Source organism: Parasteatoda tepidariorum, chromosome 6 (assembly GCF_982258835.1).
Source record: "Parasteatoda tepidariorum strain Cologne lab strain chromosome 6, Ptep-v5.0, whole genome shotgun sequence".
NCBI classification, from domain to species: Eukaryota; Metazoa; Arthropoda; class Arachnida; order Araneae; family Theridiidae; genus Parasteatoda; species Parasteatoda tepidariorum.
The window spans coordinates 108,484,061-108,542,874 of record NC_141760.1 but is presented as its reverse complement, the minus strand read 5'-3'; the positions used below and the strand labels follow the sequence as shown (position 1 = coordinate 108,542,874).

The following is a 58,814-nucleotide window of genomic DNA, read 5'->3' as shown; positions in this document are numbered from 1 at the left end:
TTAAAAAATATTTTTTAAAAGAAAAAAAATATTTTTATTGTAATCCATATAGTATGACATGTTGTATGATAATTTTAACTGAAGTATCAGTGTTTTAGAGGGAATTCATATTGTCAGTCAACTTAGTAAAATATTTTATGAAATTTAATTTTTTTAAAAATAATTATAATTCTTTTTTTTTTATTACCTTAACTCTTACTTTTCATCAGTGAATTTAGTTATATATTTGCATAAAATTGAATACTTTTAAATGCTAAAATTTATTTAAAACTGAAAAATAACTGATAGTTATCAAAAATAAAATATTTCCTTCTCAAAGAACAGATTTGTTGAAATAAATTTAAAGTGATAGTTTTTTTAATTATATAAAAGTTTATTTTAATACATATTAACTCTAATGTTCTTAAATGAGAGTAAAAAATAGATAAATATTTTATTGAGCAGCATAAATGCAAATTATATTATAATCAAATTGTATGAGGTCTGAAATGATTTAAAATAAAACTATCGCATTATGACTTTAAATAAGGCTCAACATTCAGTTGGAATTCAGCTTAGTGTATTTTTATCTTTAGGATATTTATATTTAGAGAATTATAAGAGATTTTATGAATGTTAAATCTTCAAGTAAGTTTTTGAGCTCTTTTTCAAGTTGCAAAAAATTTGATATAAAGTTCAAAGACAGTATACAGTTTATGAAACCCACATTCGAATTTCACATGTTATAATAATATTGTATTAAAAATATTGAGATTTTGAAAAAATGTGGAAATATCGAGTTGCAAATAGAAGAAAAAAGTGATTGAAAAATAATTTGAATTGACGCTGGAATTGGCACAAATAAAGCTCATCAAAACATGTGATTAAAATGCCTGATTCGAAAACCTGACGTGTTTATAATACCAGATTAAAAATATCAAGATTTTCGAAATCCCGTGAAAAAAGCATGGCAATAATTGTTGAAAAAAGAATGTAAAAAAACTATTAGCTTTGCAATGCCTCTTAGATGTATACATATATATATATACACACCTACAATAATGAAAGAGGTGTTTTTGACATCTTTTTAAATTTCTCAGGAAATACTTTAAGGATTACTTTTCAACTTTAGAGGTGTTTAGTTCATACGATTTATCATACTTAGCAATAAAATTGGAAGCTTTCAGAGGTTTGAAAGACTTACAATAAATTACAGAAGAAAACAGGTATTTTTGAACACCGTATGCCAGAAAATCAAGCGAAAAACGTGTAACTTGTATTGATTTCTTTAGTTGTTCTTTTTAATAACAACATAAAGTTTCATAAATCTTGAGTAAATATTTATGGAAATATGGACATTTTTATAAAAAACTAATTTTTTTGCTATATGTTTTTTTGCTATAATTTCATAAATATTCAATGGAATTAAATGAAAATTTTGGATTAACTTAAAATTACTTACAAAATTGTTGATTTAAAATTGTTAAAAACTGCACAAGATAATGAGTATTTGAGCTATTTCTTTCATACTGCACATGCACAGAAAAAATTTATAAAAGTTTTTTCATAATTTTGTCTGGAATCGTATTTGGCAACCAATGATTAAAACTTTATTTGAATATCTTAAAAATTTAAAATGTTTCAAGCAATATTCTAAGTAGTTTTAGTTAGTAGTATTAAAGATATATCCAAGTAGCATTAAAGAAATCTCAAAACTATAAGGGGTTATCCAAAAATTTCCTCTTTTACTATTAAACAAGATTAAGCTTTATTAAAAATAAAACCGGTATTGTGGGGAATCACCCCCTGAAGAGTATGTTTTCTTTCTCTATATCATCAAAGTTTAGTTTCCAGATGATTATTGTAAAGTATAATTTGTTATTAAATTTTGTCTTATGGTGCAAAATAAAATTTGTGAAAACCCACGATCAATTTCAGCTTTCTTTTGAAAAATACAAATACTGCTTATAAAATTGCTTGAAATTTTTTAAATGTATAAGATATTTAAATCAAATTGTATTTTATTTGTTGCCAAATACGTTTCACTACAAAATTATGAAAAATCTTTTTAAAATTTTTTTCAATGCATGCACAGTATAAAAGAACTATCTTTAATGCTCATAACTTGCGCAATTTTTAAAAATTTTTTTTGAAATTTTGAATTGACAATTTCGTAATTAATCTTTAACTGCTCAAAATTTTGTTTAATTCCGTTGGATATCTATAAAGTTGTAATAAAAAAACGTAAGACGAAACAAAAACATTTTTTTTTATAAAAATGTTCATATCTCCATAAATATTTACTCTAGGTTTACAAAACTTTTTTAAATTAGTAAAACTAACAACTAAAATAATCGATACAAGTTGCGAGTTTTTCGCTTGATTTTCTGACATAGGGTGTTCAAAAATACTTCTTTCGTAATTTATTGTAGGTCTTCCAAATCTCTGAAAGTTTTACATTTTGTTGCTAAGTATGAAAATTTACGGGAACTAAACATCTCTAAATTACAAAATAATCCTTTAAGTATTTCTCAAGATAATTAAAAAAATTTCAAAAATTGAAAGTTTCTATTTCATATATATATGATGTAAGCTATCTCCTAAATTGTAATTGTGAAGCTAATTATTCACATAGCCAGGTGAGGCATATCTTCTCAATACTAAAAACTTAGAAAATGATCTGTCTAATAGATTCTAAATATGAGCCAATAACCATTAATTAAAATCATGTTTACAAATTACTTTATTGTATTGTATCATTGTATACCATAACTTTATTACAGCTGTATTCATATACAGAAAATAACTGAATAACTGGAAAACTCAAATAAGCAGAATTATGGAATTTTTAAAAAATATATATATGTATTATTTATCTATATTTTTAAAAATAATATATATATATAGTAATAGTAATTTTTTTCTTTCCTTTTTTTCATAAAAAAATTATTGGAACATTAAAAAATATACAGTAGTGATATGGGTAAGGTAAAATAAGAATTTACCGTACCACTCTCTTTTGTCATTTATTTTAATAAAATTAGGAAAAAATAATTTATTTTAATTATATCATTTTGTATGTACGTTTTTAATATCAAAATTTTCCACAAAAAAAAACATTTGTTCTAATGAATTAAAAGTATAAAAAATAATTTTTTATGTATTAAGTTTTCAAAAATCAGAAGAACAACAAAAATGAATATCAATGACGTACACATTAAAAATTAAGATAAAAATGTTATTATCAAGTAAGAAGGCCAAACCACTGACGATATATAAATACACAAATGTTTCATTTGCGCCAAATTTTAGGTTAATTTATAAATCAATGTATTATAAACATTAAAAAATATATGTTTATGGCACAACCAAGTTTTGTATAGTGGATCAAATAGAAAATTAATAGACAATAAAGAAAATAATTAAAAAAAGACTGGACTAAGGACAATTTTAAGGTTAAATATTCTTTAAAAAAAAAATTGAGTAGGAAGAAAAACTTACTTATAATTTACAAAACTGAACACCTATCTGAAAAATTATAATTTATGGTTTGCTTTAGGAAACGTTTTCTTCTCAGCTTTATCAAAATTGATAAACTAAAATTTTATTCCAAAAATTTAAATTGTTTTTTTTTTATTTCAGAATGACTTTATTCTATAAAAAAAAATTCTATTAGTTCCAATCATATTTTAACTTTAAGAGTACTGAAAAACTCCTATGATTTCATGGTCATCAAACTTGATAAGAATTAATACTTAAAATAATTTAGTTTCAATATCTGCTTATTTAAGAATAAATTTGCAGAAAAGATGAACGGAAGAAAAAATGCATTTAACCATAAGAAATGTTTCTGAAGGTGGGGAAAATTTTTCCCAAGACAGCAAAAACCTCACGTGGTAAATACCGTGCAAACCCTGTTTTAATCCCGCTCTGTAAGTAATCAGAGTTTGGGTTTTCAGTTTTTGTGTTCTTTCTCATTTAAATGTTAATTAACCAAAATATGCATAGTTTTTTTCTTCTCCATTTTGAAAGAATCCTTAGAATTAAAAGAATTTAGGTTTTTAATTTACTGCTTTTTCTTTCTCATTTAAATATTATGTAGATTAACCTTTCTAACAGATGAGAACTTTAAATAATGTCTTTCACATAATAAACTAAGCATTTCGCTTCCTTAATTGAATAGAAATGTAATCTTTATTTATAAAATGAGTCCATACTGCGTAGTAAATTGCCTTTATGAAACGAAAATCATTCAAATTAATAGTTTGAGATCTTTATACATCTTCATCCGGTTTTATGATTACATCTTACAGCGTCAATTCTAACGAAGAAGTCTGGATATTGTAGATCAAATGATATGAAAAAATAATAACTACATGCAGCGTGTGGAGAAAAAAAAATGCGCACTTGTCTTTTTGATAATGATGTACATAAGTAGAAGAAACTCTATTTTTCAAAAAGAGATATGAAATATTTTGACCAATTTCTTAAACAGCTTCTAATTGCAATCTAGTTTAAATAATGGTATTTATATTTCTAAGCTATTTAATACATTAAGAGAAAACCAAAAAGTAATTGGACAGAAATATAAAATATAAGAACTTTTTGAATTCTATAGGTCTTCAATATTAAACAAAAATAAGAATAATCTAATTTTAGAAATGCATGAAGAACTGTGGAAATATAATCAAATTTTATTAATTCCTCTAAATTAGCAAATTACATACTAAACATATACTCTGTTTTATTAATCGCATATTGGATTCTGAATGACTGACAGCATACCAATTTTTATTATCAAACGCTGTTAAGAATGAAGAAACTGAGTTTTAACTAATAAAATACATAAATTTTAAAATTTTGTTTAAAGCTAAAATAAATAATAGGAAAAAAAGGTAATTTTTTTTAAAAAAAATTAATATGAAAAACTTAATTTCTTTATACTAAATTTAGTTTGTTTAAATTTAAGATATTCTTATAATTTCCTATTTCTAAACAATTATTTTGGTTATTTTTCTTCTTCTTTTATTTCATCCAGTTTTTTCTATTTTCTTCCAGTATTCTGAAGAAGAAAAAGGTTTTTTCCAAATGAATGCCAACCCTGCTTTATGGTGTATTTAAATTTAATTAAGTGCTGCCAGAAAATCTTTTTATCTACACTCAGTTGAAAGTTAAGAAAAAAACATTATCTCTATGAGGAGAGCCTGTTTGCATCTAAATGCAAGCAAGGCAAATAAATGTCAAGCTCCCAGCGCGAACGTATATCAGTATCGCCAACTCTTGAACCGACGTTGCTTTCGCTTTCTTATTTATAATAATAACATGAGTTATATACAAGAATAATCAATTAACAAGTAATAAAAATGATTTCGAAAAATCGTAACAAATATACGTTTTTCTGCTCGCTTTTAAAAAAACTGATGAAAGAATAATAAATATTACTTTCTGCAGACAAAACGTTTTATATATTTTCTCAAACTGTAAATATATTTTCTCAATCTAAAGTAAAAATTTTTTATATCTCGCATCCGATTTGTGAAGAGCATGTCAGCATAAGATGTGCCATTTTTGGTAATCGAATCAAATCCAATGATCCTGCTACGTCATAGGCTACGAAATTATAGCCTTTTTTTTCTTTTTTTAAATAATTCCGTGATATATATCGTAAAAGATAACTCGAAATAAATTTCCGCCTGTCGTGTTTAACTTTTAAGTCTTTCATATTGTTTTGAAAGCATATTTGTATAATTTGGTAACGAAATAAAAGAAAACTATGCAATAGCGGATAATTACCTAAATCCAATCCCACAATGATCTTTTCTTCACTTGCAACGGAGCAGATTATGTGTTGTTAAATATATTTCAAATTAATGGTATTTTAAAATGGATTTATTACTTTATTTTTTCCCCTTTCTTTTTTAAACATTAAACAGGGGCAATCTGTCATTTGACCCTAGAATTAATTTTGGAACAGGGAGGTTCAAATGGTCCCTTCACCTGGACCCCAAACCTCGCAGCTTTTGAACACGGACGGTGACGTCACTATTCCCCGGAGTCTATTCTATACCACCGTCCGATAGTAAAACAAAATCCAAACCTCGCAACTCCCGAAGAGAGCGGTGAAGGGAATCCCAGCCCTCGAACAAAGGTTCGGACCCTCCCCCTAGGAAGTGACGTTTTGTATCGATAGTTATAAGAAAGTGACCAATGGCTTTTGTTTATCCTTTAATCGTTCTCCCTTCTCTTAGGGGTCGTGACCTCTATCCCAGAGTTTACAGTGTTCTTTCAGAAAGAGAATGTATTCTTCTTTCATTTTGACAGTTGCATACATAGTCTAAAATAAATATCTACATATTTTAATCTTTGATCTTTCTTTAAGAATTTAATATGTAGTATTCGTTTTAAACTTGTCTGCATTATTGTATTTAATATTACAGAATCGATTCACTTATAACTATATTTACTAACAGTTTGCCAAAAAAAAAAAAAAAAAAGAAATATTCTTAAAATAAAAAATAATACATCAAATAATACAAATTAGATACATCTTTATTTATTACCTTTTCTAAAAATCATACTTTGAATGTTGTTTTAAATAAATGTAATTGAGTCAATCAGACATTTTATCACTAGATTATGAAACTTTAGAAATTATATGTATATTATTGAGTGCTTTTAGATTTAAAGAACTAATGATTAATAAAGGATATTCAATTTCACAAAATTTTGCAATTTTCTATTTTTACTTATTTTATTATTTATAAAATTTTTATTATATTTATGATTACTTTATTGCCTTCCATTATTTATAATTATTATTTTTTTTTATTATTTGCAATCGATAAAATGTGTAGCTTTATACTTTATAACACTAAAATCTTTTAGTTTTAAAGCTACAATAAGTATCAAAATAATGCGCAATAAATAAACTTTAATAAATCGGTAGAATGCATGAAATAAACTTCAAACTAGCATTTTTTAAATAATTGTTAGTTTAAATAATCTTAAAAAAAATTTGCTTTACAATTTTAAAAGAAACTGCTTTTTCAATTTTTCACTTTCTTTTTTGTTATGATTCCTCTTTTTCTTCTTTTTTATAATATTTTAATAAAATAATTGTAAGTTATTTTTTCAAGAAAAACATTATTTTCTTCTTTTTTATAATATTTTTTATAATAAATTACAATTCGCAACTCAAACAATGCAATATTTTTTTTTCAAATTTAATAATTTATCTCTTTTTTGGAAATGGTATTTTCTATCGTTGTGTTATATTGAACTAGTTTTGGATAAAAATTCTCTGCAATGAATTTTTTGCCTTACATTACCCTCTTACATTAAATCCAACTCAGAAGACAAGGATGCCAAGTAGTTCTACTTTATTTAAGAATTTCATGCTAGAGTTATTAGTTACACAATTTCACTATTGTCGTTCTAACCATAAGGGCAGTTCGTGATTTTTTTTATATCACAAATTCGTTTTTTAAGTTTAACTCGTTACAAGTATTTTTAATACTTTCAATTAAACACATTTTCAATTTCAAAATATTCTCAATTGTTTTTATATTTGATGCTGGATTTTATTTTTTTTGCCTTATCATTTACCATTGTGTATGTAAATAAATTATGAAAAAGTAATTCGGAAAAATATTTGTTTTAAGTGCCACATAAATTTGTAAGAGACTTTTTGAATTAGAATTAATTGCATCAATGAGGATAACTTAAAATATTATTCGAATAATACCCAAAAAAGATTAGTATAATAATTACCAATGAATACAGGTAAAACAGAATATATTAGTTTATTTAAAAATTAATAATACTTAGCAAATTATTAATACTTAACTAATATTTTAAAAAAAAATCTCAAAACAGAGAAAACAATCATGCTTGATTTTTTCTCTCCCTAAAATTTGTAATACTAACAATAAGTATTTTCAAAAATTCAAATGTCAAGCAACAGCTTAAGAAATAACTAAAAAGTTTTCTTTAGTCTAGAATTTTTTTAGTACAATTTTTAAACAAAATATTGAAAACAACGTGATTTTTTTTAGAAATTTTTTAATGTTTATTGTAACAATTTTTTTTCATAAAATATTACATAATTTTTAAAAAACAAATTTTTGAGTATATTTCGATGTCATAATTATAAGACTAGAAATATAAATAATTTTTTCTTGGAATATTGAGAACAGGAAAATTAAGGAAAAAAATAATAAAAAAAGGTTTCTTAATTATGCATCTAAATTTACCAGCAACTTTAAAACAATTAATTCAAAAACAATTTTATTAAAAAAGTTTTCTTTCTTTATATTCCGGTCTTTTTATTATGCTCATATATGGAATCCAACTCAGAAGACAAGGGTGCCAAGTCATGAGAACTTTGTTAGAACTTTTGGGAGTTAGAACTTTTAGTTATACATTTCCATTGTACAGCAATGGAAAATGGTCTAGCCATAAGGATTATTCGTGATTTTATTTTATCACAAATTAGTGTTAGTAGTTTAGCTCGATGCAAATATCAACTAGTTTTTATTGCACACATTTTTAAGAACAAAATTTTCTCAATTGTTTTTCTGATTGACGCAGGATATTTTTTTCTTATGATTTACCATTCTGTGTATAAATAAATTATGCTAAAGCAATTCAAAAGAAATTCTCTCTTTTTGCACGTCGCAAAAATTCGAAAAAAGCTTTTTGAAGTAGAATTAATCACATACATTAAGATAATTTAAAGTATTACTTGAATAAAAACATAATAACACTAGTTTAATAATAACAAATAAATATAAGTGAATATCTTTAGAATAACTTAGCTGATACTTAATGGAGAATCTCAAAACAGAAAAGAAAATAATGCTTAAGTTTTTTTTCCACCCTAAAACTTATTATTTACCATTTTATTAAAGGAGTAATTATTTTAAAAAGATCAAATGTCAAACAGAAGATTAAGAAATAACTCTAAAACGCTTTTCTTATTCAATTGCTTTTTTAATGCTATTTCTAACAACAACAAAAATTTAAAAAAGGTGATTTTAGAATTTTTTTAATCTTAATCTTAACAAATTTTATTCCCAAAAGTAATAGATAATTCTTCAAAAAATAAATTGTCGAATATATTTTGGCATTATAGATAGATATAAGAGTAAAAATATCTTTTTGTCTTAGAAAATAAAAGATGAAATTTTCGCATTTAAAGTATGAACAGAAAAATAAAAAAAATAATAAAAATGTTTCTTAATTATGCATCTAAATTTAACTGCAACTTAATAATAATTCAAAAACGATTATATCGAAATAATTTCCGCTCTTCACATTCCATGCTTTTTATTACCCACTTATATTCTACCCAACTCAAAAGACAAGTGAAAATAAATGAAATTATGCTTCTTAATTATGCATCTAAACTAATCAACTACTTTATAAAAATTACAAAACCGATCATATTCTAAAAGCTTCAGTTCTTTCAAATCTCTGATAGAAAATTGCATAGCGGATTGAAAATAAGCATACAATTTATAGTAATTCTTATTTAAATTTTATACGATTTAGTTATAGTAATCTTTTTTATTTATTTGGCACTAATCTCAGTCATAACTCACCAATTTTTTAAAGAAAAAAATTCCATTTTTTTCTGCAAATATTTTGAAAATATTACGAGGTAATTAAAATAAAAGTTAATAAAAACATGGCAATAATTATACTAAACATATTATGGCTAAGAATACACAAAAATTTGGAACAGAAAAAATGTTCACGTTTTATTTAAAGTCGTGCAAGATTATTATAGATTTTATTATAAGTTCTGCTAGAAACCGAAACTAATTATTTAATCCATTTATTATATGAAATAATAAATTTGTGAGAGAAAAAATTATGTCTGAAATATATTCATAAAATATCTAGGTAAATGATTATAAAAAATCATAAAATATCTGGGTAAAAATTATCTTTGAAATCGGAAATCTAATTTAATCCCAGCGTTAAACGCATCCTATTCGAACGTTCGAATCGCTTTCACCAGCAAATTGTTAGGTGAAAGCTTTCCGATAGAAGGGAGGAAAAATGAAGATCGCAGCCCGTTAGCAAAATCCGTTCGAAAGCGCGAGGTTTCAGGTTTTCCCTAGGAGTAGAAACGTGACGTCATTTTTCTCTTCCTAGCTCGTTCGAAGTCTGCGAGGTTTTTGAGCTCCTGATTTCACCGCATAACGGCTGCATTGTTTCTGTTATCATTAATGCACCCATATTGGACAAGTAGTTGAAGTTCAAGTAGAATTTCTGGTAGTTTCCATTTTCTAAATTAAATGAAGATTAGGTTTAAGCGCAGTTCAATAACTTTACAATAACTTAACTCGTTACTTATTCCTCTTTGTTTATAAATATAAACTCGAAATTTCCTGACAAATGTAACTTGATTATTAATATATTTTATTAATTGGGATTCTAAAGAGTAAATCCTATGAATATATCGATTTGCCTGATAGTAATAATCGCAAATTCGAATTATGGGGAATTTGATGGTTCATAATTTTATTAAAGCTGGTTTATCAACGAAACGTAAAGCTTCAATTTTTGATTCTGAGAATGACTATAATGAGACTTCTGATCCTGATTTATATGAGTCGAATTCAAAAGAATGTGTACAAAGGTAAGGTTCATTTGTAACAAAAGTTCGTCAACTTTCGAATTCTATCGGTAGAATAACTACGAGTGATTTGGAATAGTAAGCTGTCCACTGTTTCAAAGTATGATTCTACTTATATTTTCGGGCGTTTTTTTTCTTCATAATTTGATTCATTCTTAGTCTTTATTTTTTATTAAATTTTAATTAGTAATTTATCAGGTAAATTTCTAAGAATAAATCAAAGTTATAGGTAAATTTCTGTCAAAAATAAATAAAGGTAATTTTTTTTTAATTTTTGAAAGAAAAGTAACTCTGTAACGTTCTGCGACAATGTTGCCGTGTCGCTGCGATTCTGCCACGGGGTGTATGAAAAAAGAAACAAAAACATCATAACTTTTTTCTAAGTTCAATAAACTATCTACTTAATAGTGAAAAAAATAAAGAAACATTACACCAATGTGAAGGTAAACTTCTTTTTTTATTTGAATATTTTTGAACATCATCAGTGGATTGACCAATAAAACTATTTTATATTTGTTAATTTTTGTACGTTTCAAAAATTTATGTACGAAAGAGATATCTATAAACTTGCTATTTTTTGACAATCTGTTTACTGAAAAACCCAGACTAATAAAATTATGATTTTATTTATTCATTTTTTTTCAAATTCTTTCAGATAAAACAATTAATTAATAAAAAATTTGATTGATAAAAATGCAGTTTATTATTTTCGTTTAGTAGGGTGACCTGGGGTAATTCCTGATCAAAAAATGCAAACATCTATTTTGGGAAAAAACTATTCAAGATAGAATTTTAATATTTACTGGAAGTTTGAGGCTATATGAGATGAGTCCTATGCCACCTTCTTTTGTTTGAAAATCTGATTTGAATTTAAAAGATTTTACATTTTTAGTGATCGGGAATTACCCCTGGTCTTGATAATTTCTGTGGTAATTCCTGATCACTTCTGGGGTAATTACTGATCACCAGTTTTTATTGTAAAGGGGCTGTTTAAAAATAATTATATAATGGTAATTAACAAGTAAGACATCAAGATCAAGCAAGTGAACCAAAAAGATATATTTAAGCAGCTAATAAAACGATTTATTTGAAAGCAAGAAAAAAGATTAGAACTTCAAATTTTACAAAAATCTTTGTATCGTGCTATACATTTCAGGCAATCAGCCAACTCATTCTCATGTTCTGCTGAAATATGAGAGAGTTCCCACATGGATTACTTTTGCTGGATTTTTTAACTTCATTAACGGAAAGTGTAAAGTTAAGTAAGGTATGTCAACAGCTCTGGCAGCAGCTCTCACGCTGAAATTTTAATTTTCAATCATTAAAAAAAATTCACTAATTTTGCTTTCTAGAAGCTTAGTATCCTTTTTAGGCTTATAATTTCTCACCATATTTATACTAGGTTAATTTATAAACTTAAAAATTATTCTAACAATGTACACATATAAAATTAAGATAGACGCAAGGTAAGACAAACCAGAAATGGTGCAAATGAGAATATAGTCTTGTATGCAGTTAAAAACAAATTTTGTGATGACAGTTAAAATATATTTTATAGTTGTTCCACTTAATAAATATGAACTGTTATTTAAGAAAAGACAATTAACTATTTATTAGCTATTTTATATACTATTTATGAGAAGAAATGACAATGATCAGGAATTTTCCCCAGTGATCAATAATTACCCCATCTGTAGGGGGCAACATTTGATATAGTTCCTTATAATCAATTATAATGTTTACAGTAGATGTGAAGCAATTAAACAAAAGCTTACACTTCTTTTATATCAAAGAAAAAGAAAGTAACTCAAAATATTTATTATTAAGAGAAGGAGGGGGATCTTTGCAGAAATGTGTACATTTTGAAACCCATCTTTGAAATGGAAAATACAGAAAGCAGTTTAAAAGATACTTATTTTGTCAGATTAAACAAAAAACAATTATTAATTAAATGTAGTTATACTTTAGTAAAGTGTACAAGAATTCTTGTCCATGTCTCAAATTTAAAAAAAAATTTTTTTTTAAATAAAACTTAGGTGATCATTATTTACCCCAGAAACAAGAGTGATCGTGAATTACCCCGGGTCACCCTATGTTGATTTTAGTTTTATTTTGATATTTAGTTGATGATTATGTTGTGGGAAAATTTTTTCTGCAAGAACTCTGTAACATTCTGTGACAATGTTGCTGCGATTCCACCACGGGTTCGATTTATTAGGTCAAAAGTTATTTAGGGTGGTCCGATTTTTGTTTTGAGCACAGTACAAGATCATTGCCTCTAAATCAGCATTATAATATATTCTCTGATAACTAAACTAATTGTAATTTACAAAATATATAAATGTTTTTTTAATTAAATGAGTTAATAATTTTTTAATCAATCAATTAAAGTGTTTAATTAAATTTTCAATATTTAGAACTATTATTAGAATAAATTTCCTTCTACATTTTGGCATATTATAGTAATAGTTTTGGTACGTCTACATTCTAGTCCATGCTGCTCACCATCAATTGAAGGAATATTTGTAAATTTATTAAAAACTGAAGTATAAATTTGGATTACAGAGAACTTTGAAACTTGTGTTTTATAATCTCATGCTTCGGGGAAAAGAAGAGTTGAAGTGGGAGTGAATGAAAACAGATTTTATACATAATGAATGAGATGGTTGTTAATTGTCCTTTTTTTTCATTTGATGATTGTTTTAGTATTTTTATTTTTAATAATTAAATAAATTATCAGATTGGATAAATTGCGAATTTATGCATCTTATTTGTAATTATTTAATATTTATAATATAATTATTTAATATTTACAATAATAGATTACAGGGTTGGAGTTTTTGCCGGCAAAAAGGGGTTTTTGCCAGGACAGTGGCAAAAACCTGGTAAAAACCGGCAAAAACTGGTAAAAACCGGCAAAAACTGGTAAAAACCGGCAAAAACCAAATTATCTAAATTGCTGATTAAATAATTACAAAATACTTGAAACAAATTTAAATCAATCATAAGGAATAATAATTTTGATACATTACATGAAAAAATTATTTTTAACATATTAATAATTAATATAAGGGTAATGATTTTTAAAAGATTGAAAGTTTTTGATCTCTTTTCATTTTAGAATCCTAAAATAAATGTTTTTTTTACAAATAAATAAATATTATTATTTTTATAATATTATTATTTATTATAAAATTTTTTATTTATTATTTGTACAATAATTAACTACACATGTTGATAGATATTTTATGCTTTAAATTATAGTTATATTAATTTAAAATAAGTTCATTTCACTGGAAAAAAGGGAATAATCACAAATTTTCCAATCAATAATGTTTTAAACTACTAAAATGATATATTATTACATTATCATTCAATTATGGAATAATAATTTTGTTAATTTTTTTGTAATTATTTATATTCATAGTATATATTTCAATTTTGTATCAAAAATGTGTTTTTGTCCTCTCATCATGGAAAATATAGGTTTTTGCCACTTTTTGCCAATTTGCTTGGCAAAAACCTGTTTTTGCCAGGACGGTTTTTACCGGTATTTACCATGGTTTTTTCCACCTGCGGCAAAATCTTGCCAACCCTGATAGATTATGATTTACTACTACTAAAGGTTTTGGTTTTTGGCAGTAATTGTCAAAACAAGAAGGAGATTTATTATTAGAATGACAGGGCTCGAAATTAACGGTGGTCCGTTGGTCCGTGACCACTAAAATCGGAGTCGGACCAGCATAAAATAATAAGCAGTGGTTCGCCGGACCACCATCCGCCGCAGCCGATCTCCGTTAAAAGAAAAAGAAGAAAAAAGCTGGCGTGCGAGATCTCGGTAAAAAAAAATTTTTAAAATTATAAATAAAGTTAGCGCGCGATCCTGAGGAAGGCGAAGTTAAATCTTGTTTCGCACATGCGTCACATGGAGAGTCGCTGAAGGAGAGAAATAGGGGAGGTAGCGGGGTGGGTTCATGACGTGCACCATCCGTCGTAGCCTAGGGTCAATTCGCAGCCGATCTCCGTAAAAAAAGGAAGCGAGCGCGCCTGAGGAAGGCAAAGTTACATCTTGTTTTGCGCATGCGTTACATCGGCTTATTAAAAAAAATAATAATTTTTACATTTTTTATACAAAATTAATATTAATCAAAAAAATGCGATTTAAATCAAACATTTATGATTTTTTTTTTTTTAAAAATTATTTTTTCAATCAAATATTTTAATTTTTTTTAATTTTATTTGCAGCTAATAGGAACGCGTAGACGGATCAGTAAAGTTTTGTGCGGACTAGTAAAATGTTTTAGTTACTGGTCCTATGGACCAGTAATTTTTTTAAAAAATTTCTACCCCTGAATGATTTAAGAACCTAATTGACTATCAATTTAACATGATTGATTACTTGTAATTTTACATCTATTTTTATTTTAAATAATTTTATTCATATTAGCTAATAATTATTGTTTACATCAAAATTTCGCATTTTAGATAATGGTCAAAAATTTTCAGTTTTAATACTTTCACTTTTAAAACTTTCATTTGTCAAAAACTTGCCAACCCTGGAGACTACCCACAATGTATTTTTAAAAAATTATTCCATGTTAAAAAACCTGCAGTTTCAGTTGGATTGGGAAATATTCTTATTGATATTGTAAAATATGCATTTAGATGTGTAATGATGAACTTAGCTACAGCAGAATAGTTTCTCTTTATAGTGTTATTTCTAGGCGTATCTAGATCTTCAGGGACTTAGTTATGGGCAATCGCAACGCCCGAATACGCCATCTGGGGAAAAGACCAGTTCCATGCCTTGCCCCTTTTCCTTTCCTTAATATTTTTCATACTTAATTGTTAAAAATATTTTTTTTAAATTTCTATGATGCTTTCTTTTATAACTATGTTTAATATAGTTTTCAGTTTCATGTAGTTTCCTAACTTAAAAGATTTTTATCTATCTGAAAATCAAGACAGAAACTAACATACTTCCTTCTATGAATCTACACATGCTAATTGTGAAAGCATGTGAAGTGTTGCCATAGGTAGAGAGCTCTGCTCTACGCCACTTGTAGCCCGTTTCGATTCCCTATATCTTATAAGGTATCTTTGGAGACTTGATACATCGTGATTTGTAAACAGGCTATTTATAAGATATAAAGAATGCAAAAATAAATTGTAATTAAAGATTGGCTTTTATTAATAAAAATTGTTAAGTATATTACTTCAGTTGTTCCTAGTTACTTTTTATTTTATTTGAAAATTGTATTTTTGCTAGCTCAGAATTAGCATAAGTTGCAACATTCACATTGTCTTTTGTTTTCATATTATTCATCTTTGTATTTGTTTTGTAGGAAAAAGGAAGCCAAAACATCTAAGTATATTTACAAAACATTATTTGAAGAACAGCAGGGGAGTGATGTAACTATAACAGCATTTGGACGAACATGGAACTTACATAAATTATACATATCTCAGGTATAATATTATTTATGTCATTCAGGAGCTAAGATAAAGGGAAAGAGTGTAACAGAGGCCTGTGATTCCGGAAGGCATGGACATGATCTAAACAATTCTTCATTTTAAGAGAAAATTTTAACATTTTAAATTATTTAATACTGTAAAAATATTAATTTTATTGTTATATATTTCTTTGAACAAAAAATCTAATATGTTTTTACAAACTGTAGGAATCTAACCACAGTTGGCAAGGTTTAGTACAGAAAGGATTAATCCACAGTTTAAACCGCCCTGTTTAAAAACCACCCTGTTTGCTTTGTCTTAAACTGTCCAAAACCTTTTTATTCAAATTATGTCACAATTAAAAATAATAAAAAAATCAATTATTGTGAAAAATAAAAGGTTAATTTTTAAACAAGAAACAGACAAAAATTTATTATTAAAGAAGTTCATTATTATATTTAATGTTGCATTTATTTATCCTTATGCAAAAACATAATTTATCAGTATTAAAAGCATACTTAAGGGATAAAGTATTCACCTTTGTTGTTCAATGAATTGTGGAGCTTCAAAAGTTATTAATCTTTTCTTATTATATTATATTATTTTCCTTTAAGTTAAAGCAAATTGTATAAAAAGTGTAAAATTTTTATTAATATATGTAATTATATGTACAATGGTTACACATATAGAATTTTTACCTTTTACCAATGTTCAAGATTTTGGACACTTAATGTCATTTTAGGACAGTTTTTGTCAGTTTAGGACCCACATGTCATGTCTAAAACCAGTTTAGAACACCCAAAACCCCAACCCTAATATAACTAATCTTTTTATTAGAATATGAACTTCTAATTTTTCATTGCTTACTTTTTTTGCAATTAGTCTTAATTTTTCTTTAATTATCAACTTTATTAAAAAAAAAAAAAAAAATACTGTTTCCAACCACTTTTTTTTTTTTATTCTTGAAAATGGTGAGTTACTTAAGCACCTAATTAAGTTTACAATTATTCGGCAAAAGCAATCTACTCTACTTATGTATCTAAATCAAAATAGTTGTTCAATATTAAATAAATAAATAAAGCTATTACATATTTTAGTCTTTTTATTGCTATGATAACATTAAATATAGATATTTGCTTATAACTACAAGCTGGCTGTAATAACAATTTTATCTGTTACTATGAATTTTCATTATAACATTTTTACTTTTAATGAGTTATATAACCCATGAGGAAAGATGTTCGCAGAAAAAAAAAATAATAAGAAAGATATTATTGCAATTTAAAATGGTTTAAAAAGTTCTCTGGGAATTACATAAAACAAAGCGATTGCAGAAGAAAAAGTTATAAAAGATGATTACTAAACTTGAAGAGCTGAAGGTATGATGCAAGCGTTGAGAGAGGCGTTTCTTTCATTAATGCAATAATTAATCAATAATTGAAAAAAAGTTTGTGTTGAAACAAGTTGACAAGCAAAATTGAAAAGAAGTTTTGGTTGAACTTGACTTTTGGTTTGGTCATTTTTGTTGCAATGTAGTTTTCTTTTTCCATAAAATTTCATTGATTTTATGTCAACTTATATTGGCTAAATTTATTACCCTGTAGAGTTCTTTGCCCAAAATACTCATGTATTATAAAATTTTTTGCATAAATTTTCATAAGATGAAATGTGTATTTTTTCAATTTTCAGTCTCCGTATTTCTACACAATGTTTAACGGTGACTGGTTGGAGACGCAAAAGAAAGAAATTGAACTTATAATTGACGATGACAATGTTACTGCAGAAGGTGATTATTATTATTATTTGAAACTAATGCTAGATACATTTCACTAGAATTATTGAGTTATAGACATCATATCATATAGGCAGAGATGCCAACTTGCTCTGGACATGGGATAAATATTTTTGAGTGGTAATTTTTTAATGTATGATTCATGGTTTAAAAAAGTTTATTTATATGGTTTTCACTCACCACTTCTTCTAAATAATTAAAAGAAGTATGTAATTAACCCCTTTATTACAGTTGAATCATGTTAAACCTTTTAAAACGTTGGCAAATTAAACGAATAGCTGCAATTTTATGTTAGTAATTTACTGTTTTTTTAAAAATATTTTGTCATATCTATAGCAGTTTGCATCTCTGCAAAGGTATATCATCTAAAATTATTAGTCCCGTAGTAGACTGATCGTAAAGACACTAATCCCAGTGGAAGACTGAAGTCAAACAGTCAGTACGGGTGGGGGACCACTTTGATCAGTCTACATAGGGACAGGGGTTCTCGGTATCGGTCCTCATTAAACTGTTCTGCCGTAAAGTGCACAGATCACTGGGCTACCAAAGCAGGGAAACCATCCGCTTTGCAGAGGATCAAAATTGCGATAGCATGTCCTTAGATCATCCTCAGGCATGTTTCCCAGCCCATTGTACAGCTCTAGTGCGACGTAAATACAGTACCTTCCTAAAATGTTCATTCATTAAATTCTTCAAATTTTGCTTTTATTTACTTATAAAGAGAAGTAAAATACTTTGAATGATATTGCATATATTTTTGTTTGTTCATTTTGTATTATTTGTCTTTATAGCTTTAAACAAAGTGTTCAGCTCTTTCTATCAAGATGAAATTGAAATAGATCCCATAGAATCAGTTTCCATAATAGGAGCTGCATCTCTTTTACAAATGGTATTAATAGAAATTTTTTTACTTAATTCGTAGTCACGTTAAATAAGTCAATTAAATTTTTGTTTAAATAAGAATCTATTTCTTACCTAAATTTTCATTAAGTTGTCCTAAACAATGCATTGTACACAAAAGGGAGAAAAAAATTTAACCCTATAAGGACACATATTATATATATGTAAATTGGTGCTCAGTGCATGAAAAAGAAAACAAATCACCCAGACTAACTTTTAATCTTATGATAGGAGTTTCACATACTAGAACTTAAATTTAAAGATTTAAAGGAGTTACTTCAACTATGCTAATTAATTTATGAGATAATGTTTTAAGATACGAAATAAGACACAAAAACATACTTTCTCTGTATAAACATACCTTTTTTCTGACAGCTTCCTTACCCTAAAAATATAGGAGGTAAGTAAAATCTATGAGATATTTACCCAATACTTTTGCCAAGAGAACCGTCCTAAGTTTGAACAAATTTTTTTTTTGTTGCTTATTTTACTATCTTCTCTTTATTCTTAATTTCGGCTTTTTTCAAAGGATTTTCGTTTGTTTTCTTGCATGAACAGAAAATTTTAAAAGTATACCTCAAACATTTGCACTGCAAAGTTTCTAATTTTTGTTTTTTTTTCCATGTTATATAAAATTACATTGTTTAAAATGATGTAAAAAATTACGTAACTTGCATTTAAAGAATTTTTTGCTTTTATTAAATATAATAAAAATAATAATAATTATTTTTTAGCTTGAAATTATTTTTAATAACCAAATTTAAGTATATGCGCAGTAACTTTTTGATTTACTTACAAAGTGTAATATCAAAATTTTTCATTTGTCTGTTATTTGTGCTATATTATACATATTATGCATATATACACATATTTGGGATATTTGCATATTGAAAAAATAAAATTTTTCAGTTTTGGGATATTTGGGATATGTATAATATATATTATACATATTCCAAAGTCATGAGATGGCGCTGCCATCGCATGACTTTTGGGAGTTATCTCTTTCCCAAAGGGAGTTAGTCTTGTTTTGACTGGCATTGAGTAAGGTTGTCCAGTCTAAGATCGTTTGTATATATTCTGTTTTTCCTAATTTGTAATAACAGTTTTATTTTTGAGTTTCCTTAATAAGTTCATATCAATCAAACTAGTTTCCACAGGCTGGAATTTCCCTGTTCGGTAGGGCACTGGGTTCATGTCCAAGAGTTTGTGGGTTCGATCCCAGCCGACTGAAGACTCCCTGTGTAGTAAATGGTGACTGATGCACATTAAATCTGCCAAGTCGCGAAGTCATCCATGTTCCCATAACAAATCAATACCTCTGGGGGTACTGATCCAGGAGTTTCCTTCTCTTCTGGATTGGTTCAAAATTACAAGGCTATGAAGTTGAACATTAGTAGTCGTAAATCCAAAATTGGCAGATCCGAACTTTCGACCTCTGTTCTGACTAAAGTATTAGGTCCATGTTTCCCAGTTTGTGGTTACCCCCTATTTTTTAGAGGGCCTGGAATCGTAATCTGTTGCGGGGGGGGGGGGGGGAGGTATGTTTAATCAGAGAAAGTATGGTTTTGTGCCTGATTTTGTAACTTGAAATATTTTACGCATTTCCTCTAACTCTTAAGTTTGAATCCTTGTACATGAAAATCCAATTATTTGATCAAAAATTGTTTAAGTTGATTTGTTCAATTTTTACACACTTAACATATTTATACAAAGAATCTCATCTATGTTAATCTCATCTATGAGTTTTTCATGTACACATATCATCACTCACAGCACTGATTGGAAATCATCAAATCTATTAAATTGCTCGTAGCTCTTGAAAGTTTTATTGAATACTTTTGTTTACTATTCATAAAAAAATTAGAATAATCAGTTTTATACCAGTATGTACTGACCTCATGTATGTATCTTAATTAGGTTAATTTCTTGTTTTAGGACCACCTTTGTCAGCAGTGTGTTCAGGTTATGAAGCGCAATGTAAAGTAAGATTATGACTTTACTTATTTTTATATTTTATTAATTTTTTTAAAGTCTATGTTAACTACCATATATTTCCTATTGTAAGCTTAATTTTATATTTTTTAAAATAATGCTTAAAAAGAAGTTTGTATTGATTAAGCATTGTTTTTTTATGGTAAAAAATACTGTTGAAGCAAAGCAATGGTTTCAAGCACCAGGGAAATCAATTGTAATTGACTGGTATGCTGAATTTAAATGCAGTTGTAAAGACACTGATGATGCTGAGTGCTCTGGTTGTTTGAAATCAGTAGTGTTTCCAGAAGACATGAAAATAGTTTTGAAAGATTGTAAAGGCCAAAAAGAACAACGTGTCGAGCACTCAAAGTACTGTTTGGAACTGTTGCAGCAAGATGAAGAAAATTGCGACAACGGAGGAAACATGGATCCTACTACAGTCCTTTATCATCAGCTGAGTGGACAATAGCTGGTGAAAGCTAAAAAAATAATCAAAAAGTCAAATGTCAGCTTGCCTCTGTGTTTTGGGATGTGCATTGTATTTTTTTTTATTGACTATCTTAAAAAAGATAAAAATATCAATTGGGAATATTGGATTGATTAAGTAAAGAAACCAAGAAAAAAAGATAGATTTATTTGCGAATAAAAAAAAGTTCAGTTTCACCAGGGCAATGCCCTTTGTCGAAAGCCAACGAAAAAAATGATTAAATTGAATGAATTACAGCTTGAAATTACTTCTCCACCCACCATACTACCCAGATCTGGCACCTAACGACTACTGGCTCTTAGCAGACCTCTAGAAGATGCTCCAGTGATATAACTTTGGCTCAAGTGAAGAAGTCATTGTTAAAACTGACGCCCGTTTTGTGAGAAAAGATAAATCATTTCACAAAAAGTTAGAGGAATTTTGGAATGAATGTATCACTCTTGAGGGGGAGTATGTTGATAAATAAAGTCGAATTCATGCCTGCGAAGTCTCCTGTTTTTTAACGAAGACTCCTGTATTTTGCGTCTATCTCCTGTTTACCTGTATATTCTCAAATTTCTCCGTATTTGTTGAAGAAATTTAAGAAACAAATTTGTCAATAAACCATCCGCAAATGGAAAAAATACTTCTCTTTTTCCTCAACAGATGGTACTATTGCCAATACAGCAGTATGTTGAGTATTATAATTTAAGTAATTATAAATAATGGTTTTAAAAAAATTTTTCTTTACATTAAGATTTATAAACATATTTTTTACTTTGCTAAATGCAATTGCTTATATTATTTCCAATTGTTTATATTATTTATTTTTTAATTTCTCTTTTTGACTTACATGATAATGCATGATGTATCAAAACTTTACTCGAAGCCTGAAAAATGTTGCTAGTAAAATCTCCGTTATTTTATTTCTCCAATGTTGGCATGTATGCAAATTTCTAAAAAAAAAAAAAAAATAACAATAATAAATAAAATAATTTAACTGCACCAGAGTCTTAGTGATGTATTAATACCAGGATTGGATATAAATTTACCAAGCAAAGTTCTGATAAAATGTATTTTTAATGCTTAATATTATCTGAAAAAATGTTGTACTTAAATACTTAAGTATTTTAGTATTTCTAGATAAATTGATTAATTCAGGGCTTTATTTTATTAATATATTAATTTAGGGATTATATATTTAGATAAAACTTTCAATATCAATGAAATCAAACTTTAAAAAAAATATTTTGGACTTAAATTAATGTTTTTTTTTAATCAGCTGATTTAAATCAATGATACTTTTTTTTTAAAGTATCAAGTTGCACAAATTTAAACTATGTCATCCAATACTTATTTTAAATTTATTTCACCAAATTGTTTAAACAGGATGTATTGTTATTTCAGCATTAATTCTGTCATATCATACTTTGAGAATGCTGAGTTTTATTCTCTGAAGACATTAAAAGAGCTCTCATTTGATTGGTTGCTGCAAAACTTATTATATAAAGTTCATCAATCCCCTTCTCATTTACGTCAAATAAGGTAAATTCACACGTTTTGATATACTTAATTCTAATTTCTGTTTTATTTTGTATTATTATTCGTAATTTATTTTATTCATTAAAGAAAATTACTAATAAAATGTTAGAATTGAAATTCTATCTTTTTAGTCTGCAAGAGGACACTTTATTTTCAGAAAAACACATCTGATTTTATTTCAATTTGCAAATGTAACGTTGTAAATTAATTTTTTAAATTACAGCCTTTGACTGAACTTCAATATGTATTCTGGCTTTAAATTGAGGTTCGTACAGTTTAGTTTGAAAGCTCTCTTCAAGTGAGCTATGAGGATTAAAATAAAATTCAGCAATCTAATCTAAATTCTAAGTTCGTAATTCTGTTCATAATTAGCAAGAAGTTGTAAAATATATAACTAATTTTGGGGGAAAACGGCGCACCCTCAAAGAATTGGCACGCTGATAAGTTAAATAATATGCTGCACCGAATGTTACTATACTAACGCAGGTATTGATGACAGACTTAACACATGCTTTAAATATGCATACATATAACTTAAATAGTTAATAGTATAATTCAATATATAATTTAAATAGTTAAATAAAAACCAATAAAAGGACATTGAATATATAAAAAAATAGAAACAATCCTAGCATTTAAAATAGATTTCATTAATTTTCTAAGTAAAATTAAGCCTTCCTACGAAATTTTCAAGTTTTAAATTAATAACACTGCGGCATATCTCCCTGAAATTATGGTACTTCATTATGCATTGTGTATTTTTCTCAGAAAAAAAAATCTATAAATCAGAAACTCTTGTTTTTTTCTTCTTCTTTAAAAGGGCTTTTTAATGTGTATCAGCATTAACTCTGAATTTTTGTTATTCCAGCTGTGATTTGATGACTAGCCTTATTAAATCGCCTGATCTCATTGTGATACAAACAGAATTTTCCATATACCTTTTACTCAAGCAGGTAATTGTTTTTTAAATGATTGTTATATTATCCTAAGATGAGAAATTTATTTGTTTTGTTTAAGCTCTAAATTACTTTTATATATCATTTATTTTTTCTCAATTCTATGCTTAACTTCTGTTTTAAATCGGTGTTAATGCTGTCGATTTTAAGAAAATATTTTGTATGATTAATCATGTATCTTAACATCGTTTATTTTGTTTTTATAAATTTAGTACATAATTTTATACTAAACATAAAACAAAGTTGTGAACATCAATTTGTTAACTGTAAAACGAGTAATCTATGCACTTTTGTGCAAAAGATACTTGATGATTGTTTTCTTTCTCTTGCTAACGGTTTTAAAATAGAATTGCATAAAACTGATTTTAAAAAAATTTATTTTTGAATATTTTCCAATCAAACTTTTGAAACTTATTTAAGGAATTTTTTTTTAAAATTTTTCTTTCCCCGCATTTGAAGTTTTTCCAAGTGTAATTTTTTTTAGTTTTAAAAAAGGTTAAATATAAGAATATTTTAATGTCTTATTTAAGCATTGCTTGTACCCTTCCTCTTCACTTGTTCGCAAAAGTAAGCAAATGTAAGCCCCCACTGCTAAATGCTAACATAATATTTGAATGGCCCTTCCTTGTACTTAATAATAAGAAAACTATCATTTTTTATTAATTTGCAATTATCCCTTTTTAAAAGTAGTCAGGTATATGTTTACTGTTTTAAAAATATTCGGATTTTCCTTTAAAAAAAAAGATGTCCACTACATGGCTTGTTTAGATAGTTGTTGTTTCTATTAGTACTAATGCTACTAATCTTTTTATAGTGGATCTTTCTAAAGGAAAGTGATAGTGTGCTAACTGAAGGGATAGAAATTGATAAACTCGCTGATGACTATTTTAAAAACTCCCGTAAGTTACATTTTTGCTCTTGCTTTTAAAGTTTGTTTAAATTATTATATCATATTATATCAATAATTTATATCATTATATTTTGCTCTTAGTGCTTTTAAAGATGGTAAAATATTCTCATTTTAAGTTGTATTCTTGGGGAGTGTTTACTCTTTTAACATTTTTGTCATATCTTGACTTCTAATTGTTTTTTTTAAATAAAATTCGTGGGATTCTTTTATTTTGTAAATTTATAATTTTATTGTTGAATCATATGTGTATGAATACCATGATCTATACCTCAGCTCGGTCTGAACTCTATTTTATGACAGGTCTTAAAATTTATAGGATATATTAACTATATTTATTCATCATTGTTGTAATTTTATTGTAAAACTTCTCGTTTTGATGATTCGGCAAAATAATAACGTTCCAAAAAGAAGCTACCTAATCACTTTACATATTTTTCTTTCTGTAAGTTACAACAAAAAATAGTTTTACATCTACCAGTAGGACCATGATGAGTTGAAATTTAAAAATACCAAATGCAAAATGCAATTTAAAAAAATTTATTTAAACATTTTGTCTAATTTTCAGTGGTACATTTTAATCTTATAACGTTCTAAAGTGATAAAATTCTCTAATTGAATTTAGTTATGCATATGTAGAATATACGATAGGTGAGGTAGATAACACTTTTTTACTCATTAATTTCTTAACATATGTACTTGAAACATCACAGTTAGGTGGATGAACCAACAGCAACCATTTTTTTTGTTCACAAATAGTTTATGTGAAAAATATTAAAATGTAAAGTACAAATAGTACATACATATACCCATGTGCGATTACATATTATTTAAGCAAGGAAAAAACAAAATCTGAATGTTCATTTATGGGCAAGGGTAAGGCGAACATCAAAACCAGTGTCAGTGTTCGGGAAACGGAGGAGTTGATAGAATATTGTTCTAAACATCTTCGCGTTCCATCCAGCAGTCAAACTGGTTTTGATGTTTTTAACGCCCACTTGCTCAATAGTGGTTTGTCATATTTTGATTGTGTTTTTCTTTTCTTCTCATTTTCATATTAACTTATCATAAGTTAGTACCTATAATATAGTTGTTTTAATAAATTACCTTTAACTTTTGCATCAATTTTTCTGATATTCAAACAGGTTTTGATATTTTTAATTCTGCTTTCCCCTATTAATGACTGATCAAGATTTGATAGTATTCTTTTCCTTGCTTAAACATTAATTTGCTATCACCCCAATGTGTATATTTCATTTTTGACATGGGCAACAAAAAAAATACAAAGGATTGATTGTATAGAACACTTCATATATGACTCAATAATTGCACATATAGTAAGCTTATGTTTACATCACATAAGTTTAATGATATATTTTGCTTATTTTCTTACTACTACTTATTTTCTTACTTGATTACTTTCTTGACCTGGCACAAAAAGCTTTGGATATATTTTGCTTATTTTCTTCCCGTGAGTTCTGTCCTGACACAAAATTACATAAGTTCGAAATAAATTTTGCTGCTGTTTGTTTTATGAAATGAAACTAGCTTATATCTTATGATATTTTTAATATGATATTTTATATGTGTTTTAAATTGCCAGTTAATAACAATTTTCAATTTTGTCTATACAATATAGTTATCGTAACTGTGTTATGTGTAGTTGTATGTATTAGAATTTTGCAGCATCTTTAGATTGTTTTTTAAATTTAAATTTTTTTTTAACGATCTTTTTTGCTTGTAATCTTTTTACTCTTCTATTTTTTTGTAGATACAATGCCATTTCTTATGACTGAAAAAGGAGAAAAATATAAAGAGGCCTTCTTTGCTCTAAGATTGAGAAATTTAATCAGTCACTCACTGGATTTGACTATAATTGAGCGTGACAATATAATACCTGGTGGTAAGTAAATAGTGTGTAATAAATCAGTTTGTTCAATTCCATTGCTCAAAAATTGTTGAATTCTTACTATTAGTTCATATTATGAATATGGATTAAGGATGAATAAAATATTTTTTATTCATCCACTCAAGTTCAAATAAAAATTTTTAAAATTTGTAGTGGATGACACTTGATGTTAATACAGTTTTTCAAACATTAATTCTTTAATTAAATTTAATTAATTAATTTTAGTTTATATGGGAGAAAAGTTTTTAATTATTTAATAAAAAGTAATTAAAATAGAATTTTTCTTTGTGGACCTAAATGGGAATTGACTTTAAATTTTTTTTTAATATTAATTGTTTTACAGACTAGTGACAGTTCCAAGCTTTAAAATAATTTTATCTTCTATTCTAATACATCATGTGGAATGTTGTAATCACCTTCCAAAGTAAATAATTATTAGCTTATTATTAAAAGAGATATAATAAAAATCTATAATGTATCACAAGTTATGTAGATTTGTTCCTCTTTATATTATGCATGTAAATTTCTTTTTTTTAAATCGCTTAAGGGCTATTCTCAGATAATACATATTAATTTTAATGTAAAAATTTTTCCTTTTAATTCCTGACTACTAATATTGTTTTCCTTTATAATTTCCATTATAATCTTCTTTGCTTGTTGAATGTAATTGAATATATTTGGCACTATATGATATTTTTGCTACATTTTGACTTTAGGCATTGGTTTTTTTCATACCCTAAATAAAAAATTTTGCTAAAATATTACAATTTTCCTTGCCAAAAATTTTCTTATTTTTAATTTTCATTTTTAAAAGTCCTTAAAGGTGCTTTTTCCGTTGGATCTTTTAGAAAGTGCTTAATTTTATCTTATTTTTTTTTGTTTCTTAACTATAACGATTTTTGACACGTATCATGCAAAAGCATGGTTTTTATGCTCTATTCAACGTTTTCACAATTCATTCAAACACAATCCATTTCGGTGTACCATTGATTTGTAGTGTATAAAAACGCCAATCATTTTACCTGTTTGATGAAATACTTGTGGGTTTGCGTGTGCATATTCTGAACTGAGTTCAGTGAGACTCTTGCACTTTCATTTGCAACTCTGTTGCATTTTGCTAGATATTTTCAATTTCAGGCTTCATTTCCGCTCTCTAAAATCGAACCAAAAAATCTCTCGATCTTTTTATGGTGGCTAATATAATCAAGAAAAGAGTTCTTTGTCAGAAACTAGTTATTTATCATGATCATGTAAATTCTTTCAAAATTATTTTGCATTTTGTTAATGTACATAGTGCTTAAAAAGTACTTAAAAGGTGCTTATTTTTTGTTGAAAGATTTAGCTATGCACCCTGATATTAGGAAACGTTTTTTATCTTTTACAGATTGGCTTGCCCCAATTTTCAGGCAGCAGTGGCAGCATATGTTGAAGATTGAGGAAGGGAGTGACATAGGGTGTGTATACTATATATTGTTTATCGACCACCACTTAATATTTGTATTAGAATTATATTTAAGTAGGTTTAGGCTCAAAATATTTTTAATTCTATGTAGATGATCAGAAAAAAACTAGTCAAAATTTTATATATGTATACAAATTATGCTAATACATTACTAACCTTGTCAGTTCATGATAAAACACTGAAATATATTACCGGTCTTTAAAGAAAAAGGGTTGAAAGACACTGATCTAGTTAATCTGCAAATTAACTAGGGTGATCTGTGTTGAAGATCCAGAATTTTCCTAATTTAACTAGGTAATGTGAGTAAAATTTTTTTTATTTTTAAAGATCAAAAGTTTTTTTTTTCCTTATACAATCAACTAATCTGTTGATTTGTTTGTTGATGCTACAGATGACAGAAAGGCTCCTGTGTGTTAGTAGGCAGTCTGTCCCTTGATGAAGTGCTGTCTTACTAACACACATGTCTTAAAATATTCTTCGTGTTTTGCTAGAATTGTATTTCTGACTTTCTAAATTAAAATAAGACAAATTTCGTTTTAGCTGCTTTTAACGTTTTTTCATTTTGATTTATTATTTTAAATATTATTGACTTATTTTATCTTTTCCTAAATTTATGTAAATCAGTTTCATTCTTTGATTAGATTTCCTTAAATGTAATAACATTTTAAAAGATTTATAGCACAAAAACGGAACTTCTTTATTTTCCACTTTTTCTCAGAACAAATTATTGCTGAATCAACATTGTAAGAAAATTTTCTTATTTAACCTCATCCTTTTTTCAAAATTGTTTAAAATGTTTGTCATTTTACACTTCTTTTCATTATAAATCAGAAGCAAGTGCTTGACCTAAAGGTAAAACAAATGAAAAATAGTCTAGTATGTGTTTTACCAAAAAGCTGTCCTGATTTTTCTCCTGATTATTTTATAAAATTTTGTCCTAATTTTTATTTTAAATCACTACAAAGCCCACTTTTAATTCTTTGTATTATAATTTTTAACATGATTTAATGATTTATTTTATCAACTAATGCATAGATTGTTTGATTGTACTCGCTTGATTTTTAGATAGCAAAAAATAAATAAAAAAAGCATAATTTTAAGTGTTTCTATTGTTTCAGCGAAGGTCATGTTTTCACTTTAATAAGTGCACAATGTAGATAATGTGCTGATTAGTTAGGTCATATATCAAACTTTTCAAGTATATCAAACTTTTTTTGAATGGTGCTCCTTACACTATTGTATTGATATATTTTGCTTTGGCTTATATTGATACAATGTTAGGAAGCACAACTTTTTGTGGATATAATCGTGTGAGCTGATGAAGAGATTAAATCTTTTCATTATTGTATTTCCTAGCTTTTTAATGTATACATATATGTTTTAAACTATTTTATTTTTTAAAAAGTATTTTATTTCAATAATTTTTCTTCTTATCTTTTCATTAATCTTTATTATTTTTTATGTTTTCTCTTATATATATATGTATATAATACTTTTTAATGCAGCTAATCATTATCCTTTCTATACAATTCTTTTTAAGCATGGATTATCATATTTTATTTGTTTAATATTGTTTTTTTTTATTGTTTTACTAATATTAATACTAATTGTGAATTTGTTTCCCTAGCCCAATTGGAATTAATGAAGAAATTTTCAATCAGTATTGTTCCAGAATGGGAAGAGTTATTAAGCATGATAGAGAGGTATTATATTTCATATTTTGATAACGAATAATAATTTATTAATTATTTTATGCTTTGAGCTTGATAATTTATTATTATTGAACTTTTTGTTATTGTGGGAAGATAGGTACTTTTATAACTTCTTAAAGGGATCACTAATCTAAGTAATTTTTTTTTATTTATTACATTAACTATAATATTAATTATCATCTGTCTTATTATTGTAATTTTAAGACATATAAAAAATTTGTAGGTTAGTTCATAACTTCTTAAAGGCATCACTGATCAAATAATTTTTTTCTTATTTATTTAACTATAATATTTTCACTATTCTGTATTATATGACTTACTATTGGGCTTTTTAGATTTATCAGAATTTAGCTATTTTAGCCAGATTTAGCTATTTAAATTTTTTTTTCTTTATTAACAATGTCATAATAGTATAAATCAGCTTTATTATCATGTGACCTTTTATTTTACTTTTTATTGTCATAAATATTTGTAGGTGAGATAGATATATTTATTACTTAAGGTGATCAGTAGCCAAATTAACTATTGTTTTCTTTATTAGATAAGCAATATTATTGTATGGCTTATTGCAATTTTTTATAATCATAATTATTAGTAGGTTTGATAGTTATTTTCATAACTTCTTAAGTGATCAGTAACAGAGTTAACTATTTTTTTATTCATTAACTAAATCATATATTATCATTATGCTTTTTAGAATTGAAAGACTTTTGGCTTGTTCATTACCTCATAAAGGGGCCACTTGCTTAAACAATTGTAATTTTATTTAATAATTATTCTAGTAAAAATCATATTAAATAATAGGATCAAATATTATCAATTATTCATATTGTTAAAATTAGCTTGATTTATTTAAAATGATTTTAAGCATTCCAGTATTATATTCATATAAATATTCGGGTAGAAATAAATATCTGGCTTTGTTTGTGCATCATGAATCCAAGTTATTTTCCAGCTATTTTTTTTGTGGCAATTATTGCTATGCATTAAAATTATGATTTAAAAATTTTGATTTTTATTACAACATGCAAATTTTTTTTATTCGGGTTATTATATTTTCGGGTAATTTATTATATTCGGGTAGAAATAAATATCTGGCTTTGTTTGTGCATCATAAATCCAAGTTATTTTTCAGCTATTTTTTTTGTGGCAATTATTGCTATGCGTCATAATTTAAAAAATTTCGATTTTTATTACAACATGCAAATTTTTTTAAGTAATTACATTCAAAATGACTTAATTTGAGTTCAATGCTGGAGCGATTGATGCCATACATTTTAGTATTGTACAAATCCATCAATTAAAATTTTTTATAAGTTTTTATTATTTATTTATATTTTTTAAAAGATATATTTTTTCTCCTATTATTCTATGGGTAAGAAATTGAGAAACATAAACAAATTTACTAGAAAGGTCAAAGCACATCAGAAGACATGTTGTCACATTTTTGATGCTCTGCAGAGTTGATGGTTCTGCTTTTTTTTTGGTAGCCCTACTTTAGAACACTTTATGGGAGAAGAGTTTAAAGAGGACCAATATCGCACACCCTCCTTCCATTTGCTGGATGATCTATGTGGTTGCCCACCCACTTACTGACTATAGCCAGTAATGCTTCTGGGTTGCCACTCCACAGGGAGAACATGGAAAACCTGTAAAATATAGGGAATTTAAAAATCAACTGAAATAACAGGAAGAGAAATTTTTATTTTTTCTTTACAAACTGGGAAAATACAGGGACAAAATGGTAATTTTGTTTCTTATTTCCGTCTTTTAAAAAATGGTGACCTCTCAAAGCATGGGGGTGTTTTAGTTACCGTATATTCTGGCGTATAACGCGCACTTTTAATACAAAAAATAACATTGGAATTTACGAGTGCGCGGTATACGCCGAATATAAAAAATTATAGATTAAAAATTTTTTAAATACTATAGAAAAATACTTTTATTTTGAAGAAATGACATACCTTTGCCTATATACTTTATTGATTTTCGTTATTACATAAATAGTTAATTATATTCATCTTCCGTTATTTCTTCAGGCGCGTCATCACAATCTGTTTCGTCTTCATCATCTGTGTTACCCTCATCCATAAATAAACAGCCATCTTCTGATCCGACCAGATTATTTGAAATACTGCATTTTGTGAATGATTTTCTAACCATCTCAGGCTTAATTTCATCCCATGCTTTTAATATCCATTCGCACACTGTTTCCAAACTTGCAAGACGCATATGTCCTCCTTTCGTAAAGGTTTTCTCGCCCTCCAACATCTAAGTGTTCCACTGTTTTTTTAAATTGGCTTTAAATGGTTTGTTTAAGCATACGTCCAATGACTGAACTAATAGTGTCATTCCGCCCGGAATAACTGCCATATCGGTGTTACATTCTTTCAACAATTTTTTTGTATTATCTGTAAGGTGGGACCTAAACATGTCCCACACTAAAAGGCTCTCTGGTTTTCTATAGATACTAGACGAAATATTGCACATGTACAATCCAAATTTTCGTGCGCGTTATACGAAGAGTATATCTTAAAATTTAAAAAAAGTTATTAGAAATTATGAGTGCGCCGGAATATACGGTATACTAAACTATTTAATTTACTATTGCATTATTTAAGTATGTCCAGCTGTTCCTTTTTTCTACTTAGTTTTTCCCTCAATTAAAATTAGTATAGTTAGCCCAATAATAGCTGGCACAAGAGCACATTAATTGTGTTTCCTTTTAATATATTGTGTATAATATGTTCAGGAAAAACACAGGGAATTTTTTTTTAGAGATATCAGTGGCACCCAACGCTTGACTTTGGTTATTTACTTGGAATCGTTTCTTTAGACTAGTCTACTGTGAGACCAGTCTTTATAAATTAAACATATCATTCAAATTTTAAAAATAAATGTGTTTTTTTTAAAATCATTTAATAATGAAACCTTAACTATTTTTTGCTTGTAATTTTTTTCATTTAACGCATACTTTTTCCTTTTATCTTTAAAAATTTCTTTATTCATGGGAATGTTTTCCTTTTTTAGACGAATTGGAGGTGGACTGGATTTAATTATGGATTGGATCTTGTTGTAAACTATAGTAGAGGGTAATATTACATGTGCATTTTTTCTCTATTTTTTGCCAGCCAGATGGTCGAGCAGTTAGCGTGCCTGATTGCAAAGCTAATGGCTGCAGGTTTGAATCCTGCTCAGGGCACGGATGTTTCTCTCTGTGTGATGTGTGAATGTGGCCTACACTATGAACGTGTGTCAAGGGTAACATTGCTTGCCTCCGTGAATTTGCTTCACAGGTGACCATCGGGTAACGATAAATGAGCTACACTTCCGGTAACTTAAATGACAAAGAATGATAAGTTCAGTGCCTGACGTTAAACAAAAATTATTTATGATACTTTTTTAAAATTTATAATATTTTTAAAATATATGTAATAAATATATATCTTCCATAACTTTATGATACACAATGCAGTCTTATCCAAAATTTTACCCTGATTTGTACATTAAAGTTACGCATTCTACGAGAATACTCTTTTAATATTCAGAGAAAAGTGAATATTAAAATGGTGTAAATAGTTTTAGTTCCTATTTTGCTTTATTTTTTCTGAATTTCAAAAACAAAATTTTTATCTACTCTAATATTCAATACCCTACAATTATGATGCATTGTTTTTTTCTTCTCAGTAACGGCAGTTACTGAACTTTCGTTCTTCACCTTGAAAGATGCCGGAAGCGTTGCTAATTTAACGTTACCCAGTGGGCACCCGTGAACCTAAGTCACGGAGGCGAGCAACATTATTCACGCCGCATTGCCACAAATACTCTTTCATAGGGTGGGCCACATTCACACATCACACACAACAGATGACTGCACAAGGAGAGAAACATCCATGCCCAAAGCAGGATTCGAAACATCAGCCATTGGCTTCGCAGTCAGGCACGCTAACTGCTCGGCCACCTGGCCGGCTATGATGCATTGTAGGGCATTATATGTTTAATATGATGATGATTTTTGACTAAATGGTATTTTAAACCTCTCACTGAAAGTTTTTGATCTTTGTATGACCTAAAAAGAAATGAAGTGAAATTTTTAGAAGCCACTTTTATTAGTATAAGTAAGAAAGCATATTAATTTTTACTACTAATTATAGTTTGTGTATCTAGATTATTATTCCTTACTTAAGTAGACATGTCAAAAATATTTCTGTATCAATTTAAAAAATTATATATATAAAGGAATTAGAAAGTGAAAAAAACTGTGAAAAAACTTTTGATCTTAAGTTTTTAGCCTACAAAAATGCAATCTTGATAGTTTCGGGAATTGACCTGAATCAATCGACAATATTTGAAGTTATAAAATCCAACGATAAATTTTTTTTTTTAGTAAAATTCCTTTTGTTATGAATTTTTGTGAATTCTGTAAATATGGTTAAGATATGAAGAAAGTTTTTTGTATTTTGTGAAAGTTTGAAGAGCAAAATATAATGATATAATATGATATAATAATTTAAACTAACTTTAAAAGCAAGAGCAAAAATGTAACTTACAGGAGTTTTTAAAATAGTCATCAGCAAGTTTATCAATTTCCATCCCTTCAGTTAGCACACAATCACTTTCCTTTTGAAAAACCCACTATAAAAAGATTTGTAACATTAGTAAAATAAAAACAGCAACCACTATCTAACAAGGCCTTGCAGTGAGACATCTTTTTTTTTTTTTCTTTAAGGAAAATTCAAATATTTTTAAATTAGTAAACATATATTTGACTACAAAATGGGAAAATTACAAGTAAAAAATGATAGTTTTCTCATTATTAAGTACAATTAAGGCTCATTCAAGTATTATGCTAGCACTTAGCAGTGGGGGTTTACATTTGCTTATTTTTGTGGACAAGTGAAGAGGAGGAGTACGAGCAATGAGACATTAAAATCTTCTTATTTTCAACTTTTATAAAAAAAAAATAAACTGAAAAAATTTACACTTGGAAAAATTCAAATGTGGGGAAAGAAAAATTGAAAAAAAAAATTCCTTAAATAAATTTCAAAAAATTTGATTGGAAAATATTCAAAAATCAAATATTTTTTAATCAGTTTTATGCAATTCTATTTTAAAATCGTTAGCATTGACAAGAGAAAGAAAACAATCATCAAGTATCTTTTCTCAAAATCTATCACAAAACATGTTGTTTTTTCGATTGCACAAAAGCTTATAGATTACTCGCTTCATAGTAAACAAATTGATGTTCACAACTTTGTTTTATGTTTAGTATAAAATTATGTACTAAATTTATAAAAACGAGCTAAACAATGTTAAAGTGATTAATTATAAAAAAAATTCTAAAAATTAATGGCATTAACACCGATTTAAAACAGAAATTAAGCATAGCATTGAGAAAAAATAAATGATATATAAAAGGAATTTATAACTTAAACAAAACAAATAAATTTCTCATCTTAGGATAATATAACAATAATTTAAAAAGCAATTACCTGTTTGAGTAGAAGGTATATGAAAATTCTGTTTGTATCACAATGAGATCAGGCGATTTAATAAGGCTAGTCATCAAATCACAGCTAGAATAACAAAAATTCAGAGTTAATGCTGGTATACATTTAAAAGCCCTTTTGAAGAAGAAGAAAAAACAAGAGTTTCTGATTTATAGATTTTATTTTCTGATAAAAATACACAATGCATTGGAGTACTGTAATTTCACGGAGATACTCCTCAGCGGTATTGATTTAAAACTTGAAAATTTAGTAAGAAGGCGTATCTAACCTATGGGTATGACTTTTCTTTTCTTCTTTAGAAAATTTTGCTTTTTAGAAGCCCCACTGAAAATTTCATCATAATTTTTTTCAATAAACCTATTTTGCTCTGATTCAGGGAGTTCTGATTTTAAAAGATTTTAAGTGAAATGATATGTAAATATAGAGATATGTGATATCTAAATAAATTATTCTTTAATTTTCCTTTTGAACAAAAATTGTTTAGCTTTATCGTTTATTTCTAAAGCAATATTCTGGATTGCTGATTTAAAAGTAAAATCGTTTCATTTTTATTTTTAACAATTTTAATGGTTTTTGATATCTTAATTATTTTATTAATACTTTAATGGTAACTACAAATTAAAATTAGCAAAACTTAGTTTTACTTGGAAAGTTAATGAAATCTATTTTGTATACCAGGATTGTTTCTATTTTTTTGTATATTCAATATCCTTTTATTCGTTTTTATTTAACTATTTAAATTATTGCATTGTTAGAACATGTGTTAAGAATTAGTAGTCAGGAGTTAAAAGGAAAAATTTTTACATTAAAATTAATATGTATTATCTGAGAATAGCCCTTAAGCGATTAAAAGAAAAAAAAATTGCGTGCATAATGTAAAGAGGAACAAATCTGCGTAACTTGTGATACATTATAGATTTTTATTATATCTCTTTTGATAATGAGCTAATAATTATTTATTTTGGAAGGTGATTAGATTAAATTATTTTAGATTAAATTATTTTAGAAGATTAAATTATTTTAAAGCTTGGTACTGTCACTAGTCTGTAAAACAATTAATATAAAAAAAAAATTTAAGTCAATTCCTACTTAGGTCCACAAAGAAAAACTGTATTTTAATTACTTTTTATTAAATAATTACAATTTTTTCTCTCATATAAACTAAAATTAATTAATTAAATTTAATGAATGAATTAATGTTTGAAAAAACTGTATTAACATTAAGTGTCATCCACTACAAATTTTAAAAATTTTTATTTGAACTTGAGTGGATGAATAAAAAGTATTTTATTAACGATTGAAAATTTGAACAAGATGAAGAGTGTGAACTAATAGTAAGAATTAAACAATTTTTGAGCAATGGAATTGAACAAACTGATTTATTACACACTATTTACTTACCACCAGGTATTATATTGTCACGCTCAATTATAGTCAAATCCAGTGAGTGACTGATTAAATTTCTCAATCTTAGAGCAAAGAAGGCCTCTTTATATTTTTCTCCCTTTTCAGTCATAAGAAATGGCATTGTATCTACAAAAAAATAGTAGAGTAGAAAGATTACAAGCAAAAAAGATTGTTAAAAAAGAATTGAAGTTTAAAAAAACAATCTAAAGATGCTGCAAAATTATAATACATACAACTATACATAACACAGTTATGATAACTATATTGTATAGACAAAATTGAAAATTGTTTTTGGTCGAGTGAAATGAAAATAATCATAATAATGAAATAAATAATCCCAAAAAACTGAAGTGGTAAGATATTACCTGATTAAAAAGCTTTATTTGCTTCGAAAATGTATTAAAAGTAAATAATAGTACATTTTCAAGCTATTCGAAAATAAAAGCAATTCGAAAATGTAAGCAATTCGAAAATAAAAGCTCATTTTCAAGACTCGCCAGATGTGAATCAGAAGAAACTAAAAGTGATTTGAAAAATTAAAACGTAAAGTTTGCCAATGGAAAAATAAAGATGAGAAAGAAAACTAGAAAAACCTCGATAACCGAGAAAAAAAGCACAGTGGGCGAGTGTTGCAAATTAAGGTAAAGTGCATTTTCATGCTCTATGAAGAGGTGGTGTTGAGGAACTAATGTCGAATCAACATTCATATCAATAATGAATAATATTATTTTAATAACTTTTATTTCTTATCATTCACATTTGGCAAGTCTTGAAAATGAGTGCCTATTTTTAAAGCACTCAAAACCTGTTGACTGTTATTCACTTTTTTTGATATTTTTGAAGTGTTTAATTGGATAAAATAATAATAATTATCCATGTTGAACATTTTTCTTATTGTAACCTTTTAACTTATTGTAAAATAAGAATTGTTTAACTGAAGCATCATCATCATTGAATGTGCCTTTTTTTCACATTTAGAACCGTTTCATTATCCAGAGTGCAGGAGGCTTCAAACTTAAGGCACAATTATGAATATCGAACACTAATAGAACTCATGTATAAAGACAAAAAACGACACATTATGTATAGTATTGGTGTTTATTCTCTTGACAAGAATGGTAAAGTTTACCGCAAACAAAAAACTGGACTTAAAAGTGTTATGTTGGAATTTGGAAAAGTGAGTTCTTTACTTTTATGTCTCTAGCAGTTTTTTTTTTCTCTAATAGGATTTCATTTTGTTCGCAAAATATTAAATTTACAACTTTTCCAACAAGAAATACATCGATATGAAAGGAATTTGCCCCATTAAGCTCTTTATTGTTTTATTCTGAGATTAGGCATTTTATTTTGCCCTTAAATGTTATATTGTGGAAATACCAGAAATGTCAGAATGTTGGCAAGGCTAGAAAATTGTTTTTTTTCTTCAGGTATTAGATTTTAAAGGTAATCAAAATTAAAACATGCATTACTCAATTAAAATATTAATTAAATAAATAATAAATAACATCAATTTTTGTACAATAATGATTTGCTTTTATTTAAATAACATTGAATTGAGCGAAGAATGTTTTGTAAGATAAAATAAATATCATTTAAAAAATATCTTTGGAAAATTAAAAGTAATACATATGATAAATTGAACTTCATGAGTTACAAAATTTTTTTCTCCTCTTTTTTTTAATTATAGGAAAGACATTTAGACATTAGGAATGACATTAGACATTTTTTATTCTAAAAAATAGTCTATAGTTACTGAAATCTGTAAGATTATCGGAATTACATTTATACTAAAGTATTAAAAAAAAAGTAGTTTGAATTTTCTTTAAAATTCATATTCAGAAATTTATTATTAATTGATTTTATACTCTAAAGAAATTTCAATAATGAATTACTGTTTTTTTTTTTTTTTCCAAATCCAAATAACTGCAAATAAATTAAGCTTTGAAAAATCATTGTTTGGAAGTGAGCCGTGAGAGGAAATTTTTACCTTTAACGCTGAAAGGGACACCAGTATGTCCATGTTGGTTTTCCGAACCCTAAATTATTAAAAAGCTGACTATAATATTTTTCATTTATTATTTTTATTTTATATTATTTAGGTGCCTAGAAACACTGTGTTATTTAAGCAGCTATTTTCATGCTTTAAGCTACTAAAAGCAACTAGTATTTTGTTCATTCTTTTTTTCTGTGTGGCAACCCTGTATTATTATATAGCTTGTATTTTATATACAGTATATATATATTTTTTTCTTCTGTTTTGCATTATTATCTAATTATATTTGTCTTAAATCACTGAAATATTATTAATAATCTTCAGAGTTCTCCCTAGGAATGAAAAAGGCAGGGTGCTTTCTCATAGAAAAGAGCACTCACCCCCATTAAAATTTATCAGAAGAAGTTAATTGAAAGGAAAAAAATAATAATTAATTGATAAATTTTTTATTATTATACTGTAAGTTGAAAAGTATGAGGAAATGAACAGTTAAAGGTGCATTTTTAAATAAAAGGTACTTATTTAAAAAAATAATTCTGAAATTGAAAGTAACTAAAAAATTCATTTACATCCTCCCTCCCCAAAAAGAGAAACCATAAATATTACTGTAAAAATAACTATAAACTGAGATAATTTTACGAGTGTGTAATTATTATTAAAAAGGTATTTATTCAACAAAATTCTGAAATTAAAAATAACTAATAATTCATTATAATCCCCTTCCCTGCCAAAAAAAACTAATAAAAATTTAACCAGTTGAGAATAATGCTAATAAAATAAATATTTGCGCTAATATTGCTAATAAAATAAATATTAAGCTTGCTTAACAAGTGAACTGATTAGAATTAGATTTTAGTTACTTCCTGTTATTTTCAATATGTTAGAAAAATATACTTTTCCTGAAAGAAATCTTAACTCTGGTTAACAGTTAAAAAACTACGGTGTGTCTAGGTGAATCTATTGAGGACACCAGGTTTTAATTGGTGTGAAGAGATTATCATTTATTTTTTTCACAAAGGGCAAAGGTGATGTGTTTATAGTTATGAAAGGGTGTATGCCCCTTCTAAAAACGCTTAGGGAGAACACTGAATCTTTTTAAAAGAACTTTTTTTTAATACTAATTAACGCATTAATTTGTGGTCTCATGAACTGTTTTTAGCAAAAATCTGTTATGACTTTTGAGTGTGACATGAAGTTTCCCATCTTGTTCAGTGCCAACTTCCTAGTTACCACTCCGCCAGATATAGCCAATGAAAATAAACTTCAGGGAACAACATCCTCAGTGCAATAATTCCTGTAAGAAAGTTTCTTTTTTTTCCCTTAAGATGTTAAATTTTAAAAATCTAATGAATCTCATTTAAATTAAAGTACCTCACTAGCTAAATCTCTTTTACATAATAATTGTCAATATGCTTTTTTCTAAGTGTTTAATTAATTGTAATACAACATAACGCATTTTTAAATATTGTGATTTATATACAGGAGATTTTTATAACGCAGAAATCTAATGAATCACATTTACATTAAAATACTTGACCAACTAAATCTCATTTAAATAATAATCGTCAATATGCTTTTTTTTTTAAAAGTGCTTAATATGTGAATAGTAATGCAACATAATATATTTTTCAATATTGGGATTGAGATATGTAAGATTTTTATAAAGCAAACTTTTGAAACACAGGGCTTTAGGTTTCATGGAATTTTATTATTAACTTGTCAAACATTTTAATTTTTACTTTGTAATCCTAACTTTTTTTATTGAAGCAAAAAGTTTTAGTACAATATGTTTGTAATACTAACAAATTGAAGGCTGTCTGGCAAACGTCTTAAGTGAAAAAGTAATTGCGCTAGATTAAAAGACATTTAATCGAATCAAAAATCAGCCATCTATTAACACGCACACCCTGCATTAATATTTTTAAACTGTGGTTATAAAATTTTATTTCCATGTAATAGATGTGTATATTGGTTGATAAGGAGGGAAAAAATAGCTTAGTATGAAAGTTTTTAAAAGTGTCGCTATGGACAATTACAGCATCCTTTATTTTTTTTATTTTCAATCCTAACTTATTGGGAATTCTATCCTGAAACTGAATATTTAACTGTGTTTTCCTCAAGCGTTTATTTATTTACGTATTAAACACTTACATTGCTCCAAAAGGCCTCTGTAAGTTATCAGTGTTTTCACTACAGCGCGAGAACGCGAGAATCTCGCATATTTTTTTATATTCTCGCATTAAAAAATGATTACCGCGAGAAATTCGCGCATTCTATAAACCAATTTCAAAATTCGCGAATTTCTCGCATTTTGAAAAAAAATTTCTCATTTCCGCCATTTAGAATAAAATCCGTTTCACTTTTCTTCCTGGATCTTTTATTATTTTCAACATCTGCCCCATTATCTAGCTTCCCTATTTACCAGTATAGTTCAGAACCTTTAAGAACAACAGAACACCATCCTTCCGAACCACGGAACCTCTTTCAGAACGCATTTCTCTGCAACCACGTGTTTACCGTAGGTAAGGTTTCTTCATGTAAGACGTTCAAATTTTTTGCTCGTTAATGTAAGATGGACAAATACCTTGTAAAGCCAATATCTTCTACTCCGAAACGGACAAATGAAAATGAAACAAATGTGAGTAGAAACGATCAAAACGAAACAAATACGTATTTGAGCAACCTAATGAGAATAGCTGATGAAAAAGTAAATGTAGAACATTTTCCATATGATGATGCAGCAAAAATATTCAATGCTTTAAAAATTAGAAGATGTTAAAAATGCATTATAATTAAAGAAATTTTTTTTTTCAAGTCTCTCTGTGTTTTTTTTTTTTTTTAATTTTTGAAATCTCACTTAACTTTTTGAAATCTGACCCTGTTTTTGAGAAAGGGTGAGAAATTCTCACCCATTTTTTTTCTGAGATGAAAACACTGGTTATACAATCAAAAACAATTCCTGATTGGTTAATTATGCTATCCCTGATTGGTTATGACGTCACGAGTGCTGAAAGAAAACATGACGCCTCCATCTGCTAAGGCTATTTCAATGCTTATTTAGTTTTGATATCACTAATATCGTCTGAACATTCTTTGTATATTACTAGAAAAAAGTTTTGTGAATTAAATTTGACAAAATTAATTTAATTGACAGTGTGGGCAAAATGAAAAAATGATTTTGAAATCGTCAAACTTTATCGCTAAAATAGTTATTCAGCTTTTCACATAGTTATTCAGCTTTTCAAAATTTATTTTTGGATGAAATCAGTGGTGTTAAAGTTCTCAGAAAATATTATTTTATTCTACTTATTTTTTAAGTTAAAACAATGCTCAATTATAGCCTAATTACTTAATTAAAATCAGTCGGAGATAGAATAAATATAGGGTGGATGATTTTATTATCCGGTATTGCATTAAAAAATCCGTGTTTTCATAAATCTAGTCTAATGAAAAACAACGATCCATCATCGTTATATGTGCTAATTTTAAATATACCAGTAATAAAATTTCGATTTTTTTTTCCCTTCCTTTTACTAGAGTTATTTTTATTTTTTTTAAAGTAAATATTTACTAATGCAGCTTATTTTTAATTCTTTCACTATGTATTAAATATTTAAATACACAAATTCTGAATAAATAGGAATTTAGTTATAGTTGGAAATTATTTTTATTTTTAAATTTATAAAATTTAATTCCTCTTTTTGCAATATAGTATCTACAAAGTATGGTTATTGATAACTTTTCTCCGTATTTCTGCAAACTATTTGTGAGTGTTTGTGAAGAAGAATTCTAAAATAGTAAAATTAATGCATTATACATTTTAATCAAAAGAAATTTAATTTAAATAGGTGAAAAAAATCTCAAATTAATCATTCGGTGCTGAAAATGAAGCAACACTTTCACGAATCTACTTCATTGAAACATATCTGTCCATCATCATAATCACCGTTACAATCTTATTCTTAAAATTTCACTTAATGAAATTTAATTAGCCACATAATTTCAGAGAATATCATTAAGCTAGACGTTTTTGTTTCATTAAAGCTAAAGAATTAAAAACAATTCTCCAAAATTAAAAGAAACTCTAATTTTGATATCGTCCTCAACATTTTTATACTTTGAGTAAATAGGAATTTTGCTATATCAAATTTTTTTTTATATATATATTTATAAAATTTAATTCTTGTTTCTGTTTTGCAGAACTAAATAAATGCATATTCTTTATTTAAATACTCTTAAAACATAGATTAATGTTAATTAAAATAATGTGAATTAAATCAACTGGAATAAATTAATTTCTTTTTTTTTCTTTTAATTTATTATTTTTTTCTTTTTCCAAAATCACAATGATCATAATTTTTTCCAAAAGACTGCTGCAATGCTTAAGATAATTCCCTGCATTAAATTCAAACTAGAATAAATACATAAAAAAAATTAATAACTTAAGCTTTCCTATATTTTTAAAACTTAAAACTATTCTTTATAAAAAATTTATTCAACATTTTTTTTCACTTAAAATGAGAATAAATCTTCAAAAGGAATTTGAAATATATTTTTAAATTAAGATTGACACGGTTAAAAAAAAATGAAAGAACAAATTTATTTTGTATTTATAAGGCATCATTTTTATAAGTTATATCAGACATCCATAATTCATGCTAACACCTTTTTTAATGAACTAGAAAATTTCGTCAACTATTACCAATGTTATAGTGTATACCATTGAAATTTAAAATATTATAAAAATACGTTGTATTAAGCCCACATTTTAATTATAAATTAGAGCACAATTTATTATACATATCTTCGTTCTCACATAGTTATTTACCATCTTAAATAGTTGGATTTAATTACGAAAATTCAAACGAAAGCAAGAACGCAATGGCTTTCTCACCACAGTGACTATAAACGAACGGCAGATGGGCACGGGTGACGTCAATTCATGAATAATTATGCGACTTCCCGTTTCAGACTAGCACGAAAGTGTTTTTTCCTTAAGAATAGCTAAATAATTAGTGCTCTTAGAAAAGTAATGAAATGTTTTCTGGTAGTTTTGAGGGATTCTGAATCCATTAAGATTTTTTTTAAAAATTGACTGTAACTGTCCATTCAATGCATTAGTTCTATTAATAAATAGTTCACTAATCTGTAAGCTCTTATTATTTTAAATTAATTTTTAAGAAAGAAAAAGAAATATAGAAATAAAAATATTTAGAATTTTTTGTACGGTAAATTAGGTGGGAATTATAGAGGCTACACGAAAAATAAAAGTAAAGAAACTGAAAGAAATAAAACTTTAATAACTTGTGATGATTTCATCATTTTTGACAAAAACTATCTTTCGATTCCACTTTCACGATGCAGTTACTTTCGTTGCAATAAAAACGTTGTTAGCACTGCAACACTGATGCTTATTTTTCAGTATATTTTCAAATTCTGTTACAAGAAATTTATTTACTATCTTTATTTTTTTTTTATTTATTTGCTTTAAATGCTGATTACTAGAGCCCGGATTTTGATGACCTAAAAATCTCAACCAATGCCCTTAAAAAGTGCAAAAAATGCCCTTAAAAAGGGCAAAAAATGCCCTTAAAAAATGCAAAAATCGCGCAAAAAATGCCTTAAATAAAGTAAAAATATTGAATTAAAAAAATGTTTTGCTCTTTAAAATTATTATGAGTCATTTAAAAAATATAAAGCAATGCAATACTTGTTCTACGTTCATTAAAGTTTGAAAAATATGTTTTATATCCTAAAATAACAAAAAAAGGAAAATATATTGACACCAAAATATTTTTCTTTTGTAGAGAAACTTTGAGGGATATAACAACTCCCATCTCATAATATTACTAAATATCAGAATTACATTGGATTATTAATTTTTTTTGTTGATAATTTGAAATGTAAACGAGCGTCTCTTGTCTGAAAGTAAATTTTCATTCCTGCAGAAGCTTCTTTCAACCTCTACTGATGTTATAGGTGTGCACTTGAAAAAGACGGTCTCACTTACTGACAATTCTTCTTCAATTTGAAAAGATTTTGCTTCACCTGTTAATATCCTATAGCTTTTCTTCATTGTTTGAAAGCCAGTGTAATAATGAAAATTGATAAAAAATAATAAAAATTGGAAAAAATTAACCGAAAACTTTAAAAAATGCATTAAAATGCAAAATACGCCCCAAAATTTAAAGAAAAATGCCCTATAAATCTAAAAAAATGCTCTAAAGGACAAAAAATGTCCAAAAATGCAAAAAAATGCAAATGTCATAAAAATCCGGGCCTTACTGATTACTTTTTCATTCCAGAAAACACTGATTACTGCTGCCAAATTCTTAAAACGTGAATCTCATTTGTAATATATCAGCATCATTTCAACTACTGTGTGTAGTACTTCCATGTGTGTTATTCAAGTACCTGCAGAGAGTTTTGATGGAAACTGCATTTACTGGTGCTTCCAAATAAATAAATATTGTTTAATAATTTTTTTCTTATTTCCATGAAAATGTATTAAAATATTGTCTTTCAGGCTTCTTTCAGCTTTTATTTGGGGAGAGATATTGTTTAATGTCATTCCATTTGTAGGATTATTTTCATTTAGAGATTGATTGTTCAAACTATGAAACCATATTCTTTTGCTTTGAAATACTAATATAAAAATAGCAACATGCATGTTTTATACCATTTTTCAGTTTAATTTACTTATACTTAATAGAATCTATTTAAATTTGGGCATTTCCACCAATTAATGATTTCATATTTTAAGACTTGAGAGCATAAAGCAAACAGTTAAAAAGAAGAGAAAAAATTGAGCAGTTCTGATAATTTTAGTGAAAATAATTTTGGTGTTGCTTTACACTTACACTTATTCTAAATTTTATTTAGTAACTTTGATAATTTATAGTAATTTTAAAACTGGGTGTTAGGGACGTAACGCAATGTAGCAGCCAGTTTTACATTTTTCTAAAAATTATAAATTTCTAAAAGTCTCTAAAATCTGGTAAAAGTCTTAATAACACAAAAACTTATTTTTAATAAAATAATTAGAACTCAAATTTATTCAACTGAAGTACATGCTTCTGAAGTGGGGGAATTGTTCTTTTACCATTATCCAGACTGTGATTTGTAATTGCTTAATGATATCTATTGCAACAATAATTCATTACTTTAAACAGAATTTTTTTAATATATTTGAAAGATGTATAAGCGTATTTTTTTTTTGTAATTTGTTTAAAATTTAAATTTTTTTTTGATATGTTAGCATATTTATCATACAAAAGTGGACCTTTTCTATGAAGGATTAATTTCTAACAAATGTCATTAAGAAAATTTTTGTTTTAACTATCTAATAGCTTTTACACAGAATAAAATTTTTATTAAAATTTCAGCTTAACTAAAGCAATTCTTTTTATTAAATAAATAAAAAAAACTAAGGTTTTAAGGAACTTTTGGTTGTTTAAAAATAAATATTTTGTTTGCACATTCTCACATTTTTGGAAGATATTCACTCTTGGACTATAAATTAAACTCTCATCCCCAGTGTTTAAGGAAATTTTTTTTCTTCAAATAACCTCCATGACAGAACCACGGCGACATTGTCGCAGAAAGCTACTAAGTTCTTACAGAAAGATTTTTTTTCGAAAAGTAGAAGAAAAAAAATTCTTTTCATTCGAAATTTGCACATAATATTGGAATCGTGCATTAAGATATTCACTTTTTGATGTGCTCAGTTTACGCCGATCAAATCGTAAATCTATGTAATGTTTTGATTGTATTTTCGGCAGTTATTGATATTTATTTTTACGAGGATTTTAAATATACCGATATATTTCAAACAAATATGAAAAATTCTAATCATGCATTTGAATATTTACTTTTAAGGCAATAATTCTATTGAATTTTTGGCCGTTATTGCTAGCGATTTCTAAATAGTTTTTGAATCCGATATTTTTTATACGATATTATTTATTACGACAATCTAATCTCGAACCGAAACACGCATTTGAGGAGTTCGATTCGCGTAATTTCGCTGTCGATCTCCTTTTCGGCAATTATTGCTACGAATTTAATGATTTTTATTATTTTTTTAGTGAGATCATTATTTACAAAATGCGAAGAAGGAAATAACTTGTATGCCCCCCGCCAACACAACGCGTCAATATCACCCATAATATTAAAATAAAAAATTATTACATGTTCAATTAAAAAGAATATATATATGTATATATAGTTTTTTTTCTTTTCTGAACACAGCGGTTTTGTTATTCTAAATAATTAACATATATGTTAGTTATTATTAAAAGTATCTTGCAGAAAAATATTAGAGCTAAAGAGTTTTATTGCAGATAGCCCTAAAAAATTTTGCCACAGGGCAAATAACTAAACTATTTATTAAGTTTGCTGAACGCTGGAATGTATTACCTTTTAAGCAGTGATTAATTAATGCTTATACCAGGGAGCAAGATCTTGTTATTTATTTCTAAATTGAAATATTACATAGATAACAAGCATTAAATATTTTTCTAAAAACTTTAAATGTTTATAAGATTGTTTTATTAAGCGTAATTTATGTATGTTAAAATTTCTATAGTTATTTATTGACTCACTTTTTTTGTTCTTTCTATATCAGTCCAGTTATCATTAGTTCAGTTATAAAAGTCATATTACTTGCACATACACAATTTTTAAATACTAATTAGTTTTGAGTTCTTCAAAATCCTTTTTTTGCTGTTAAAACAATTAAAAAACAATTGTTTTGAATTTGTTATAATATGGTACCAAAAAAATATCCTATCAAATTTATAAGATTGGTAAATATTTTTAGGAGTTTCAAACGCATTTTTTTGTTTAAAAAAATTAATAAACTTGTATTTTTATTGTAATACAGTAAAAGGTTTTAAAGTCGATTTTTTTTATATATATTTATGTGTACTTATAGCAAAACTAGTATCCTTATTAATATTAAAATATAAAAAAAATAATAATGATAATAAAATAAAGAGAGAGAAAGAGAACATACAGTTTGTAATGCAATATCTTAATATAGCTATCTTAGTGAATGATGTTTATTTAAATTTTAAAAGATTTCTTTATAATAAGTTTGTTGCCTAAACGTATTTAAAATAATTGTTATTTATAATTCCATATTTAACTGAGAGTTGATTTAAATGTTATTAAATAATCATAACGTAATTTAGTGCTGATTTTGATTATTTTGTATGTTTAGAAGTATCTACATTTTTTTTTTTAAAAATTTATTATTTAACATAATTTCTTTATTAAGAGAATAATTATGTTGTAATCATTTTGTATTTATATTATTTTTTTTAAAGTAAATTTGTAATTTGAAGTTTTTGCACTATATATTGTTATAAAAGTGCAATTTATTCTACCAAAGTTGCTTTCATTTTTTTCCTGAATGTTGTCAAAAATTATTTTTCAGTTGAAATAAAAAAAACTTTTCTATATTTATATATATATATCACAGATTAAGAGTAATATTTTTGTGTTAACCAACAAATTGTACAAATAAAATATTAAAATGATCAGCATTTTATGATACTTGTACATAGTTACTTTTCTCAGCAGAAATAAAATAATTTATAAAATATTTATCACATTGTTAATTTTGAATTGGATTTTATAAAAGTTTTTAAGTGGCCACACTTTATGGCATAAATGGAAAATATCTCAATAATTGTGTGGCATTTATTGTGTCCCAAATTCTATGTCAAAATATTGTTATAAAATTTATTTATAATACACAACACAGTGTCTTGTTACGGAACATAATTCTGTGAATAGTATGTATATTGCATCTGTTTCTATGCTATTTAAAAATATTGTTGTAACATTTTCGTTGTATTAACACACTAATTCTGTAAATGCGTTTTGTGATTTGAGCATAAGTGCATTTTTTTTATATTATTTATGGTATTTGTTTTTCAAATTGAAAAATTAGTTTTTATTATTCTCTTAAACGCGAAGTTTGGAATTCACTGACTTTGTGACTATGAATTGCAATAAAAGCTTTTACAATGTTCTTACTAGAAATAATTTTTTTTATAAAATTATATTTGTGTGTACACATTATTTGGATTATATTTATTATATTAAACCTAATTCGTAATCAAAGTAATATATTAGTTTATAATAAATTCAGAGAATATATGTTCAAATATTTAAAAGTTTTGGGAACTCTTGTTTGAAGGATTTGACCCATTTGTGTGAAAAAGATAATTGAATAAAGCCCGAATATTTCAAACTTTTTCATAAAGCATCAATGATTCAGTTAATTCCTTACATTTGATAATATTTATATACCTATAATAATAAACCTCTTTAAATAATTTCAAATTGCATTAACTAAAAAATTAAGCCTTTTATGCTATTTTTTAAAAAAAATATTATCTTGAAGTGTGTTTTTATATATATATATATATATATATATATATATATATATATATATATATATATATATATATATATATATATATATATATATATATATTCTCTTAAATGCTAAGTTTGGAATTCACTTTGTTTGGACTTTGTAGTCTAGGCTAAGGGTTGCAATAAAAGCTTTTACAATGTCCTTGCTAGAAATATTTTTTTATAAAATTATATTTGTGAGTACACATTATTTGGTATATCTTTAGTAATATTATGCATTAAAATACTTAATAATTTTGTTTATACGAAGCAAAAAAATAAATAACATATGAAATATATAAAAAATATTAATAAATGTCGTAAAATAATTTAACTCTTTATTATAGTTTCCTCCAAAACTTACGGTGGATAAACTTGTAATAATAGATTATTAATTGATATTATTTTATTTTTAATTCTTCACAACACATTCATAAAATTTTTACTAGTTCTTTAACAGTCATTGCTGAAGCTTGTTGTTATATTTCTCTATCTCTCTTTGTCCCAAACTTCAAAGTCACAATAGCCGAGATGAGGTAAAACATTTTCCCAATCTTCATTTTAGTCCAATTTTATCTTTTTGAAACTTCTATTTAGGTGATTTTGAAACTATAGTTTTAAAAGTTAAATGGCCTAGGCCTTAGAGCATGTGCAAGAAAATTTATTTTTATATGTATATAAAATACTGTGTTATATAATTCTATTTGTTATTTTCCAACTGTGGAATCGGCTAAATATTTTAGGTAGGTGTGCACATAATTTACGTTGCACTAGAGCTATACAATGGGCTATTGGCGACTGTCTGGGCATCCTTGAGGATGATCCGAGGACATGCCATCACAATTTTCATCCTCTGCAGAGGGGATGGCTCCTTTGATTTGGTAGGCCGACGACCTGCGCACGAAGCCGAGCATTTTACGGTGGAACAGTTTAACGAGAACCCATACCATGCACCCTTGGTCCTTACGCAGGCTGATCAAAGTGGTCACTCACCCGCTTACTGACCGCAGCCAGTAATGCTTGCCTTCGGTGTTCTACTGGGACGATCAGTCCACTACGGGACTCAAAATTATTTAGGAAATTGGTCCTATCGAAACAAATGGTTTATTTCCAGCGTTGAATCAAACAATGTAGTAACGCGAGAGTAAATAAAAATGTTTCATTCGAAACTTTTCTTAAAATTGCAGAATTATTATTGTGAACTTTATGTTAATATCAGGTCAAAAATATCGCAAGAATTTTTTTGAAAAAATTATAAATTATTATGATTACCTAAAGTGCGTTTAAGAATATAATGAACAAAATAAGATTTATTAATGGATTGTCATGTTGCTAGGGATGCCCAATTGTCAATTTGTATTAAATTTATTTTTCGAGCCTCCAATTTATAAACTTGAATCTTTGTTTTTGCGGGCCGCTAAAGTTGAGATACCCTTTTCAACTGAATTGATTCCTTAACTCATTGGGAATGCGTTTAAAATTCTTTAACTTGAAGCTTTAAACTAAATTTCTTTTTTTGTTTTTAAAGCAAGAGGCTGTTTTACTAGAGAGCATTTATAAAACTATATTATTGTGAGTGACCGAAATGGGCGATTGTTGACTTCCTCCTGTGAATGTTGGAGTTCCAGGAGTTTCCTTGTCTTCTGGATTGGGTTCAAAATTATAAAGCTACGGAGTTGAACATTAGTAGTCGTAAACCCAAAAATTAGATCGGCTGTTCAACGACGAATTATACCATAAAATAAAATGACAAAGTCGCGAGCCGTGATGGCTCAGGGGATAGAGCGTTCGCCTTCCAATGAGGTGAACCGGGTTCGAATCACGGCAATGGCTGGTCGATACGAATTCCGCACCAGAGCTGCACTGACCACAGTGCTGACGTAAAATATCTTCTGTGATAGACGGATCATGGGTCAGAGTCCAATTGCCGTCAGGCTAACCGTGGGGTGGGGGTTCGTGGTTTTCCACTCCATGTAACGCAAATGCGAGTGAGTTCCATCAAAAAGTCATCCACGAAGGCAAAATTTCTTCCACTACTTTATCCAGGAGTTTTGTCTTGTTGGATTGGGTTCAAAATTATAAGAGTGGAACGTAAGAAGTTGTGAAACCAAAATTGGGTCTGCTTTTCAACGACGAATATAAATCACATGGTCGTTTTGGTAAATGTCTGAAATATATACTAGGTCTAGTTAAGTGTTCAATTCTCGGTATACATTTGCCCGGTATGCCCTACACTGATGTTTTTTTGAAGGTTCAGTGACACTGCTTGGTATTCATTTAACCGATACTCCGAACACTGATATCGCATGAAAATTACAATATCAATTAAAAAATAATATCAAATCGGATATAACAAATATTTCGGTCATTCACCAAAGCGACTATGTGAATGTCGACATTCTGTTGTTCGGTCATTCACTGTATTAAATCCAATTTGTGCAGGCAGTTGATCGTTAAGCTCTAAATCATTTAACGAATTTCTTTTACGGTAATTTATAATGGTATATTAATATACCTTAAATCAAAATAATAATTGATAAACGGTTTATAAGTTTTGACAATGATTCAAATAAGTTCATTTTAAAATGCTGCGTACTGAGTAATGTCATATAATTACATTATAATAAAGAAACAACTTTTAATTTTATTCCTAATTCAGAAAACAATCATACGCGGAAAAATAGCAGAGTAGAATAAAAATAAATATTTCTGGTAAATACCTTTAAATTTCGGATGCAAAAATACTTTACAGGAAAACAGTACCTTAATTACTTTTATTAATTTTTATACTGATGACAACCAAAGAAATATAGAAATTAATGTGGGAAATTGGATGTGGTTTTTCATCCAATGGAAAACTCATACACCACCATTAGATTTTTATACATAGTTAGAAATGGGTTTTAAATTTAAGTAAAAATTTAGTAATCGCGGTAATGTATAAATCTTAACAAAAAAGATTTGGAAGATAGATGTAATTTCTTATTAAGGGGCCGTTGTCTTGGAGAATAATTAGGGGATTTAGGAAATTCTGATTAAAGGGATGGAGGGGGTAATAAGAAAAGTGACATCCCACATTTAAAATCAGCACATTAAATATTTATAAATACTTTATATATTTTTTCATTGCTTTTTTTCATGAAAATAAATGCATATCTAATTATTACAATTGTTAATCTAACCAATGTTAACCAAAAACGTATCAAATGTTTAAAAATAAATTGTAAAACATACGTTTTTTTTTTTAATAATTTTTGAACGACTCTTAAACCAGGGTTGCCACTAGTGACTAAAATGCAACTATTTTCAGCATGAGGCGACTATGGCAAATTTTTTTGACTGAAAAGGCTAAAAAGCAACTATTTTCAGGAAAAGAAGACTATTAGGAGACTTTTCTGTACTCCTAGCGATGTGTTTTAGCATAAATTGGGTTGAAAACCTGCGGTCCACGGGATCTTCCTTCACTGTATTTCTTTTTTAAAAAAATAAAAAATTTTGAATTGCAAATTTGAGTCATCAATTTTTAATTCGTTCAATCTGCACAAATTCCATCGTAAGTCTATTTCGTTTCTCGATCGCCTTTTCAACGTAATTGTTACGAAATTTTGCATGATTTTAAAAAACCCAATTTTTAATAGGTTATTACAATGTGTGAATTTCGAATTTGAGTAATCATTTTTCATAATATATATGCATATATATTTGCTAAAATAATTATTGATAAAAGGGAAAAATTTTTTTTTGAAAAGTTATGTTTTTTTTTCAATTAAAAAGTATTTTTTGAATGAATTCTAGCAATTAAAAGTATTTAATTTTCTGCGAAAATATTAATCTTTTTATATAAAAATTTAGTGCTAGAACACTAATGTTTACATAAAAATTATCATATTGGACACCAACTTGACTAAATGGATCATGGTATGTGACAATTAGGTCATTTAATAAAATTTTAGTCATATTATTGAAAAAAAAATTCTTATTTATGCAACTATTTTCATTGTTTTCAGCAACTATTTTCATGCTTTAGACTACTAATGGCAACTATTTTGTTAATATTTTTCTGTGGCAACTCTGGTAAAGTGAAATTGTTCCCGTGAAGCAATTTATCGTTTTGACGCAATAAATTAATTATAATTTATTGAATAAATAAATAAATTAATTAAATAATTATTTGATGCAATAATCTTTAAGCAATTTAATAAAGTAAACCTTGTCTGGCATAAGTATATTTAAAAGAAAATATACTAATAATTGTACCCAAACGGGACTAGCCAACACTAAACTAATGGCATGTGAATATTTCATTTAGAGCCCTATAAAAACAGGGCTGTGCAAGTCCAGTATACTTGAGAAACAGCCAAGTAATGCAATTCGTGTAATAAAACACTTTTATTATTATAAAAATGTTTTAGCGTATAAGAATTATTCATTCTGAATAATGCCTGCCTCATGTAGTGTTCACTTTAAATCACGATCTTATATATCTTTTGCAATTATCTAGAAAGAATGTTCTTTTTTATTTCTCCCGCCATCATTTGGCTATTTCTTCCTTTGAAATGTTGCCAGTAATTTTCAATCCAAAAGCATGTATCAGATGATAAAGTAATGGAAAAGACAAGAAAATTTTAGTACAAGGAAACTGTTATTAATAGCGACAAGTGACATTTAACTATAACCTCCTGAAACACCAGTCCATTAAATTTATTTTTGAAACTATAAGGTTAAAGACACGATGCGCATGCTCAGTAGAATAGGAATAAAGTTTCATTACGGTAAGTGAGATGCAAATGAAGACCTGATAGTAAAAGTATGCCTGAAAAAAAGAATTTAGAATGCTGTAACTTTTCGGATATTAAAGAGAGCCTACGCCCATGTTTCGAGTTCGAATTTAGAATGCATTTGTTCATCCGTTGCTTAGCAACTATACCCAATATCTATCTATATTTTGAAATTCCTTTTACTTTCAACAACTCGACGTTTATTTTAATTCCTTTACTTTAAATACTCCTCTGTTATTCATTTTAATTTTTGCGGAAATCGAAATGTTTAAAGGAAGACCGAAAAATGATTCATGTGTCACACCCTTGATTAAAAACTTCATCCGCTTCAAAAATATACAAGTTGGAAATAACAGTCGACACGTCCTTAAAAATAGGCTTCCATTTTCAAGACTTGCCAGGCGTGAATGTGAATAAAACGAAATATTTTGAAAAATAACTGCAGTCACGTTTGTTTCTTTTCGATAACTTTTCCAACTTTGAAACACGTCGGCTGTTATTTGCAATTAGTAGATTTTTGAAGCTAATTAAATTTTTAATAAAGCAGATTCTTGTGATTTAATTCTTTCTTAACGTTCTAAAAAAGCTTTCAATGACAAAATTCTTATCCTTCGTCCTATTACTTCTTTACCATGAACAGAAAATTACTGTCAAAGTTATCTTTTGATCTTATCGATCTTAAAGGTACGCAATATGCGATCTTAAAGGTGCGCAAGGGTAGGTGACCACTTAAATCAGTCTGCGTAGGGACCGAGGGTGTGCGGTATTGGTCCTCGTTAAAGTGCTCGACTTCGCATGCAGGTCATCGGGCTACTGAAGCGGGGGTGCCATGCCCTGTGCAGAGGATAAGAATTGTGATGGCATGTCTTCGGACCATCCTCAGGGATGTTTCACAAACCGTCGCCAATAGCCCATTGTGCAGCTCTAGTGTGACGTAAATGAACTACAACTAAAGGTGCGCAAGACCCACTTGAACCCTTTTTATAACCGTCGTTGAACATAAAATTTTTTCTTTACGAAAGTGAGCGAATGCTTGCCCCCTCTCCCCTCAAAAAATATTATGAAAGAATGAAAATTTTAACGTTTTTTAAAAAAAAAAAAAATATTTAATGCATTTTATAACTGTCGTTAAACAGCCGACCCAATTTTGAGTTTATGAGTACTAATGTTCAACTCTGTAGCCTTGTATTTTTGAACCCAGTCCAGAAGACGAGGGAACTCCTGGGTCAAGTACTGGGGAGAAATTTGCCTTCGCGGAAGACTTTTTTGATGAAATTTACCCACATTTGCGTTACACTGAGGGAAAAACCTTCCACGGTTAGTCTGACGGCAAGAGGACGATAATCCGTAATCCGTCTACCACTGAGGATATTTTACGTCAGCAATTGTGGTCGGTGCAAGCCGGGTACGGAATTCGTATCGACCAGCCATCTCTCGGGTTTGAACACGGTTCAGCTCACTAAAAGGCGAACGCTCTATCCTCTGAGCCCACTTTAACCCATATTAGGTTGTGGGAAGTATATTTCCCAACAACTTCATTCATTTTTTTCATATCGATTCGAAGCTATTTTCCCTCCTATTTGTGTGGCCATTTGCTGATAATGAAGGCTTTGTTCACGTAAAGTGGAAAAAAAAGGCTAACAGTGGGAAACTATGCAATCATACATTTGATCATTTCTCATCGATGCTAGTTGTTTTATAAACACAAAATTTACAAATTCGGTTTTTTATAAGCACTGAAGTTCAAGTTTATGACCAATTTTTTGCAGAAGGTAAAGTTTTGAAGAAAATCCCAAACCCTCCCACTAAAAATAAAATGGTCATGGAAATCAAATTAATTTTAGGGAATAGGAATTTCATTTTATAAATCAATTACAAAAATATTTAAACATAACATTAACAGAAAAAAATGGCCAGATAAAGAGTTATATTATTTTTCCCTTAGAAAATTTGTCATAGAGAAACCTATGGTTATCATAGAAATTTCTGTGACAAGATACCATACCCCTATGGTAACCATAGAGATCTGTATGGCATTTATACGGCACAACACCATAAGCCTATGGCAACCATAGAAATTTGCATGGCAGTATACCATAGGCCTATAGTAACCATAGAGATCTGTATATCATTTATATGGCATGACATCATAGGCTTATGGCAACCATAGAAATTTGCATGGTAGGATGCATAGGCCTATGTTAACCATAAAGATTTACATGGCAAGACACAATAAACCTATGATAATCATATACTATATCTATATGGTATTTATGTAGCAAGACAATCCCTTATGGAAATGTGCCATACACTTATGATAAATGTATTCCCTTAGGAAAATTTGCCATAGAAATGCCATAAGATATTCTATAGAGTTTTTCCAATGGTAAAATTTTGCCATACGTATATGGCGAAATTTTACCGCAGGCAAAACCCCATAGGAATATCCTATGACATTTTTTTATATCAAACCTATGGCAAATTTTCCTGAGGGAATTAATAAGCTATTTCTATAAACTAAGTAACGAAATCTTAAACAACGTATTTTCTGAAAGAAAAAAAACAAAGAAACAGATTTTTTCCCCCCAGACAAATTCGTATTTTTAACACTAAAAATATTGTAGTCCCCAAAGCATAATTTCCTAAAACTTCTGCTCTGATTTATTTTATTATTAATATATATTTATATTTATTTGTCATTTTTATATACATATCAGTTTTCATGCCAAAAATCTTAGTTTTTAATAACAGCTTTAGATAAATAGAAAATTGCGAAAAAAAAACATATCTGGGATTTTTTATTTCTCAAGTACCATTTAACCGATTTCCTTCTAAATTTTCATTTAATAACAATTATAGGCACATTAATCGTTTGTAATGATGTAAAATTAAACTAATTTATAAAAAAGTTATTTTTATTTGTAAAAAGTGATTTATTTATAGCAAGTTATTTTTATTTATTTATTTACAAAAAATCGTAGTTAAATCAGTAATTATTGACTTAGATGTTGTGATTCAATCCCTGTATTACGAGAATGTCATTACATTAATTTTTTAAACTTATAATTAATCTATTGTTTTCAACACATAATTTCCTTTTCTTCATTCTTTTTTATATTTTAAATTTATCTAGATATATACTTAAAACTTTTTAAATTTTTTATAAAAATGAAACGTATTTTTAATGTTTCTTAATGCTTCTTATTATTAAGTACGTGTGATATTTTTTAATTTTTCATATTAAAATTTAGCACAGCCGTAAGCTCTATGGCTCACAGACTATATCAATGTCATAACCTCTGAGTACGCATTTTTTTTATCCTTTCGATTTAATAAAAAGAAAAAAAATTAAATTGTAAAAAAAATATTTTATTTTTCGTTTTAACGCATGTTGAAACAACTAAGAGCAACTTCAATTCTTCTCATATGGAATGGTAAATTTTAGAATGATGTTTCTTTAATTAACTGAAAGTAGTATTCTTTAATATTAAAAAAAATTGAATCTTGGCTAAAACTCAGTTAAAAAAAAAAAAAAACATTCTAAAATTTTTTTTAACGCAATATTTTGTTTATTAAAATTTATTTTAAGTAAAAGTGCAACGAAATTAGCCTTAATTTTCTTATATATAAAATAATTTTTACTTGCGAAACATGATTAACAAAGTAACTTTTTAGTAATTTATTTTATATTTTCTAAAACTAATGTACATCTTAAATGTTTTTTTTTTGCTTTTTTTTTTTTTTTTTTTTTTTTTTTTGCTTTACCATACGTATTGATACTTTAAAAAGATTTAGTAAGAAAACTTATTTAGCAATTACAAACAATTTATTTTGAATAATTTAAAATAAAGTTTTGATTGAAATAGAAGAAAAGTAAATTTTTCCAATTAAGCGCACATTTAGGAAACGATACAGCAGCAAAGAATATAAAGATTTAAACTAGTAACTTTTGCCTTTTAATATTAATCACCGAAAATTTTTTCTCATCAAAAATTATTCCTTTTACAATTTAAATTTGAAGAAAAATCTACAAATTATTTTTCATTGTTTTCTACACTTAGAAAAGTAACAATTGAAACTGTAATAACAACGATTTATTTTTATTTTATTTCAGGGCTAGTTAAATCTAAACGATATTTCTTATAACATCATAAGTGTTAGTTAAGCCTAATTCCTTTGAGCAATCAGTATGTTAGACCTAGCAAACCTAAATTGTCCATTTCAGCGCCATGTTAGGCATAGTTTAGTCTGGATGATATTCGTACTGTCATGTTACGACTAGCTCGGATTAAATGTCAAACTTTATTAAGTTTGGTCCAGATAAGCATATAAAATTGATCCACCGCCATTTTCGACATAAGTAAGCCTAACTGATAATTCTCGCTCTGATATTTGCTCAGTTAAACCTTAACATTATTCTTATTTACCAAGTCATGCATAACTAAGTCTTGCATAGCTAAAATATATATGCTTTTTAAATCCAGGCGGTGGATTTTAATCTGAACCTAGTGACCAAATTTTTTTAAAGTTCTTTTAAAGTTCAAGTTTTAAGCATACTGGCAACTGGTAACTAAGTTCAATGAATAAATCGAAACAAAAACAGTTCCAAATCGTTAATTAGTTATATAAAAACCAGGAAAATTGCACTCTTATAATGAAGGACTAGTGATAATTAACACTTTTACCAAAGGGGGCATTTTTACTTCCAAAACTGTTCCATAGTATTATTTAGAGATATGTACTTTTGCAAAAACTTTTACTAAATAACGGCACAACATATAGAAACATCTTATTACCTATATGGCTATTGTGGCGCTTTTCGTCAAAGATATTCCTTAAAAGCACTTTTCTAAACAATTTAAAAAGCGTGGCTTATCATCATATTAGGCAAAGACTTTCAATTTTCTCGATGGAGACTGCTCGCCTCTCAATGAGATGAACCAGGTTCGATTCCTGTTATGGTTGTACGATACCAACTCCGTTCCCGGCTCGCACCGGCC

General features: G+C 27.2%; 1 protein-coding gene and 1 long non-coding RNA gene across 2 annotated transcripts; one reads left to right on the top strand and one right to left on the bottom strand.

Moving 5' to 3' along the window:
• Positions 1-10,312: 10,312 nt before the first annotated feature.
• gcl (germ cell-less) lies at positions 10,313-39,904 on the top strand. Its single transcript, XM_087166424.1, has 14 exons — positions 10,313-10,627; positions 15,970-16,093; positions 17,768-17,864; positions 18,662-18,759; positions 20,706-20,752; positions 22,618-22,755; positions 23,621-23,705; positions 24,523-24,607; positions 26,387-26,518; positions 27,909-27,978; positions 29,614-29,689; positions 32,729-32,790; positions 37,594-37,792; positions 39,768-39,904. Exons 1-14 carry the CDS (start codon positions 10,485-10,487, stop codon positions 39,897-39,899), a joined length of 1,488 nt encoding a protein of 495 aa, XP_087022550.1. The 5' UTR covers positions 10,313-10,484; the 3' UTR covers positions 39,900-39,904.
• On the bottom strand, positions 31,209-36,741 carry LOC110282541 (uncharacterized). The gene is made up of 4 exons (XR_002376682.4): positions 36,610-36,741; positions 35,191-35,274; positions 34,249-34,333; positions 31,209-31,347 (listed from the first exon to the last, which is right to left on the bottom strand). It is a non-coding gene; the product is annotated as an uncharacterized LOC110282541 (long non-coding RNA).
• Positions 39,905-58,814: the final 18,910 nt, after the last annotated feature.

Coding starts and splice junctions, on each gene's coding strand:
- gcl (XM_087166424.1), top strand. CDS start 10,485: ATGGGGAATTTGATGGTTCATAATTTTATTAAAGCTGGTTTATCAACG. Junction 22,756..23,620: donor TCTCATTTACGTCAAATAAG/GTAAATTCACAC, acceptor TTGTTATTCCAG/CTGTGATTTGATGACTAGCC. Junction 24,608..26,386: donor TGACTATTTTAAAAACTCCC/GTAAGTTACATT, acceptor ATTTTTTTGTAG/ATACAATGCCATTTCTTATG.